Here is a 72,089-nt window from a genome sequence, read left to right as displayed (position 1 = left end):
AGTGAGTTGATATTTTTTACTCACACGTCTTACATTTATTGGATTTTTATACTGCTGATATGGTATCATTTGATATCAAATATCTTCTCCTTTGGTATAATTTATTTCTATTGATTGACTTTGTTTAAAAATAAAGCTAAGCAAAGATATTATCCTACCTAAAAAAAAAAAAAAATCTGAGGATTTAAAAATCTGAAAATTCTCTTTTTTAGGATGAAAAAAAAAGTTAAACCCTAGGATGTTTGAGTTTTGGATGAGTTTTTTTTTTTTTTTGGTGACGAATTTTTGTTGTTGTTTCAATTCTACCAAAGTCATATAATATAATATACTATACTATATAATAAAGGTTTGGCTTAAAAGCCGTGGTTGTAACAAGTGGCTAATCTCACTAATTAGTAAATTAATTATATATTTTTTGTTATGATATATTTACTCAATTAAGGGATAATATTTAACAACGGTCTAATTTAAGTAAAACTTTATCATTTAAATTTCAACAAATTTAAATTCTATTCAAAATAAAAGTGTATTATAAAAAATTTATAAACTTAAATCCCACACAACAACCCACATTTTCTTCCTATCCAAAAAAAAAAAAAAAAAAAAAGTTTTGACTAAGAGATAAGATTTTACATTAATTTAAAACAAATTTAAATTATATTCAAACTAAAATTTATTATAAAAAAATTTCTAAACTAAATCCCACATAACCCGCACTTTTGCTTTTGTTTTTGTTTTTTCCTCAAGTTGCACCTTATTAACTTAATATTTTATTAGGATATTATGCTATAAAACTCTTGACTAAGGGATAAGATTTAATAGTAATTTAATTTAGATAAAACTTTATCATCTAAAATTTAGAAATTTAAATTCTACTCCAACTAAAAGTCTATTATCAAAATTTTCAAAACTTATATATTCACCCATGACTTTTCGATATAATTCCTCTTAAACAATAAGTTATCCCTATAATTAAATCTCACACAATACACCCTATATTGTTTTTTTTTTTTTTTTTTTCTTTTTCAAAATGCAACTTACGCTTATATTTTAATCTAATAAATTTATCTTACTTATTGTTCTTTCATCTTTGCTTTTGAATTTGTGTGCAAGATATTATGCCAAAGGAAGTTTACTATATAGAAGCAAAACAATGGACACCCATTTAAGTTATTAATTCTCTTATGTAAGTTTTTTTTTTTTTTTAATTCTCAAATTTTGAACTCTTTTGTGTATATTTTAATTTTCGGTTTTGGTTATGTATTTAATTTGTGAGTGTGTTGATTTTTTCAATTAGACTATCACTAAGAAAAAATTGGTATTGAGAAACTATTTTATTTATTATTGTTTATGCTGGCTAGGGGATAAATTAAATATAATTCAAATAGGAATGATCAAACTCATTCCATATCTCATATTAAGAAATTAACACATAGCACAAAGAGAATTTAAAAATATTATAAAAGATAAACATTGATAAAGTCTAAACTCTAAACAATCAGAACTTAAAATAAATTTTTTATTAAAATTATTTACTTATTTTATAATTTATTATTACTATTTATATTTTATAATTTAGTTTTAATTATTTTAAAATTTTTGTGCTTATATATAAATTCAATTGTGTTTGATTCCCATGAGTTTCTTCTAGAGGGTAGGGTAGACCATATTAGGTTTTAATTTGCCCAACATTATCATAATCATGGGGCCTAAAAGGATAAAGGAAGGCTGAAAAAAGGTTAGGGAGCCTTTCCCATTCTACTTTGTATTACTTTTTGTGTATATATAAAAAAATAAAAAACTATCTCATAATTGAACGAATACATGGCTTTATGCCTTCTCTTTTGTTTTTATTTGTTTGTCACATAATTATTGTTTTGATGTTTCTTGATTGTGTGTGTGAGAGAGAGAGAGAACCTAACTACTTGTAAGTTTCTTTCCCTTTTTATGAAGATTTGAACTCTTCGTCTATGATTTGTATAGTAAGTTTTGTTACCGCTTGTTACTCTTTGACAGTCATGCAATTTGCATCCATTTCTTTCCTAGTGTGATTTGCATGTTGCTCAACCACCGAGACTAGCTTGTACAGTCAATAAAGCAAATAAGACAATTCTTTCTAGCAGTCTAATATATTTGCTCTACTCTCAATCTCTTTAAGAGTGAGTAAACAATTGTTTGTGTCAATGTTGTATGTGAGAATTGAAGGCAATTCTCAGTGTTGTAAGTGAGAATTGAAGACAACTAAATGGATTGGCATTGTTGACTGCTTTCTATTTGGTTTCCCTCCAATAAAGCAAATTAAATCATTCCAGGGCATAACAATATATCTAAACAATTGATCAATTTTAAAAGAAAGACTAGCCAACTGCATAATTTGACAAGGTTTTCAATAAATATCATATATATTAAATTGCACTGATTAACATATTCAAAATAGTAACATTAAATAACCTATAGTAGTAATCCTCGAACTATTTCAAACAATAACAAAAAAATATCTAAGTGTTCTTCAATTTCAAAATACACATTTAGCTCCACAAGCACCTCATTTTTGCACATTTAACCACAAGAAATGTCGTTCACTTTTGCACTTGTGCATTCTTATAAAATTTTGTAATTCTTCTAGATGTCTTACTTGCAGCAATCATTGTCTCTACTAACACTCAAAAACTGTAACTTCTTGTAACTTCATTGAGTCCAACCTAAAAAAGTGCACAAGGATATTAATCTACTAGAAACAAGAGCAAGGAATTTACAGTTAAAAACTGACTTTCCAAAGGGCTGAATTATTTTTTTTAAAAAGTTATTCTATAATTTCAATACATATTAAGGAATAAAATAAAGAGTCATCATTTCAGCTTTAAAGTTATTTTTGTGTATGCAAGCCATTCTGTTGGATACTTTAAGGGATAAAAATTGAACCACGTTAAAATTTGCCTTCTAAGTCCTAATATTCACAACTGGTAATAGTTAGACAAAACCAAGTTAGACTTGCCAAGTGATACGGGTAAAACAAAGACAAAACCAACTTAAGTTCGGCTGGATTCCAGCTTCATGAAGGCAATTTGCAGTCTACAATCAAGTCATTAATCTAAAGTTTTATATGTAAATTGTAGTCAGAAAAGGGAAAATGATTATTTAACCTCATTTGGATACCCTTTCATATTTCTACTCAACATTGTCTACAAATTAGGTGCTCCGACCACCATGACCTGATCTGACTGGTTGGCAAACAGTAGCATTCTAAATCATGTTTTAAAATATGTTTGATATCTGCAATCAAGTAATTAATCTAAAGTTTTCATGTGCGCAATTTTGCAGGCCCCTTGCATTTTAAATCATGTTTTAAAATATATTTGATACTAGCCAGTACCAATAGCTGCATATAGTTCATATGCAGAGCTAAAAAACAAGATAATACAGACGACAAAGTCATAGTTACATTGACCTAGTATATAGAAACAATTTATTTATGTTTGCTTCTAATTGTAATTGTCATGGATTGCAAGAGTTTTCATAGCCTGTGAATATTTTTTGCAAAAGAGCAAAAGGGTCATACAAAAGCATGAAAAGAAGAAGAAGAAGAAGATAAGAAAGCATAGCATAAATGAAAGAAAGTTTTAATCTTTATGACTAATATTGTTATCAAAAACCCAACTCAATTCAATAACAGTCATAGATTTGGTTCAATTGAGTAGAGTTTGTTGGTTCCAAAATGAGAAACCCGTTTTTTCAAACAGGGAACAGCATTTTCAGTAAAACTGTTATCACAAACAAGGCTAAAGTTATGTCATATTTGTGAAATAAAATCCAAAGACTATCACATTTAGCTATGAAATAAATTGTATATTCAAAGTAGTTGACTACAACATTAACATGAAAGAAACAATATTAAGGACATATAACTTGAAGCAATACCTTTTGGCTAGATAACGATGCTTCACTTGCTAAGGCAGACTTTTAGCTTTTCCAGTGATTCATCTTTATCATTGTAGTCACATAAATCCAATCTTTTATTTCATCAGCAAATCTAAAATAAGCATGCCTCCAAGTCCTATTAAAGAACAGAGCTCCACAAATTGCCCAAAAGCCAATTGCAAATCCAACTCCCATACCAATGTAGAAGCTGGAGTTTTTAGAATCATCTTCAACACTACCAATTGGTGATTTATTCAAAGATTGTTCCTCAATTGTGCAGCTTTTTGGAAGAGGATCACCACATAATTGAGGATTTCCAATGTACCTAAGAGCATCAAATGATTGAAGCTGGGTGCTTGAAGGAATTGTACCTGAGAGGTTGTTGTATGACAAGTCCAAGAGACTAAGAAATGTCAAATTAGACATGCTTGGAGGAATTTTACCCGATAAATGATTTCTTGAGAGATCAACTGACTCTAACTCTTTCATACTCCCAATTTTTTCTGGTATCTTTCCCATTAAATGATTTCGAGACAAATTCAAAAAACGTAATTTGGAAAGATTTGAAATTTCAGCAGGGATTGATCCAGACAAGTTGTTGCTTGAAAGGTCTATAAGCCTAACTAATTTAAGGTTCTCTTGGTATTCCATTTCGTTCCCTTTGGGAACCAACCGAACATTCTCAGCATATATATTCAAATACATAAATGATATAACATTGGAATTTGGTAATGTCATGGCACTAATATTTTTCAAGCAGTTTGGTATGGATCCTGATAGGCTATTATTGGCAAGATCCAATACTCTAAGAGAAGAAAGTTGGCATATTTGTTGAGGTATATAACCCTTGAATTCACTTGATCTTAGACGGAGAACTGTAAGATTTGTCATTTCTCCAATCCATAGTGGTATGATGGACAAATGATTATCACCCATATCAATAAGCCTCATATTTGAGCACTTTTTCAACGATGAAGGAATATCTCCATAGACGCTATTGTTTTGTAAACGCAATGCCTGGAGGTTAACTAAAGCCCCCATGGAGTAGGGAATTCTACCTACCAGATTATTGCTCCCTAAGTTTAAATGGATCAAAGACTGCCAATACTTCCAGCAGTGAGAAAGTTCTCCTGATAAGAGATTGTTTGATGCATCTAAAACTTCTAATTCATTCTTTCTAATTTTCTTTTGGCATAAGAAAGTAGAAATGGGTCCATAAAATGAGTTGTTAGCTATATCGAGCACTTTGACAGTAGAACTCAGAAAAATGTCTGATACATTACATTCTATGTGGTTGTTAGAGAGATTGATAAATGTAATGTTTGAAGTCCAATTCCAGAACCACATCGGAGCTTTGCCTGAAATTCCTGACATGGACATGTCTAAAACACTGAGGGATCTTTGTGATTGCAGCCATGAGGGGGAAAATTAGGACCTATCTTAATTGAGCTCATGTAGGCACGGTCAAGTTGGAAGGGGGGAACCCAATTGGAATTGACATTAAAGAACAAACGTGCTTCAGACATATAGAGATTCTTTAATTTTGAGAGTTTTCTGAAATGCCCTTCATCTACGGTACCTGTTAAAGAATTTTCTCCGACATACAACATCTCTAACTTAGAGAGAAGCCCAAGACTCTCTGGAATGGTGCCATTCAATTGATTTTGCTCGAGGTATAATAATCTCATACGAGATAAATTCCCAACGGATGAAGGTATAGGACCATTTAAAGAATACAGTCCGAGATCAAGAAGTTCTAATTTCTCTAAATTGAAAATGCTAGGCGGTATATTGCCTTTCAAAGAATTGTTGTACAGGTCAAGCTCTATGAGGCTTGTACTGAGATTAGAGAACCAATTAGGTATCTCATGATTGAAATGATTTTCAGCAAGATCAAGGAATCCAAGAGACGTGAAATTGACAAATCCAAGAGATGGATTCAGGCTATCAAGCTGACAATAGGACAAATATAGGTCTGAAAGAGATGGGAACTTACTCATTATTTGAAGCCAATCAACTTCTCTGTGAAGGTCAGCATCACTTAGGTCAAGGTGTTGAATGGCAGAGAGACCAGACATCCAACGAAGGTTATCTACATAGAGGTCAGAATTATGCCAAAAGACAGATAGCGAAGGCTTGAAAGGTTCCCAGGCTGATGAGGAATGAGTCCACAGAAGTTAGACCAATGGAGGTCAAGATGTGTGAGACTGAACATTGAACCAAGGAAAGTTGGGATCGGAGTACAATTAAAGTCATTGCCACTCAAATCCAAGTAATTCAAATGTTCTAATTGGAGCAACGAACCACTAATCTCACCGCCTAACCCCGAATAATTGAGGTGGAGCTCAAAGACTCGGCCAATTTTCTTGTCGCAGATAACTCCGTCCCATATACAGCAATCTTTATGGTCAGACCAGGATGAGAGGACGTGTCCATGATCAGTGAGACCACGTTTGAGGGTTACAAGGGCTTGATTGTCTTTTTCATTGCAAGAGACATTTGAGATTGATTCTGCTTTGAAGAAGAAGAAGCTTAAACTGAAGGCAGCGGGAAGGAACCATACTAAGAAAAGCACATGATGAGTTGCAAAAGAGGCACCCATAGTTTTAAAGTAGGAGAAGCTGAAAGGTGAGTAGTGGAGGTGATGCAATTGGATGTTACTGCAGCTCGTGATAATATACAGGGATTCTTCAACTACTTTTCATTATTGTTGCATTATTTTAAAGAAGACTTTGACTTGTTGACTTAAGCCCAATGCCAAAGAGCAATGCTCGTGTTTGTCGGAGATTCTGGCCCTTTACCCTTAATTTTTAAAAAAATTGGCAATATGTTCCTGTTTGCAAACTATATAGGAGCGTGCCCCTGTTTTGATACTCGATTATTCTAAAATCGAGTTCAATTAAATACTCGATTTGTAGAAAATCGAGTTATGCCCGATCAAACTTAAAAAAAAAAAAAAAAATTGTATGGAACTCGAGTTTCAGGAAATCGAGTTCCATGCGAAAAAAAATTTTATAAGTGTAATCACCCCATATTCAGAGCCCTATAGTCACGTTTTTAATCCCTATAGTGACGTTTTAAAGTCCTATAGCGGCGTTTTCCTGCAAAAAATTTTGTAAGTGTAATCGGTCTGTTCTGGGAGCCCTATAGTGGCGTTTTTTAAGCCCTATAGTGACGTTTTAGGGCCTTATAGCGGCGTTTTCCTGCAAAAAATTTTTATAAGTCCCCATACCAGGTTCAAGGGGCCCTATAGTGGCGTTTTTAAGCCCTATAGTGACGTTTTGGAACTCGACTTCCCTAAAATCGAGTTCCATGCTTTTTTTTTTTTTTTTTTTTAGTTTTATTCGGCGTAACTCGATTTTCTATGAATCGAGTATTTCTTTGAAACTCGATTTTAAGTTAATCGAGTATCGAAACAGGGGCATATCCTATATAGTTTCGAAACAGGGGCATATTGCTAAATTTTTTAAAAATTAAGGGCAAAAGGCTAGAATCTCCTGTTTCATGAAACTTCGTTCGTAGTAATGCACTTCAACTACTTTTCGTTTATTATATGGGATTGTTAACAAGCACCGAACCGGTGCTTGTTAAAGTGAAAGGACCCAAAAAAAAATGTTAGAAAAAAAGATATCATATAATATAAAAAAAAAATTTGAAAACTTGACACAAAGGTGAAAAAAACAAAAGCTTTTTCCTCTCAAAAAAAAAAAAAAAAAAAACAAAAGCTTTTGTCAAAAAAATACAAAAATATTGCTGTTAAAGTGACCGTTAACACAATCCTTATTATATTATTTTAGAAAAACTTTGACTTGGTCACTTAAGCCAAATTCCGAAGACCAATACCCGTGTTTGTTTCATGAAACTTCGTTTGTAGTAATTGCACTTCAAGACAGGGGCCGTGGCACCTTAAGGTCTGGTGGTCCTGAATTTTTTTTTTTTTTTTTTTTTTTTTTTTATATATAATAATTTAAAAAAATGTATTTGTCTACCTGCAAAAAAATTTTGGGAACACTTTTTTTTTTATGCCAATAAAATTAAATTTTGCTCCATAATTTATTCTATATTCAGTGGATTAATGATTACTTGGTTATGTATATTGAAAGAAATGTAGCTTGTAACATTGATAATAAGACTATTATGCAACAATTTCAAAATATGAAAACCCGTAGAAGACAATTGTAAACTTTATGTATTTACGTGTTTTTTTTATTGTTATTATTGTCAATATATGAATTTTTCTTTTTATTAGAATGTATAATTTATACTTCTTGAAAAACACCTTGAGAAAAATTCCTAGAGCCGCTACTTCTTCAACACTTTGATTTGTTGACTACTTTTTTGTTTCTTTTGTTCCATGACTTATAGTGTGAGGTTTATTTGACAACCATCTTTCACCTAGTAGAAATTTTTTATCAGTATCTAAAGCTCCGTTTGGTAGAGTTGTTAAACAACTTATTTTCAGTTTTTAAACAATATTATACATTTTTTCACCCACACGTATTTCAAAAAATTACAAATAATATTACTTAAACTCCTCTACCAAACGGCCCTAAATCATCAAGAATATGACTTGCTGATATTTTTTGTATTTTTCTTAGGTGACTTGTTGACCTTTAACTCATTATGCAATATTTTAATATTTTTTACTGTGCACCATAATTTTCATTATGGCTAGAAATTCATGTTAAGGACATTTGTCAGGCACTTAAAGCTCATGATTGAGTAAAATCTGCTCTTAATGAAATTATTCCATTAGTGATAATATAGGCGCCAAACTCCCAAAGCTCGATACTCACCACACATGATATGAGATCTGATAGGTTCATCTGAAAAAATAAAAATCCCAGTTTGAAACTAAATCAGATAGAAAAACCAGCAAAAAGGGAAATGGTTTTAACAAGAAAAACATAATTTCTTTGTTTGGTTTTAGTTTTTAACTAAACTAATCATTAACCTGTGCAATACACAGAAAAATTCAAAAAATAAAATGTTCAAGAAATTCATTTTTTTTTTAATTCATCTTCCTCTAGATTAATGAAAGCTATAAGATTAATTCCTAATATTCATGTACTTAAACGTCAAATTGAAATGGTTAAATGTTGCAAGTTTGATGAATCCATAATCATAACTTTAAAAATAGTTCATTCCAAACTTACAAAAGTAAATTTATGAATCTTTACTCCTCCTTCGGCAAGCACAATTATTTTCCAATTAAATCTCCTTTCAAATAGTGTTTCTTAGTATTGGTACATTTTGTAGTTGGAAAAGAGATACGCAAGTCTAATGTTTAGTTCATATTGCAAAGTTACATGCTACTTATAACTTATATCCCAAAAAGACATTTCTTATTAACTTATATCCCAAAATTTTAAGGAACATCTCAAGTAGTTTAATAGCTAAACATAGCTTTTAGTAACTATAGCATTCAGCAAGAACTTTCAATATCTAGCCTAATTTACTCTTTTTTTTCAATAATTAACCTAATTTACATACATGATAGCTTAGCAACTGAGAGAAGACTTCCACTGAAACTTCTATGACAGCATCAAACACTAAACTTGTCAACATGTGCTAATCCAAAATGGTTCCTCTTTCCTTTTGATTCAATTTTTCCACCATGTTCTATAATAAGTTACATACAATTCAAACTCCTAATCATAACTTGAGGCAAGTTTTCAAGAACTCCATAGAACTCCAGTTTATGGTTTTCTTCCACTCTATGTGTGGGAGTACACCATCAAGTACACAATTCAATGTAAACATTCATCTCTAGTCTTAAAAAAAGGGTAAATAATCATTAGTTGAATTATTTCCATTTAAAACAGATTTTGGATGCATGTTTGATTCAATAACTCAATAAAAAAATAATTAATAGGAGTTTCTTTGAATATATTATATTGAACCTGTGACTATAAATAGAATCTATATAAGATTTCAAAAAAAATTATTACGCATTTACAGCTTAATATAAAGGAAAGACAAAAACCTTGAAATAGAAGACAGGTAGCTCATTATCTTCGTCTAAGTCTCCCCACATCACCATTCACATCCATCAAATCAATATGAACTACAAAACACAAACATAGAAAACTCATAAAATTTTCCCCACAAGTAAAATAATATTACAAATACAAAATAAGTTTGTCACTGAATCCTTAACATTGAAACAATAAACAACGGAAATTAATAAATCAGAGAGAGCTTTAAAAAAGAGCATCAAGAACTCTCATTTCCACCATCATGTTTGTGTATTGAATTGATGTTAGTTGCATTGAAAACTACACATAAAATAAAAACCCATAAACAATTTCATCTAGAATAAGAAAATTGAGTTATTTCAATTTCAACTAACAAAACAAATGGCAAAGCTATATTTGGGGAGGGAAAAGAATCGAAACAAAAACATACCTATAGACTACTTGGATGTTCATGGCCTTCATGTTGGACTTAAGTTGTTCGTGGCTTTCTTTTTAGACTCAAGTTGGATTCCTAGGTAGTAAAAGTTTATAAAATTTTCACACTATTACATTCCCCAAAATTCACCAAATTTGACACAATATTCTAATTGCAAAATTTATGAACTAAAACCCCAATAACTTGCTCAAAATTTTAAAATTAACAAAATCAAAATTCTTTCATTTAAAAAAAAAAAAAAACCTTTCTGGGTAAACTCTATCAAATAAGCAAATCTAAGAGGAAGAGAGAGAGATTTATCATGCACAAAATCCCTAAGAAACTCGAGCCTTGCGGAACTTATAGCTAAAAATTATAAAAATTGAAACCCCAAAAAAAACATAGAAGTAAAAATCTCATTTAACTAAGCATAACATAATATTTAACTTCTCCAACTAACATACTACATATATAGTAGTACATTCTTTTGAAGCAAACAAAAAAAAAAAAAAAAAAAAACATAAGAAAGAATGAAGGAGTAAAAAAACTTCAAATGCAGTAATTAAATTATGCTTACTACCAAAAAAAAAAAGGAAAAAAAAAAACAATAAATAAAGAATCATAACCCTTGCTTAATGATGTATAGCTACAAACATGAAAAAAAATGCAAGTATTTGCAACAAAAGAAGAAGTTATTAAGGTGTTCATCTCTTGTTTGAACAACTCTTGGCCTTTTCTATTAGTTTATCTACTCTATTATCAATTTATCATAGCTGAATGTGGCAATACCTAATTACTTGACAATTAAATCAATTAGACATTTAAATACATCCAATCAATGCAAAATAATCTATATACAATAGGAAATTAGTATTATTGATTAAGGTACGGATAAAGGCTTTGGTACAATCCATAATGACCCTCCCACACAACTTAGCAAGTAGCAAAACTACCAAATTGACACAGGAGATAGACGTACATGTAACAAAGTCACATGTATTATGGCTACAATCTAAGGTTCAGATCATAAACTATCCACTATAGCATGGCAAGAATAATGTAAACCACATATGAAGATTGACCTGCAGGTTGTACCTATTCAAAAACAATGAATCTTGATATATTCCTTCTTCACAATGCTAGCTTGCACAAGTAAGGTGGAAACATTCTTCCTCTGATCCCCCTGAAGTTGTATAACCTAACTTGATATAAGCCTAATAAAAATAATCATAGATTGGGGTAATTTTCCTTATCCTAATTTCTGAGCTTTTCTCTACAACCAACGGCAAGAACTAAAAATACAAAAAATTGCAGACCATAAACTCAATACTCAAACAAGAAAACACAGAAGAATTAACCCAAAAAATTTTAAATATACATAGAAAATAAAATTTAAGTATACCTTGACGGCTCGTACAGAGGAGGCAACTAACAACTCCTTGCCATTAAAGTTGATGGTGGCCTTGAACTTGGGCCTGTGGTTGAACCAATTTGCCTCTTGCAAAAGGATACGAATAGGAAATGGAGTGTTGATTGAATTACTGAAATACAAAAGAGAGAGCAATGTGTCCAATAATTGAAATTAGCAAAACCCACTACAGGGCTCCAAACCCATCAATCTAAGCAAATCATTTAGAAGAAACACTCCCAAACGAAACATGAACAAAGGTGAAATACCTGAAGTGAATACCTGAAGTGAATCATCCACATTCTATTAGTATTTCTGAGCTCTTCTTTAAATATGTTGTTTTTTGATTCAATTAAATGAGGAGTTTTGAAACCGTGAAAGATAGGAAGAGCAAAAGGACGGGAGATAGTGATGAGGTATGAAGGAGTGATTCACTTAAATAATGAGAGGAAGAGACGAAGAGGGGAAGAGAGAGGTTGGAGTTAGAAAGTCGAAGGTCTGAAGTATTGAATCTGTCTTGGGAAGAGAGAGAGGTTGGCATCAGTCATGCTAAAGATCTGAAGAAGAAGAAGAAGAAGAAGAAGAAGAAAGGGTTGGCGTTTAAAAGAATAGAGGGTTGGATTTGGGCTTAACGATGGACAACAACGTAATATTCATTTTTTGGGCTTTATGGTTAACATAATTAAAGCTATAAAGATTGGGCTTTATGGTGGAGATATAGTTGGAAATCATTTTCTTTTTAATAGTATTTCAAAATTAGGGAAAATTTTAGTAAAAGTATTTTAAAATTATAGGAAAAATTCAAGAAAAAAATTAGAAATGACATGGCGACTAATGTGGCTCAACAAGAGCGTAACAACATTAAATGTTATGCTTCAGCTTTTAGTAATATATAGATTTGGACACCACAATAATGGTAATCATTGTGCACTAGTTCAAACAAATTGAATGATCTGATGTAGTTTGAATTAATCAAGCTATCAAGCATTAACTAGCAAGCTGTTAAACTTTGTGCTTATTTCTAGAAAGTAAACACAATTTAGAAAAAAAAAATTGCAAAACCAAATGTAATCTTTTGAATTTAGTTACAAATATCTATTTAAAATTATTAATAAATAGAAGCGCTCCCTTGCATAGAACACCCACACAAAATGACAACACACCAGTGAAGCCAGAAAAAAGCAATACCTATGAGGGTTTTCAATGAGATGAGGAGGAGCGGCGAAAGCGAGGTATCGGTGGCTGTGCTAGCATGAAGACACACTAGTGGCTGAGAAGGACACATAGCTTAGAGGAAAGAGGTCACCGTCACCAGCAGAGGAAGGCGGCGTCTAGGGTTCTCTCTCTCTCTCTCTCTCTCTCTCTCTCTCATGTCGTCGTGCTTTTTTTAAACAAAAATCAGATTTGTTTTCAATAGGGTAAGTTTAACTTAGATTTGATTTCAACCCCATTAGTTTACTTTAGATTTGATCTAACATGGAAACTAGTTATTTCATTTTTTTTTAATTAAAAAAATGCCACGTCATTAAAAAAAAATACTAAGTCATTGTTCCATTTGCCATGTAAGTAATAGTACTATTAATAAATAGTAGTGTTACAAATATCTATTTAAAATTATTAATAAATAGAAGCACTTCCTTGCATAGAACACCCACACAACATGACAACACACCAATGAAGTCAGAAAACAGCAATACCTAAGAGGGTTTTCAATGAGATGAGGAGGAGCGGCGAGGATGAGGTATCGGTGGCTATGCTAGCACCAAGACACACTAGTGGCTGAGAAGGACACATAGCTTGGAGGCAAGAGGTCACCGTCGCCAGCAAAGGAAGGCGGCGTTTAGGGTTTGTCAATCTCTCTCTCCCCCTCCTCTCTCTCTCATGCCGTCGTGCTTTTGGTAAACAAAAATCAGATTTGTTTTCAACCAAGTAAGTTTAACTTAGATTTGATTTCAACCTCATCAGTTTAGGGATGAAAATTTTGCCCCACCCCACTTAACCCGCCCCTCTCTGCTTCGTCCCGCACGGGTTTTCCCCGCCCCGCAAAGATGGTGGGGCGGGGATGGGTTTAGACTTTTTAGACCCATCCCACCCACTTTGCTAAGGGTTATAATTGTAATTTTTTCATACTCTAAAACCCTACTATTTAAACAAACATATCAATATTAACTTTAAAAAAATTGATTTGATTTGATGGGATAAATTTTGTTGTAATTTCAAGTATATTTTTATCAATGAAATAGGTTTCATTAAAAAAATTGTACTAGTTGTAAGGCAAATTAACAGAAAGTAGAGTTTTACGGGGTAAGACGGGACTTCGCAGGGCCCCAAGGAGCGAGGATGGGGCAAGACAAAACCATGCGGGGCGGGGATAAAGACCCCATCCTTTGGCTCCGCCCCGCCCCATTGTCATCCCTATGTCAATTTGCTTTAGATTTGATCTAATGTGGAAACTAGTTTTTTTTTTTTTTAATTAAAAAAATGCCAAGTTATTGTTCCATTAATTACGTAAATAACACTACTAACAGTACTTAGTAAAATGACTAATACAACTCATTTTTTTAAACTTGAGAGACCAACTGTGCTCTGAGTGTAAATTTGAGGAACCAACATTGTAGTTTCGCCTAAAAAAACTCCACAAGATGGGTTAAAGGAAGCTAGAGGAGCTAGTGTAGGGCTGGTTCAATATGGGTTTAAAGGAAGCTTGAATTTAATGCGGGAGTTTCAATTAATATGCGGAATTAAGGTTAAGTTTCAATTATAAATTCCCTTTATTGAAAATAAAAGTAATTTAACCAAGTAACATATTTATTATTTATGAAAAGGCCAAATTAACAAGACTTGTTTTTATTTTTTTGGTTTTATGAAAAGAAAATTAACAAGAATTTTGATTGAACAAAGTATCCAAAAAAATGAAATCTTAACTGTACATCATGTTCTATTTCGTTAGAATTAATTAAAAAATTCAAACATAAATGATTGTAATTTATTCTTGTAAAAAAATTGTAATTAACACATTTAGGTATTTCATCTTCATCAAAATTAAGTCTTAAATTACCAAAATAAATCAAATCAACAAATTCAAAAAAAAAAAAAAAAAGGTTTCAAAACACAACAAATACATATATTTGGTTGAATGTTTTGCCAACTTTATTTCCATCAATTTAAGCTTCAATAATAAGAAAAATGTATAAACCCCACCTCAACCCACAAAAGTCAATTCACGGTAATCCGTAATTGTGTTGTTAAAATCTGTGGGCTAAAATTTAAAAAGCCTTATTTGACGAAGCAACAACTTTTTTTTTTTTTTTAGAGAAACGACGAAGCAACAATCTAAACGACAATTCATTCCCGTACTCTAGTACGTACGACTACCATTTTTCACACAAAGACAAATTTGCGGGAAAAAAAACAAAACACTCATAAAATTGCAGAGATGAAGGTTGTGCTATTAGCAAAGCCAATTGCAGCCATAGCAATCACCCTGAGTAGCACCGTTGGGTTTGTGCTACTATCCCACTCACACCACCAACAATCTTCTCTAAAATCAAAGACCCATATACATTCAGTGGCTAACAATCGAAGCTTTATTGTTTGGCTACATGGTTTAGGGAGCTCAGGCCCAGCCGCAGCCAATGGACCCATCAAATCCCATTTCACTTCCCCAGAATTCAAAAGCACAGTCCGGTCTTTCCCTTCTGCTCCTTCCAAACCAGTCACTTGTTACCGTAAGTGCTTCTCCATTTTACATTTACTCAATCTTTCTTTGTTTTTTTTTTTTTTTACTTTTTTAATTTATTGTTTTTGGCTTGATAATAAAGTTTTTGACTTTAATTTCCTTTAAAAAAAAAAGTTTTTGACTTTAATTGTGACTCTACTTGTCTAGTATTACCGATACAACATGGATTAGGATTCCAAATTCGAATCAAGTTCGGAAAACATTTTATTTAGTATGGAGTATTATACGACAGGGATTAGGATTCCAAATTCGAACCAAGCTCGGAAAAAATTTATTAGTATTACGTAGAATAGAACTGGAATTCAAATTAACTATATAATAATCACAACTCATAACCTTTGTCTAATCAATAACATGGCTTCTTCCTCTTCTTCTCCTATGTTGTCGTTTTCGAAGTGTACCTTCATTGTTTGTATGATTTCTTGGTTCAAAAAACTCTTTACGCTGCCGAAGAAAAAGGAGTCTCCTGCTATTACTTGGGAGTTAGTGTTTGAGATTTTGAGTCGGACAACTTTGAAAGATATTGGAAGGTGCAGGCTAGTTTCAAAAGACTGGAACTTGCTAACTTATGATGCAAGTTTCATGCAAGAACATTCTAAAAAAACAAAAACGATTTCTGGATTTTTCATTCAGGGTTACACAAGAAAACCCGTTTCCGTGTTTGTTTCCATCAATGCTTTGGATTGTGACTCTAAACTCTCCCTTGACTTCTTGCCTGGTCCAGTACAGATTGAAGCCTCCACTAAACAAGGTATTCTGTTGTGCATGAAGAGTTCTGAAACAAGAAAATTGGGAGTACCTGAGTATTTTGTTTGCAAGCCGAGCACAAAACAATGGCAGCAGATACCAAATCCTAAAACACGGTACAAAACCAAAAGATGTGCAATGGTGGTGCTTAGAACAAATCCATTGCACTATAAAATTGTTCGGTTTTCAGAACCCAAGTTCTCGGGCATCAGAGACAACTCATGCTATTCTCTTTGGTGTGAGATTTTTGACTCGGCAACATGGGCATGGAAAAAATTAGAAGATACGGTAAGGTTTCCTGAGTACGAGTTCTTGAGACTTGAGCCTGCTGTGTCTGTTTGTGGTTCGTTTTATTGGCTTATGACTAACAACCAGGTATTCGCGTTTCATGAAGATACGGAAAGTTGGACCATATTTGATATCCCTAAAAGTTTGTGCAAGAGAAATTATTTTAGTTACATGAAACTTGTAGAGTACCAAGGGAACCTTGGGATGGTTTGCAAGGGTATTGATTTTATACAACTTTGGGTGATGGAGACAAAAACAATAAATTGGAGTGAGTGGAAAACAGTGAGCACTGGAGTGAAGGAATGGAGTACTTGTCCCACAGCCTTCTACAGTACTGACATTGCAGTCATGAAGGGCTGTTACAGTGTAATATTCTGCAACTTTAAACAGTGCAGTTCAAACGTGTTCAACATGCAGAGCTATCCAATAGAAATCCATCCGTTAGAAGTTTTCCCCTTTCAATCTGACTTAGAACCTGTTAGTTTGAAGATCAATGGTCGGAAGGAATATTTATCTATAGTTCTTTGTTGGATTTTCTTGTTTAGTATTAATTTTATTTTGTTGTTTCTTTTTTAGATGAGTAAAATTTTTATAAATCTATCGATGTGGTGGATATTTATAATGTTCTTTGTTTGAGTTTAAATTTGGATTTTAATTATCATTCATATTTGTAGAACTTTTTTTTTTTTGGGTGGTTTTGTCACGTTTGCTTATCTATATCAATCCTTGCTCAAAAAACGTTGTTAAAAGGCCTCAATGCTATCGAGTCAATCTACTATCTCAAGGTGGTGGACTTGCCTAGCTCAAATCTGTGCAGCCTTGCCTGTAGTTGGATAGTGCAATCTAGCAAGTGCTGATATTTGCGTAGCAATTTTTAATAAATAAGGGAATTTTATTGATCAAAAAAACAGAATTCCCAGGTATACCGGTGGTGTACTTGAGAAGCAGTACATCAACCTCTCAAATTGCAATGCTCTAACATATCTAATAAATTAGAGATATTTGCAATTAGAGAATCTATCATCCTGTTGTCCAGGGGTCTCAAGGCCATTATAGTTTCTGACTTAGTCAAATTTTTTATTTGGATTATTCAATGGATACTGTAAAGGGAGCATTGAGGTACGCTAATAACAACAAATTGAAATTAAAAAGTACAATTTGTTTTTAGTCACTAATGCACTTCTTGACATGAGATTCATCGCTTATAGAGTAGCAAGAAGTCACCCTAAGGAAACTGATGTAATGGCACAGTAAATTAGACTTTCAGAATTATGATTCTTGGTGGTACTGTTCATGTAAATTCTTCTATTCATACAATTTTTGCTGAAAACTTCAAATGAAAAGAAATAAAGACATAGATGCCATTTTCATTTGGTTTGTTGGTGGTCATTGTATTCTTAAAATATTCAATTCTGATTAACTTCTGATGTTGCATGTTGTAAATAGCGATAAAATAATTTTCTGGCAATGGCCTTTTCCTTTGTGAAAACATGGATTATTGATCTGTCTTTGGCTACCGTTTTATTACTAGAGGGATAAACATTTTGCTTCATTATCATAAAGTATAATTTTCATTTGTGTTTCATCGTCTTGGGTTGAATTTGTTGGCCTGTGGGTATCCTTTCTGTTTTTTCCTCATTGGTTCTTCTAGAAGACATATTCAGGGAGTTCAAGGTTTTCTGCATGGCATGTAAACCAAGTTTAGATGCAAAATTTTCACATCAAAGTTGAATAGCTGCTATAAGGTCATCCCTGGAAAATGCCCTTTGGTCTATGAATTAAAATGATGTTACTAAAAAAGATATTGTAACATAAATTCAGAGAAATGTCTAACCACTAAAAAGTTAAATAATCATTTCAAGTCTTTGGGATGTCCAACCATGCTGTTATTGTCCAATTGAAGTGTTGCTTTTTCATTATTCATTAGTTCCCTTCGATTATCTTTTGGCCTTATCATAGGGAGTATTGCTTTCTTGGTGTGGCTTTTTTTGCTTTGTATGTTAATAATGAGTAACATCAAGCTATAGAGCATGTATCAACATCGGCATAACAAGTCAAAGATTTACTCATTCTGATGAAGATGTTTTAATATTTTCTTCATTCTGTCTTTGCTTCTCCTTGTAGATGGTGCTGTGATGCCTTCATGGTTTGACATTCATCAGCTTCCTGTGACAGCTGTAAGTTATCCTTCCCTCTTTCTTTCTTTTTGTTTAAATGGTAAGTTACACGCATACGCTCAGGGTCTTGACTCTTGAACCTAAAAGCTACAACCCCACCTTCCACCATACTCTTACAAGGGAAGGTGATGTTATTTTGCTAGAGCTCATTAGCTTGTTTTTTACTGCTTAAATCTCTCATTGAGTTCAGTTTGCAGAATGATATATGCATATGAAATCAGTAAGTCTAAGTACACAAAGAATTTCACAACAAATTTCACATTTGTTGAGGTGGTAGTTCGTGATTGGTGTGCAATAAAGCGATGATAGTGGTGGTCCCATGTGGAAATAATGTTGCACCAATTATAATCTGCCACCGTAACAGGTTGCGAAATTAATTATGTCTATGGCATTGTTGATATCAAATTGAATTGAACCCAAGAACTTTTTTTTTTTGGTTTTGTTGGAAACAAGAGGCTCCTGATAAGGGATTTACTGGTAATTCTTGTATGAGGTAGAATTCTGTTCAATGGATTACTATTTACGTTGTGATAGTAGAATGGTAATTGTCTACTTGTAATATGCAGAACCTCGTTTATGATGGCTTTACTTATAAGTTCATCTGATGCTAATGCTTGATGATTGGCATCAGTCAAATTGACTTGGCACTTATTTATGCATGATCAAGTGGACCAAGGGTGGTCTTAATAGGAGTAGAGCCCAGCTAGCTTAACATCTGTCAGAGGTGCCCCAATCTTTTGATACAGTACTGTTAACTGAGTCAGAAAAATATTAAATAATGTCTTGAGATTTTCTGAAGGTCATACCATTCATGTTTGATTGCATTGTTGGCCTTCACTAGTACCAATCTGACACTGAACCAAATATATCGCACCACTAGTGCAAACGTACATCTCCACTTGAATCTTTTATGGATTGTCAGTTACTAGAATTTTTCAGTTGCTCTTGCTATGGTTAAAGTGATGTTGCAAGGCTTAAGGAATCTCCAGGAGAGGATTGTGAATTGCTTTGGTACAATACTAGTTGATATGTTAATTTGTTGCATTTATTGCAGACTATTTTGCTGACAGGAATTAGAATTCTTGAAAAGATGAAAGTGATGTGCTTAAAGTGATTCAGAATGTGCATGCAGTGATAGATAAGGAAATAGCTGCCGGCACAGATCCTAAATAATGTCTTTGTGTGTGGATTCAGTCAAGGAAGTCTCCCTCTTCTCTCCTTGCTCTTCAATACGGCCCCCCTTGCCACCCTCCTCTTCCACCCCCCCCCCCCCCCCCCCCCGGGTCCCCATTCCAGAAAAATGCATAAATAAATAATTAAATAAATGCACACAGCAAAACATCTTTACATCATTGATTTTAGTTAGTACTTATAATATGCAAATTTAAAAAACCCTTTTGCAAGTGCCTTGACATTGGCAAGTGTTCTGCAGTATTCAGTGGATGGGTTCCTTTTAGTTCGTCTATAGTAGAAAAAATTTCACCAAATGCAAAGAGGTTACTTTTCTTCAAAAAAAACTATGTTGCACGGACATGGATACGGGGATACAGCAATTTTTGAAAAATAAGGACACGACACGGCAGGGATATGGCGGTTAAATAATTAATTATATTTTATATTTAGGCATATTTTTAGACATAAAATATGTTTATGTGTAGAATTTAAATTATGTAAGAACTACAAATAAGTAAACTAACACCCAAAGTAGTACAACAATATACAATATTTAACTTTAATAAATAAATAAAATTATAGCAGGATACATTAAAACAAAAATCACTAAATTCATAATAAATATTATAATTTATAAGGCAAAACAAAAGGCTGACTAAAGAAATACATTAACTGTGAGAGTGGGATTAAAAAAAAAAAAAAAAAACGCCGAGAGAGAGAGGAGAAAAAAAAAAAAAACAGAGAGAGGAGGTTGGAGTCGTCGAACCTGTTGTCCACGCCGAGAGAGAGAGATCGCTGGAAGGGACAGGGCACGGCGTCACTCGACGTCTATGGAGCTCGTCGATCGGCCCGATCTAGCTTCAGCGAGGGACAGAGGGCAGCGGCAAAAAAAAAAACAGAGAGAGGAGGTCAGAGTCGTCGGACCTGTTGTCCATGCCGAGAGAGAGAGATCGCTGGAAGGGATAGGGCACGGCGTCACTCGACGTCTATGGAGCTCGCCGTGCGGCCCGATCTAGCTCCAGCGAGGGACAGAGGGCAGCGGCAGGGAGGGTGGGTTGAGAACTTGAGAGGTGGGTTTCTCAAAATGACTTCTCAGACTCAAAATCTATGATTTCTTTTTTTTTTTTTCTTCATTTCTGGCGTGTCAAACGCATCGGAGCCGCGTTGGCGCGTCTCGGAGAAACGGAAAAAAAAAAAAAAAAAAAAAAAAAAAAAAAAAAAAAAAAAAAAAAAAAGGACACTCACCGGACATCGGAATCCGGCAAGTCGTACCCATTCCGGTGTCCGACATCGACACAACGCCAAAAATGGCGTGTCCGTGCAACCTAGTCAAAAAACACTGTGATGTGGTTTTAGACTCTTTTCTTTATATATTTTTTTAGTATCTTCTTGACTTGCCATTTGGATGCATATGAAACAAAGATCTTAGCAAACATTTTGTAGATAGGTTCTCAATCATATCATTGAGGGATGGTCAAGCAATGGGATAGTGGTTGATGCATAGCGCATTTGAAAGAAAATAGGAAATAAAAGGATGGGATAGGAAACCTTGGGCTTCACTATGTAGGGGCATGGAATCACCACAAAGCCAAAGAAATTTTCATCGGAAGATTACCATTCCAAACACAATTTCGCAAACCATTCCTGGAGCCTCCTTTTAAAGATTGATTATGCTCCTTGCATCAGAGGTGTAATACATATGGTTCAATACTCACTTTGTCGTCTTGGCTGGGGGGGGGGGGGGGGGGTGTTGTGGGGCAGGTGGCGGGGAACGGGTTTGAGTAGTAGTGTAGGATTTCTAACCATAAAAAATATAAATATAAATATAAAAAATATAAAAAGAAGAAGAAGAAAGAAATCCTCACTGTCCTCCATCTTGACATATTCATCTCCTAGTTTAGTTATGGATTGTTGTGCATTTCTTTATAAATCAAATGTAATCTTGTTATTTGTAATGAGAATAATTGCTCATCTACAAGTTTCTCTACTGCATCAACTATGGTGTGGTGGCATAGATTTTAATTTGGTGATAGGTTGCAAATAAATAGTGCTGGATTGCTTGAAACTCATTCACTAAAACAACTTGTATGCATTGGCACTAACAACTTTGTAGACAAAGTTCAATGCCTGATGTTTGCAAGAGTTTACTTAGGTCTGAGGATCTACATGGCACCCTACTAGGACATTCTAGTCCAAGTAGTAGATCTTACTAGAATCACCCAACTGTATTTGCTAATTCTTCTCACTGTTATAGACAATCCCCTTTTTTAATATTCTTGGTGTTTTATGTGTACCAGTAGGCCCATCTAATTTAGATTCAACTAGTCATATCTACCACTAGGCCTATAACACCCCATAATTTTGATACCAATTTAATTATTATGCATAGATTATAAAGGAGGTCTACAATTAAATGGATTAAATTGATTTGGGCCGAAGATATTAAAAATAAAATAAATACTATGGGATATGAAGCCCAAGTGAGGTGGTATAAGTAAATATATGGGCCTTGATAACCCTAGCATTTTATCTTTTAAGTTACACGTGTATGTACATAAGAAGTTCATTTTTGTTTTCAGCCGCAACATAAGAGTGAGCTATTTCTTTTCTTCTCTACAGCTATGCACAATTATTTCAGGTATGGTTTGTGATGATGCCGAAACATCAACAGTAAGTCACACTGCCTCATGTGCTCGAAACAATACCTGCAAAATGAAATGAAAAGACCTCACAGAGAGCACCGGTGTGATGCCAACCAAATACCCTCCAAAAGTCAAGTTAGAACTTCTCACAACTCTAGAGTGCCAGAGCCGAGGTGAATTATGCGTACCTTCGTTTACGAGAGTCTTGAGTTTTTATAGTAGTAAAGGGTTGACCTCTCTTCCTTGGTTTAGAAGTCTTTTCCTTATAGAAGTCTCTATGAGTGTATTTTGCGAAACCCTTTCCTTGTAGGAGTTCTTTTGATTAGCACTGAGCGTTAGGCACAAGATATTTCCATATACAACATACGTGGAGGCCAAGTAGGGCCACGTCAGAACCGTCAGGCTCGCATAACCCCTTCTGCCTATTGGCGTCAACTTTCTATCTTCGCCCCAAGTTGACGCCGTCAGCTTGGAGCCGTAGACTCCATACTATTGCCATATGTCAGTGGATACAAGGTCGATAGGTTTGTCTAGAACGTCGCTCTATGCCTCTACATCAGTGGGTATATTTATAATTTTATCCTTATTAGTTTGTCTTGCTGTAATTTTAGAAGTTGAAAGATTTAGAGAGTTGGAATTATTCTATGGCTAACAATTGTCCCCATGCTTATAGGAAGACATGGGTCTGTGCATCTGTTATTTTGGTACCAAGTAAAACAATTGGCATTGGGTTCATGAATCTAAACCTATCACTATATTGATGGGAAAGCCGACCATGATGATTACAATATTATAATAGGAATCATTTATATATAGCCGTATGGTCCTCCATAGGCTTTGAAATTGATTACGTAAAAATAGTATGTATAGCCATATGGTCCTCCATAGGCTTTAAGATTGATTTGACAGTACTATAACATGTGGCTTCTACTTTGATTAATAGATATAAATATTAGGTTGATCAGATAGGTTTATATATCATGTGGCTTCTAAGGAATAGTAGAATATATGATGGCTTGACCTTTGGTAAAATGCTAGAGTTCTATAGAGTTGTAGTACAATCATGCCTATTAATGGATAGTAAAAATATGTGAAATAGAACAATTAGATTAAAGCTGAAAGTGAATTGGAGAGTTACGTAAATAAATGTAAAATTTTGGAAATATCAGTGTTGTCTAAGTATGAAAACAAATTTTAGTGGGAAATTCATGTATTGATGGACCTATTTTTGGTGTTGTTAGACTCTAATTCTACTGAATTGCGATTCAAGGGAGGTTGATTTCCTTTATTTTTGCAAGAGGTAAGTAGTGTTTACTAATTTTGGGGGTTTTTCCAAAACAATGTTGATTATTAAACTATTCTCTATCAAAGAAATATGTTGATATTCTATATATAAATTGATATTTTATAAATGTTTGAAGTGCACATTGACTATTCGTTTTATGAAAAACTTGTGGGACAACTTAAACTTATTTAAACTTGTATATATGAATATTCCTTTATATTGTTGAGAATTATGAATGGATTATTTTTGTAAGCATATTGAACATGTTTTGAAAACCTATGGCAAGTCATGATTAGAAGTTCAGTATGGTATTTAGTCATTAGCAAGGGACAATCATATTGCAGCTAGTCCTTAACAAGGGACGGTCCCTGGAAATGGGGACAATACACATTTGATAGCTCCTTAGCAATGGAGTATACTATTGAGGATCCAAAAAGGAAGCTCCTTAGCAAGGGAGTGCACATTTAGGTTCTAAAGGAGCCATCCTTAAGAAAAGGGATGAAAATGAGGTTCTAGTCCTAAAAGGAGACAACACAACCCTATCAACGGGGCGTAAACGTTAACCACAAGAAAAGCCTAGAGATTTGTTTATATGATGGTATTGAAATATATATATATATATATATATATATATATATATATATATATTATGATGGCTCACAATGTAAAGATTTTTTTTTTTTTTTATGTGAAATATTTGATAATACAATATTGATGAGTTACAAGTTATGAATTTGTTGTAAGAATTATTTATTTGAAATGTTTGTTCCCACACCTTGATATTAGTGAATTCCATTTATTGAGTTATCTCACCTCCCTTTATTTCATCTTACATATATATTAGAGGAATTATTGGAGTAAAAACTCTTGGAAGACAACAGTTATGAAGTATTTTGTGGAATTAAGGATTTTATCATGATTTTTATGGCATTAAACATTGTATTAGAGAATTATTTTGAGGATGTTTTGTCTTTAGTGGATTAGAGCTCTGATATTTGTGAAGAGGTTTTAGGTTGCTGGTTTCTATTATTTAATATTTTTTTTATGGATTATTCAGATTAAATAGACTTTTATTGCTTATGATTTTGGGGCGTTACAAGGCCCCACTGCCATTGACGCATAACTGGATAATTTGGAAACTAACACTTTAAGTTAGAAGGCTGTAAGACAAATTTGTATTAATTCTATATTTAGATTTGCATGTAACTCTTCAATTTACTTGTGTTTTGGTTATGAATCTGAATGTATGTGCAGACACCTATTTTGTGGTCCCATGGAATGGCTGACAGAATTGTATTGTTTGACGCTGGACAAGCTGGTCCTCCTTTCCTTGTAGAAGTTGGTGTTAGCTGTGAGTTTAATGTAATTCATCCTACTATTGCAATATTTTCTTAAATTCTTTCTTGATTTTGTTTAGGACTCTTGAAAATCTTTTATTCACAGGCTTATCCTGGTCTTGGCCATTCAATAATCAACGAAGAGCTGCAGTACTTGGAATCATGGATAAAGACACGTATTTCGGGTTCTTCTTAAAGACTTGGGTGGAACTAGTCCTGTTATATGCATTGGTCTTTGATTTTTGATTTGTCATACTACATAACGAAACTTGAAAATTTTCAAGTTACTTCACAATTCACATATAATGATGAACCTAAATCTAAAAGCTATTTTAAATTACTTTTGTTTAAGGCAAATTCAGACTGCTGAAATTGATGGTGGAGAAAAACAGAAGATGCTATTTAACCGAGACATTAGTTTGTCATTAAATTAAGTGGCACTAAAATAAAATTTTCCAAGGAAGTCTCATGGAAATTGACTTGATTCGCAGTAGTTATCTTCCAAAGAAGAAGAAAGGGGATTAAGAACACAGCCTAGGGAGAAAGTAGAGGAATTTGCATCAATGTTAAAAGTACCAATATGTTAACATGGTTGCCTAGTATTTATACTAGGATTCTTCTAAGTCTAGTTTCAAGAAAAGCTCAAAATTTGGTTCTCTAATCAATTAACCATTTGTACAACAATTTGTAAATTGACTTGTCAAATTATCTTGCACTTGGTTCTTGATCCTACTTTTATTTATACAAGCGGCCAGTAGTAGTACAAGAATTTGATTCTGGATTTCATAGCAGTTCCGTTTGAGAAAAGAACCTAAAAGAACTGATATTGGAACTTTTGATTCTCTCCTTGTAGACATTGAGAAGATGTACATTAGTCAAATATACAAGTGTCCAGGCAATCTTTTCCTATCAGTATAATAACATTTTCATAATTTATTTTAAAAAAAAAAACATTAATTCCTTTTTCTTTTTTCTTTTTTTTTTTAGAAACATTAATTCATACGGGAACTTACTGGTCGAGTAGAACTGATATAGGTGGCTGACTACAAAACTTGACTTGTAAACTTTTACATGCCTCCTTTGGAAGTATTAATTCGTAAATCGATGGAAGCTTAATAAGAACATTGAGGTGACTGTAAAAAACCCAATCAGACAGAATTATGAGCATCCAAGAAATCCTTTATTATTTTTCTCATCTTAGTTTTAATATTATTTTCAATATTTACAAAGAAAAATCATTTTCAAAATTAATATAAAATTCTTTTTATTAATTTAGAATAAAAATTATCTGTCACCAAAAATTAAATTAAAAAGAAATGCAAGTAAAAATCAAGAGCTAGTCCAGTAGAACAAATACCTGATTATCAAAGGGGTGCATAGCCTCTAGACCTTTGGCTTAGGGAATGAGTTCACCATCAATTTCTATGCAGGGGATGTGAGCAATCTTGCTTAACTCCTTCTTCCTTTGCATTCATATTTTCAATGTAGGGCATTCTTTGATCCGTAGGTGAGAAATGGAGGCAGGCAACCCCTCCTCTGGCATGTGCTTCAGCTCAGGGCAGTCTATGATCCCCAATCATTGAAGAGAGGTAAGATGTTGAAGCCCTTTCTTGTCCAATGATCTCAAATTTTGAAATCTAACAATGCTAAGTTGTGTAAGACTTGTTGGCAGTAAATCCTCATCTGGAAAGGACTCCACATCCCGGCAATCACCAGCAATATTAGACAATAATAATGATGTAAGCTTGAGAAAATACATGCAACGGAAACAGCATATACCACCTCGTCAAGCTCAACTTGGCCTTCCAACAACTGGCAATTCGGTGAATGACCAATACCATAAAATAACCCCTTTGCCTCAAACACAGATTTTGTAGTAAAATTCCAGACATCTGGCCTTTTGTATTGCTAACAATATCCATGGTCTCTGTATTGAAGTGCCCGGTGATATTTGGATTGTTGTACAGTCTGAAACATTCAAGATAATCAACCTGTTAAGCAAACATTCAGGTCAGGGAGTTGAAAGGCAAAGCTCACCTACAAGTTGTTCATTAGTACATAATTCACCAGCAAAAAGGCAGCCAACAGAAGAAAAAAAAAATATGACCATCACTAACTGAAACTTTTTAGCCACTACTAAGAAATTGACAGTGGCATTATAATTAGTGTTAAGGCAGAGGGTCATTGCAAGTCCCACAAGACACTTGTAGGTTTAAACAATGGCATAAATGAGATTTAACATTCTTTGAAGTGGCTTTTAGTAGAAAATTTAAATGATAGAAATTATAGCATGGCAATTGAGGTAAAAATATGAACGTTCTATGGTGAGCATCATTATAAAGTTTGTGTAAGAAAGACTACCTTTCTACACTTTACAATGCACTACCATCTGCTACATGCGATATTAATAATTTAGAAATGATCAAAATCAATCATGTCAACAATAGACAAATTCAAGAATGAGATACTATAATCTAATTGGCGTTATTTGATACCCCCAACCGCATAGGTATCAATAAGCCACAATGTCCCTCTTTTTATAATCCTTGCACCCAGTGGCACAATTATCGATAGGTACACTTAAATCCTAAATTGTCAAATTTGATCTCTATCCAAAAAAAAGTGTCAAATTTGATCTCTCAATTATCTTTTTTTTTTCTTCTTTGCTAACAATGGACCGAAATGTACGAGAGAAAGGGATTCTCAGAAGACATGCAAGACCCAATTCATCAAGACCAAAATGTAAATAGAAAGTATGTCATGTTCTTCAAAATCCATTTAAAACAACACCTTCCCAAATTTTTACTACAAATTGATCATTTAATATCATACGAATCTATTTAAAAACTTATACAATTCAATTTCAAGTATATATATATATATATATATATTATACATAGATAAATCAAGCTCTCATATTCATGAACAAATTATTATGTTTGAGCTTGATTCATTTAATAATTGAATCTAAACTTAGGCTTGAGTTTGACTCGTTTGCTAAACAAACGAATTTAAATAAGCATTTTTCTTAGCTGAGTTCAAACTGTTCATAAATAACTTAGTTCATAAACAACCCTGCCATTAATCTCTAAATTAATCAAAATAGTTTCAAACATATAGGGTGCAAAATCAAAATAAATACAAATATAGAAAGATGTCCTTGGGTTGCCAATCTCATACTTAATTTTGTAACTTTGTAAGGGAGCAGCAAATCGTAATGAAACATAACATTTGGGGATCTATATATTAAAAAAAATGAAACTTAAGAAGATAAAATCAAAATTTTAGGTTGTTGTAATTATTACTAGTCGCGAACCCACGTGTTGCGCATGATAATTATTTTTATGGTGGTTTTATTAAATTTTTTTTTACAATTTAAACTAATCTAATAATGAGTAATGTATTTCGTAATTATATTTTTATTTATTATAGGAACAATCATAAATGTAATATAGGAACAATCTAAAACACCAAAAAAACGTAAACTAAAAAAAAATTAATAAACTTAACAATGATTAATTGAACCAATATTAGGATAAAATTTTGTTTTTGATAATCTATTAAGGTTATTTTCTTTGTAGAAATTATAATTTCGACCGCCCAAAACATATTATCAAATAAAAAATTATTAGCAAAATCTAAGAATTAAATTTCTATACATGCATTGTTATACAATAATAATAATAATAATAAAATTGCAAAAGTTAAAATTTGTCTTATCCAATTATTTTCGTTTGGCTAACCTTTGCTTTTCTTTAAATAAATGGCATTATAGAGTACTTCTAATACAACTATTAAGAGTACTTTGTCCACCACAAAGGATTAGAAAATAAACAAAAATTAATAAAGTCTCATAGTTTAACATCTAAATTGAGCACTATAAAAAATCATGCTATGTAACAGAATAAATACCAAATTATCCAAATCATGCTATGTAATAGAATAATATTATATTTTTATATGCTATATTTAATTCTTTAGAATGCAATAGGATAACATTTAAAAAAAAAAAAACACAACAACAACAACAGCAATTTAAAAAGCAAAACTAAATCACAATTTTAAAAACAAAACTAAATCACAATTTTAAAAACCAAACTAAATCGCATTAACCCAAAATAGAGTTTTAAAGAATATAACAAATTATCAACTTAAAGTAAAGATGCAAGAAAAATAAAAAAATCCACCAAAAAATTTAGAGAGAGAGAGAGAGAGAGGGGACCTTTTTTTTTTTTTTGTGAGGGAAAACTATGCATAGAATAGAAGAGATAGTGACAAATTTATAGTAAGAGGGTGTGAATTAGAAGAGACAAAAATAAAGGAAAATGAAAAGAAAGAGGAAGAATGATATTAATGTATAGGGTAGTGGGGAGATGAAAAGGTAAGGGAGGGAGAAAGATTAAAGTAGTGGAGAGGGAGAGAGAAAGGTTGGAGAAGTATAAATATTAAAAAAATAAATGTTAAAAACAATTATAAGAAAATTGGGGGGAAAAAAACCCTAAAACTTGAAAGTGAAAAGGTTTTGAGTTGAGTTTGATTGTGGAACTAAATAAATAAGAGGTGAGCTGGATTAATTATACAGATTTATTATAGGGTGATAGTGGAAGTAAATAAATAAGTCGTGGACTACATTTATTAAAGGGTGATATTGGAAGTAAATAAATAAGTAATGGACTATATTTATAGAGCTGAAAATTGTAAAAACCATTTTAAAATTGTAGGACAAATTATATTTTAAAAAAAGAAAAAGAAAAAAAAGAATGACATGACAACTGATGTGGCGCAACGTGAGAGCAGCAGTATTAAACGCTATACTTCAGCTTTTAGTAATATATAGATGAATGATTATCCATACGGGTATTCTTCACTATTGGGCTGGTCTTGATTAGTCTTGTTGCAATTTTGGGCTCATTATAGAAGTTACATATATTGTACGTGTACAGTTAGTGCCCCTTTGGTATAATTTATTTCTATTAGTGTATTTTGTTTAAAAATAAAGCTAAGCAAAGATATTATTCTACCTAAAAAAAACTGAGGATTTAAAAAGCTGAAATTTCTCCTTTTTATGATGAAAAAAAAAAAGTTAAACACTACATTATACTATACTATATAATAAAATTTTGGCTTAAAAGGCATGGTTGCGACAAATGGCTACTTTTACTAATTAGTAAATTAATTATATATTTTTTATTATGATATATTTACTCAATTAAGGGATAATATTTAACAAGTGTTTAATTTAAGTAAAACTAGATAATTTCCCGTATCGCACAGATGCTTGGTAATTTCATTTGAAAATAATTTTTATTTTTTTAAGACCCATATATAATAATCATTTTGTTATATAGTATTAATGATGTTTCCCATAATATTGTTGAATACTTTGAAACTTAATTTTCTTAATTCATATATTATAATTTTTCCTTATCCTAGAAGTAGTTTCTGACTATTGAGTGGATTTTCTTTACTTTTATATATATATATATATATGATATTGATATTACATAGTTATTAGAAATTTCTAGGAGTTTACACCATATTATAAATTTAATATTTAAAATAATAAAATAACATCTAGATAAAGGTAGACTTTATTTCTAAAACCGAACACTTCCTCAACCACTTCATTCTCATCATCAAATCCTAAGACCCCAATCTCAAACACTTTGTTCGTAATCTAAATGAAAAAAAATTAGTTGTGCATCAATATAAAGAGAACGTAATCAAACAAAGAAAAATTGGCTAGATATACTTCCATTTATCAATATTTAATCGCCTCTAATATGGCTTTTATATTCTTAAAAAAAACAAAGAGAATGCTAAAATTCAAGAAAAGTATAAGCTAAAAATAGGAGAACTAATCTTGTATTATTAATTTTACACATAAGCTTTGTCTTTATATAGAGAATTAGAGCACACCAATTAACTTACAATCGTACATCAAAACCGAAACAACAAATAAAGCATTTGAAACTAATCCTAATAAACCACAACAACTATAATTTAAAGCACTAACAAAAGTAATCAAAAAAATATAGGTGGATAAGTACTATACATGAAAGATACATGAGAAAGAACATAAAAATTATGTGAAGAACTACCTAATTGTAGAGTTGATGGAGAGAACTAACAATATGATTGTGATTTGTAAACTGTTTCACACTATTCCTGAATAGCTACAACTAAACTTAAGGTTGCAATTAAAGTTGAGATAATCTTGAATCTTGATTCACAACAGAGAAAACTCCGAAATAATCATTGTTTTTTACTTTTATGGTCAAGGCTCATACTAATACCACATTAAATAGTAGTAAAAAAAATTACAAAGAAACCAAGAAATTGTAAGGGCTAAAACAAAATCAAAAAGCACCTAACCTAAGGCATGAAGATGAAAGACTATGGGTCGGTGTATATAAAGTAGCAAAAGTGCAAGAGGTGAAAAGGGTGAGTGGAAACACGAAAAGTTTTGTGGTTTGTGAGAGAGAGATGAAAGTCTTAAAATAATGAACTCAAGAAAATAAAGAGTCTTTATCTTTTAAATTTTAATTAGTCCTTATCTATAATGTAGCACTAGAGAAATGTCATGATACAATGAATCTAAGAAAGTAAAGAATTCTTATCTTTTGAATATTTTTTTCATGGGAATTATATTTTGAAATTTGATTAGTCTTTATCTCTGATGTGACACTTGAGTAAAGAATTTATGTGAACAAATTCCTTGTCAAAGAGAGCGCCACATGGCAGAACGTCATGCTCTCTCACATGAGATTTCTGCTTTTATATATAATAAATATTGATATTGATTGATTGATTGATTTTATCATTTAAATTTTAACAAATTTAGATTCTATTCAAAATAAAAGTGTATTATAAAAAATTTATAAACTTAAATTCCACACAACACAATAATTTAAAACAAAGTTAAATTCTATTCAAACTAAAAGTCTATTATTCAAAATTCTAAACTAAATCCCACTCAATCCACACTTTGTTTTTGGTTTTTTTTACTCAAGTTGCATCTTATTAAATTAATATTTATTAGGATGTTATGCTAAAAAGCTCTTGATTAAGGGATAAGATTTAACAATAATTTAATTTAGATAAAACTTTATCATCTAAATTTTAGAAATTTAAAATTCTACATCAACTAAAAGTTTTTATCAAAATTTTCAGTACTTATATATTTAACTATGACTTTTCAATATAATCTCTCTTAACCAATAAGCCATCCCTATAATTAAATCTCACACAATACACCCTATATTGTTGTTGTTGTTGTTGTTGTTTTTTTTTTTTTTTTTTTTTTAGAAAAAATGAAATTTATGCTTATTTTTTAATCTAATAAATTAATTTTACTTATTGTTCTTTGTTTCCGAACTTGCATTTAAGATATTATGCAAAAGAAAGTTTACTATAAAGAAGCAAAATAATGGACACCTATTTAAATTATTGATTCTCTAATGTAAGTTTTTATTTATTTTTTTTTTTATACTCTCAAATTTTGAACACTTTTGTGTATATTTTGATTTTTAGTTTTGGTTATGTATTTAATTTGTGTATGTGTTGATTGTTTCAATTAGACTATCACTAAGAAAAAATTGGTTTTGAAGAATTATTTTGTTTATTATTGTTTATGCAGCTAAGTGATAAATTAAATATAACCCAAATATGAATTAACATAAAACAAAAAGAGAATTTCAAAATATTAAAATAGGTAAATATTGATCAAATCTAAATTCTAAACAATCAAAATTTAAAGTAATTTTTATTATTAAAATTATTTACTTATTTTATAATTTATTATTACTATTTATATTTAATAATTTAGTTTTACTTATTTTAAAATTTTTGAGCTTATATACGAATCTTACTGTTACGTCACAAGGAAATAATATTGGGAATATATATATAAAATAAATCCACGCGTATTAGGTTCTCTTCATGTAGTCCTGGCTAGCTAACTCTATCATTTGTACCTAGAGAGGGAATCGTCCTTTGAGCGGTGATTTTATCAAGTAATTAGTGCAAGCTTGTACATCATAATAACCTTTCATGTGCATGAGACAGCAATTATTAGCTGCCAAGTGGCACATGATAATCAAATTAAAACTGTTTGATTTTTTAGCAGAGAAAAAATAAATAAATAAAGACTAGCAATTCATAATGAACAAATCATCCAAATTAGCACTCGAAGATATGACAATTACATCATTTTCGTATGCTAAGGATTTGTAATGATTGTATCATGTTATCGGTTCTCATGTCCTCCTAAAATAAGGAACTCAATATCTATTTGTATAAATGAGTGTTTTTGTGCATTTTAAGTAACATGAACTATTTAATAGAATAATAGTCATGCAATTTGTTTAAATAATTTAATGAATCATGCTTTTAAAATACTTGTGGATGGTTTTATAACCAACATGTAATCCTTCTTTAATTTAGATTGGAAGAAAGCATATGTACATATGAATATACCCTTCTCAAGTAGTCTTGAGACCCTAGACCAAGGTCTTTTTGTCCAAATGGTAAGTCCTATTTGCTATTTCATTAGGAGGGAATGGGGCTTACCCTATGAGATAAACCAAGGGATTTGACTCATCCAAAAATCCAAGCAACAACCTTAAACATATTATAAGTGAAAAGAGTAGACTTAGCATGCTCCAATTATTTATCTACTTTTATTTTTTAATGTTTTTTTTTTTTAACATAAGATATTTGAATTTCATCTGCAGTTATTATTTCTTTGTCTAACCCTCTCTGATTAATTACTTTAATATTTAACATCCCAAGCCCCTCATGTTGTCAACCATTTATCAACTTTTCATGATTTTAAAACTTTCAAATGTTGTATGCTTTTGGGTTTGTGTGAATGAGAGAGAAAGAGAGAGGGAGAGAAGACAGCCTTAATTTGATTAATTGGCTTACACTTCAATCTCTAACCCACCAGGCATATTGGATAAATCCATTTTTTATTTTATTTTAGAAAGGAGATAAGTTGATGTCATTTATATCAAACTTGATTGCAATTTCACATCTCTATTTGTTTTGCCAACTCTTTCTTCTTCCTTCTCTCTCTTTGTTTGGACAAATTTCAAGTATCTTTTTTTCTTTATTCATTTAATCAAATGGCCAAAACTTAAATTAATTATTATTATTGTTATTTGGATTTAATTTAATATCCCAATCCAAAATCAAAAGGTCCAAACTTGCTTTTTTTTTTAATCCAGAGAAGGTTATGTCAAACTTGTAAATTTCATATTCTCTTTTAGCCAAATTACAATTTTAGTCCCAACACATTTTGTTTTTGTTTCAATTTTTTCCTTGAACAATTAAAATTAAAAAAATTTTGTTTCACAACTTTTAAAATCAAGTCAATTTTAATTTTTATCAATACAAATTGATTAGATTTTAAAAATTGATAAATAAAATTGACACAAAACTAAAATCAACCATTGTTGATTAGAGTATTATAAATCTGTTTAGATGTCGTTTATTACTGAAAATTGAAAATTTATTACTGAAAACACTGTAGCAAAATAATTTTTAAATGTGTAAATAGTGTCATAAGACCTAATTTTAACTTAAAATTTGTTGAAATTCATATTTGAAGGTTTTGTAAATAGTGCACAGGATCTAGCAAAAAAAAAAAAAACACACGCACAAAACACTGAGTCTACCCCTATCCAAACTCACACAATGTAGTTTGAAAAATTCGTTTTTGAGGCCAGATTGTGCTTTCAAAGGAACAAGTCAAAAAAACAAAGCCAGGTGCATCTCTGGCTTATGGCACCTAACACAAGCCAAGCTTGACTATCATATCAAATCCCGACCACCAATCCCCTCTTTCACCAACCCTAACGTATAAAGAGGGTCAGTGAAGTACTAATACTCATTTCCAAATAAAACAAAACAAAAAATGTTATAATAAATCAAGAGAAAGTTTCGGGTTGAAAAAACGTAATGGGTTCATGTATGAGATTCATGCATAAGTGATTAATTACTGTTTATTGTCCAGCGTTTTAATATAGAAAAATATTATATTCACAATATTTTTATAATAATTTCACAACAAATTTTAAATAGTATATTGTTATTGGCTGTTACAAGTGGACAAAATAAGTAATTTAAGTTGTTTATTCAAATTAAAACATATAATAGCAACTTATCACGTATGATTTGTTGTGAAAATTTTCAATAAATTATGATAAATAGTGTGGTCATAAAAAAAAAAAAAAAAACTCATAAATTAAATACCACTAGATTTGAAGGCGCCAAAATTTTCACAATTGTCAAATTGTTATTTATTGATAATTGGGAAAAGTTTTATGAAAAAAAAAAGAATAAAAAAAAAGTTAAGTCTGTTTTTCATTTTTTATAATTTTTTAAAAATAATTTACTAATAGATGCTCTATTTGATTTTTTTTTTTTTTTTTTTTTTTAAACTAAGAACTAGAGAGCAGTAAAAAAAAAATAGAAGGGGTACATACACAAGCATTGATTAGTACTCACAATTCACAAACCTCAAATTGTGAGGCCTAGAGAAAGCAAGAGTGAACTCTATTTTTTTTTTTTTTTTTTTTTTTTTTGCTAAAAAGAGTGAAAGACCCTCGAAAGTTGGTCGCACTTTCATCACTTGCAATAATATTCACAAACTCTGAGACTGTACCATCTGCCACTATGTCCCTGCGTCACACGTGAACTTTCCTCTTCTTACACGTCACCAACTTCGATGCTCACACACACAAAAAAATAAATAAATATAACCTTAAAAAAACCTCATCAAACTTTCAAAGTCCAAAACCTAATAGCTCTGTCTCTCTCTCTCTCTCAGTCATCTCTTTCTTTTTGGTCTTCGTTTCTCTTTGTCTGAAAAACCTAGCAAAGCCCTTTTGAGTTTTGAGTTTTGTCCTATATTTTTTTGACCATGAAGAAACTGTATCGCAGAGGCACAGTTCATCCGTCACCACCAATCACATCCGACCATCTGTCCTTCCTTCCCGCCACCATACTAACCTTAACGGTGGCTCTTTCGCCTGAAGACCGTGAAGTCCTCGCTTATCTTCTCTCTTCCTCTTGCTCCAACTACTCCTCCGTCACCGTTAACTTTAACGGCTCCCCTCAACAGCAACAGCAACAGCGTAACAGGGTTGTCGCTAAACGTGGCAGTTTGAACTCCGATCACCCGCCGCAGTTCAACTGTAACTGTTTCCGTTGCTACACGAGTTACTGGGTCAGATGGGACGAGTCGCCGAATCGCCAAGTGATTCACGAAATCATCGACGCGTTCGAGGCCGAGTTGGCTCAGAGCAAGAGCGGCAAAGGGAATAGGAAGGAGAGGAGGAATGGTAAGAGAGGGTGTAATAGTGGGTCGAGCGAGTTGAAGCGTTTGGAATCGAGTTCGGGTAAGAACGAGTTGAGCGAGTCGGACTCGGTGGGTGCTCATCATGAGGGTGGTGGTAATAATAATGGTGGTGAAGGTTTTGTTGGGGGTGGTGGAGTTGATGGAGAGGAAGGGTTGGATAAAGGGTCTGTGAGAAAGCTTGTGAGTTTTATTGGGGAGAGGATTTGGGGTGTTTGGAATCAATGAATCTGAGAGAGAAAATGAAGGAAAGTGAAGGAAAAGAGAATTAAGAGGTGGGTTTAGTTCTTTTTTTTCATTTCCTCTATAAATTCTCTCCTTTTTTTTTTTCTTTTTTTTTTTTGGGGCCTTTTTGTATATTACCCTTACAATGTAAAAATGGGGTGGTGTAATTTTGAATCAACAAGAGTTGGTTTATTATTATTATTTTTCTCCTTTGAATTATAACAATATAAGACACCAATATTGGTGTTCCTGTTATTTTGGGGTCTTTGTGGTTAATTTTCTTTCTTAATCTCTCTGTGTATATATACATGTTAGGGTTGTAATTAGTAGGTATGAGCAAAGGTGGTTAATTTTCTATGTATGAATGAGTTTAGGAAATTTTAACTATATATGGGTTTTTTCTTTTGGGGAGAGTAATAATATCAAGTATTCAATTTTTTTAGTTGAATGATCACTCTCTCTCTCAGTTTCAAACTCTGTCGGGTTCGGGGTGGTACTTAATTACTTGAATTAAATTACTTTGTTAACAAATATGCAAATATTTTTAGTTGAATGATCACTTTCCCAATGTTTCTTTCTCAGTTTCATTCCCTGTTGGGTTCAGGTTGGTACTCAATTGCTTGAAAACTTTGTTCCTAAGTAAAAATAAAATAAAATTTGTGTTTTCCAAAAAATTGGGTCAAAGATGAATTTTTATTAATTGAAATTACGGTTTGGTTTCATTATTTGGATCAATTTTGAAGGTGGAAAAGATGAGAGACAATAAAAGAAAGAAAAAAATGAAAATCAAAGTGTTTAATGAAATTTTTTAAATTTCCAATAAAGATGGAAAATGAAAACTTTTTTTTTTTTGAAGGTGGAAAAGATGAGTGAGAATAAAAAAATAAAAAGAAAATCAAAATCAAAATGTTTAATGAAATTTTTTATTTTTCCAATAAAGATGGAAAATGAAAATCTTTTTTTTATTATTATTATTGTGTGGTTGTCCTTGGTAAATTTTTTTTTTTTTGGGTAAAGGTCATTGGTAAAATTTACTTTTCATGGAAAGCTTTTTGGGTCAGTTTACAAAAGTGTTCAGGTACAAATTAGGAAGAAACCGGCGCAGTTTCGTTATTTAATAGACATGAAACTGCGTCGTTTTTATTAGTATTTTTGGCTTAGCTCTTCTACACGGTCTTAATTTGAATAGTTTCAAAATGGTCCCCATATTTTGTCATAAATGCTTGAAATTCTCAGACAAATGCATGTGGCTACCTACTTTTACGTTAATAGCCCTGTGGCTCATAAAGTGGGATCCACTGTTTCTCGTATTGTAGGAGTGGTACTTTGGGTACTTGCGAAAAGGGAGGGTATAGTGGTCATTGACCAGAAAAATATTTGATAAGATATATAAGTTGGTGTCGCAATTGACGGGGTCGGCAAAAGCAAGGCCTCGATTAAAGGAAAGGGGAGCCCCAGAAAAAGTCCCCACTAATTACTTGAGGCCAAACTTCTTTTCGTTATTCCCTAAGGTCATTTGTTCCTTCCATTATTGTCTCAAATCAAACCCCTATTTTTGGACCAAATTATCCCCACCACCCCCCCAAAAAAAATCAACACACAAAATATTAAAATACTTTCTTTTGTCGATAATTAACCATTAATATTCTCAAAAGATAATTAACCATTAATTGGTTAGTGTCAGATTGAGAATTGCTTATTTTCTGTAATTTATCCATATAATTTTTTATTTTTGGTAGTTTGTCGGTATAATGTGGGATAAAAAAAATTTAAAACGAGCTTATTTTCAAAAATATGAAAGTTAAATTATTTGAAATAAAGCTGTGAGCTTGCAACAAAAAATAAAATGAGATCCATAAATAGTACATAAAATAAGTAAAAAAATTAACTTCTAATCACTTCTCAAACTCACATTAAAATGTATACAAAATGTAATATATATATATATATATATACTAATAACCATTAAATTGGCAAGTAATAACGCATGATTAAAATGACATCAATTATAAATTTATATAAAAATTAATAATAATTTGTCCCTTAACAAGTGTTGTTGCAATATTAGTGTTACTTTATAGAGAGTAATTTTGATTAGTTGTTTGTGTTGTTCGGGGTATAGAGAAATGGTTTAAACCTCATACACCAACCCAATGAGCCGATTTTGATGTTGATGATAGGTTCTTACTTGTTCCTCTTTAGTTCTCTATGCTTTTTTTGTGGTATAGAGCAAAGTTTAACACCACTCCCTCCCAACCCAACATACAACCCACTTAATGAGTCTAAGTTAATGGATGGTGATGATAGGTTTTGTTAGAAAAATGGTTACTTTTGTCTTTTTATTTTTGGCTAATCTAGAGCTTTGGTTAATCAAGTCTTGCTTTATGAATCTTAACTCGCCTTTTCAAATAAATAATGGTGCTTTTTTCTTAATGGGACATTTGGACGCATTTTGAGGGATCGATGACTCATATTGATGAAAAAGTAGTGGAGAGAATTTTCAAACATTCATGACATAAAAACTTAAAAGTTGAGCTCAAAAAAATAAAATGAAAAACACTTAAAGTTACCAAACATATGTGTAAATTACGTCTAACATAGAAGTAATTACTTTTAATCTTTTATCTTCACAAATAATGCATTTAATAATCAAGTGAATCTACGAAGATTGTAAATTGCTAATTTTGTTTGGTTAAATATGTATTAGGTGGAGAGTTGTCTAAAAAAATCTCATTTCTAAAGCCATGCATGTGATTTGTCACTAAATCCAACTTCAAACTTTGATTAAAGTTAGAATTACACAAACATCATAAATATTATTATATTTTGTTCAAACTCTAGCCCCATTCTAAGCGATACAATCAATAATGAATCACCTTTGAGCGCGTGCTAATTGTGCTGCTTTCATGAGCATTAGTATTATACCTTTTAGAACTCCACGAAAAGTTTCATAGTTCTTAGTTCTTACCAATACTTATATTGTCTTTTACTTTCCTCCTTTTTTTTCGGTTGAATATTTGTCTTCTACTTTTATCATCTACATATATAGCCACCAAAGATACGCATGAATGGATGTCTATTTGTTTATCATGATCAAAATTGGTAATATTTAGATAACATGCTTAAAGATCTATTTAGTTAGACGTTTTGGAAAATTAAAAAAAACGTTTTTAAAACTCAAAATTTTGTTTTATAACTATGACTCCTCATTTTTTTTTTTTTTTTACAAACGGTCATTTAATTGGACCCTAATTCAAAATTTAGTTCATCAAAGCTAATGGGTTATGGGTTTTTGGGGTAATTTGGTCAAGAAGGAGCATAATAGTTAATTTTATATGTTTATGAAATTTTGCACCCATGTCTTTATCTACTTGCACCCTTTATTATTAAAAGCTATACTAAATTGACAAGGGTATCTTTGGAATGCGAATCTGCCTACTTTGAATTTAGCCAAAAAAGAAAGAAAGAGGGGGACAGTGGACCCAAGTCTCGGTAGCCTTAGCACATATTCCCCAACCCTATAAATCACCCTATCTAGCACACATCGATACATACATTATGGTTCATTGATTCCCCAATATTATTTAAAATTTTCCTTTGTTTTTTTCCAATAATATCTCTTTTGGTGTTCAATCTTTTGCTTGTCACAATACGGGAAGACAGAGAGGGAGAGCTTTAATTTAATGGGTATTAAGGGAATGCAAGTTGTGGGGGAAACAAAATGGATTAAAAGCTTTAAAATTGGAGACCCAAAGTTTAGCTTATTAAAGAAATTTGCTCAACTAAGCCCTTTTTTAGTTTTTTAAAAAAGAACACTATCAAGCTCAAGCTTATTTTAGGGGTTTTGTTGCTTAATAAGTCATGCTTACAAGATTCCACGATCGAAGTATGATTATATTATACGCGTAATTGCTTAACTAATAACCATAAACATTAGTGGGTCTTGATGAAATATTGAATAAGCTTTCGAGTGGTTGTGCTAATCACTAACTAGCTATATTAATAGTAATAGGATTCTTTTTATGTATACAATTACATATTTAATCTAACTAACAAGTTCAATGTTTCAAAAGTTCAATCAAACTTATGACAAGTATACCAAAACTCCCCCTCCCAAATAGGATTTGACTTCAAGAGGGGCAAAATATATACAGTTGAACATATATATAGTACCTATGATCAATATAAAATATAAAAAGTCGTTCATGTGTATATTAATGTAACATATTTGTTACAACAAATATCTCCAAAATGATAACATATTTTTTATATTTGTTTATCCTCAAGACTTTATTGTTTTTTTTTTTTTTTCCATGAATAAGCCTTTTTTTCCAAGTTAAAATTCCATTTAGAAATGAATTGACATGAAATATAAATTACATAAATTTATGTTATTATGTGATTAATATCCCAAAATTGTAATTGCTTATTACGCAAAATTTAATTAAATAAATTGTTACAATAAAAATCTAAGATCCTTTTAAATTTTTATTTATTTTATTGAAAGTTAAAATGCTAACTTCATAATTTTCCTCTTTCTAATTCCTACCTTTATTTTATTTTATATAAGTCTTGAATCTTAAAAAGACATTAATAAAATAGGTAAGATTTTCTTTCTTTTTTGTTTTTATTTTCTTTCTTTTTATGAATGAAAATTTTCATATAAAGGCATTTATTATAATTATGAAAAAATAATTAATATATGAACAACAAATACATAAAAGAATTCACTGAAAATACAAAAAAGAAAAATCAAATTTTAATTAATAAATGAGGAGGTGCAAAACTGTAGGGTGCAAACTAGCTTTTTATATATGTTCTTTCGGGAGGTTAAGAGGACAAATGCCCCCTCTCGATCCCCTGATTCTTGTCTATGGATAGAAGTAAAACCACTGAACTACAAAATTTTTGATGCTTCAAAAATGTTAATTGAGCTCGCTACGAACTAAAACTTAATTTATACAAAAACAGATAAGCAAAGGTCCAAAGCCTAAATTGGAGTGAGGAGATTTCTCTAATTTTTAATTGAAGTGTCAATTAGTTCTTCGTGCTAATTAATTTAAGAAGTTGGAATTGACTTGAGCAGATACAACCACACCAGGCAAAAATACCCATGAATAATAATAGTAGGAATGGGTCAAAGAATCTTAAATAAAAAAATTCATGCTAGATCGTCAAAACCTATCCAAGTAAGGAAAAAGCTACCCATTATGACAAAAAAATCACTATAGCTTTTGATGCCACTTACAACTTCTATAACTCTAAGTTCACGTTAAAGTATGTGACAGGGACTGAGAGAGAGTCAAATCAACACGTATTTGACATAGCCTCGTGGCCTTTTTACTTGGTCATAAGACGAGCTCTTGTTTACTATACAAATGCTTGACTCTCAACTTTTAAGTCCAATATCAAGAAACTTTTCAAAAAAAAAAAGTCCAATATCAAGAACAAGATTTTTGTCCATTCGATCCATTGGTCAATTTCATGACAAGTCTAAAGTAAACTATCTAAACTATTTCAATTAGTAGACAATTTGCGTGAGAAAGTTCATAGTAGCATACAATTTTCCTTTTTTTTGCAACAAAAAAATAATGGGAAAAAAGGTTACAAAAAGTTTACCTCGGATTGTATTTATAAACAAAATATTATAGCCCGTAACAAATTTGATTTCGAATTCAAAATTTGATAAATATCATGAGATTTTAAGAACCATTAAACCAACCCTTTAGAGTTAATTTGATCTTATTAATATATTAGATATGCAAAATTTATTGTCTGTGTATGTATAGTTTATTTGTATAGTATTTATCAAAATATATAAATTTTTTATAATTTTTATGTTAAATGTGTGATAAAAAGCTATAAGCTAACTTAAAAATTATAAAAATATATATATAAAAACTATTTTATTATTTTTTTTTTAATTGAGAAGAAAAGCTAAAAGTTGTGTGACAAACAAACACTAATATCATGGACCAATAGCACCTTTAGGTGCAGATTCCTTTTGACCTATCATTAAATTTTGAAAAACTTGGTCTTCATGGGAGACAACATATCAACATACTAACACAAGAAAAATGATAGTAGGTTGGGCCTATTGGGGTCCTTAATTTAACATATTGGTGTTTGTCTGGATAATTCATGTTTGGGCTGGGCCAGCCAGAATTTTGACACATGCCATTGGAGTTGGAGGGGTAGGAGGTCTTGCTATTCTGTCAGAATATCTTCTTGTCTAGGAGAATTTTTAAGCAAATTTTCCCATGGTATAAATCATACCTTAGAAAACATTTTATTAAGACCAAAACCAAATTCAAAACTTACTAAAAAAAAAGTAAAATAAACAAGGATCAGGCATCAAATCAATCAAACATTTAGATCATTAATATCATTTATACATTGCAATAACTAAAACAAGGAATCAAAACTATTCTTCTGCATCCTAATAAGATTAAGGCATACCAACAAGAATTGAACCCACTGCTTGGTAGATCCTACTTGGGTGATGAAAGATGGTATCTCAATACAACATTTTTACTTCTTTATTCTTTCTTTCTTTTTAAATTTTTGGATAGATGAGCATATTTACTCTTTCTTTGTCTTCTAATTTAATTCATCATATTCTTAGTCAAAATCAAGCACATATAATCAAATTATTGAGCTACCAAGTTGTCAGTCGAAAATCCAAATCACTTCTTGTGGAGTAGATTGATATGCCTACTGTGAAACACCAACCTTGTAATCATCAATTACAGGAACAACAACTGGTTGAAAAGAACATTAAATATGTGCAAATTATAATGGACAATTTAATCTGCTAATATGATGACCTAAATTAATACAGATAACAACAATACCTTCTAATGGAGTTAGGCATGTACAGGTATGGAAGAGCTGCTCATTGATACACAGCCTTTCAAGCATTCAAGAATGGCATTTCGGCTGACCAGCCCTGAGTGGTGAGGAAGTGGAAGGCCTTCCTTGACACATTCATCATACTTCTCCAAAGTAGAGACAATATCACTGAAATCTGGCCGCTTTGAGGGGTTTGCTGCCCAGCAGCGCTTTATGAGGTGTGCGAGTGCAGGCGGACAACTAGCTGGGAGCGGAGGACGTTCATTCTGCCAGCAATTTATACATGATAAATAAAATTAGCATCAAGCTGTCTCATGAACCATTGTCACTGAGGTACTAACAACTATATCAAATTTGGACACACATCATGATCCTCCTAGTATGTGTCTGATTGAGCATGTAACTTTGAGCATATTTGTTTTAGAAAAAAGGACATTCAAGTCCTATGTGTAATTTCTATGCCTCCTTTTGATGAAAATTTAGTCCAGAAGAGCCATATAAATAGATATTAGGCTGGTAAAGGGTCCTCAAGCAAGAGAGGGGAGCAGTGCACTTTTCATCCTGGAAGTTCTCAAACTCCAGTAGATAGAGTGACATGATTAGCTATGCATATTAGATATTCCATGGGGATTTTTATTCTCCATTCTGTTAAAGTAGTTGTATAGGCATATAACAGCCAGCAGCTGACCTTTGCAGACAAAAGATTAGTAGATGTGGCAGAGTAACTGAACTAACTCTGTGTTTGTGTGTGCACTTAGTCTATATAAAGGAGAAAACACAGTAATGATTATAAATATATATATATATATATATATTTTTTTTTTTTTTTTCTGTTGGTTTTACTTCAATAGATTCAACATAAGTATGTATTGAGCTAGTTGGATGTTGTCCAGAGGACTTCTATTATGCCAATTGACTTATCCCAAGGCAATTATACAATCATGGTTTATGTGCACCACTATGCAATTGATAGAATGTACTTATGGTCAACCAAGAGGGAAGCTCAGAAATTCAAAGTTAAGAGAAACTTAAAACTAAATAGGAGTAGTTAAAGAAAGACATCAGAAATACAAGGAAAGAAAAGTATGACATTGTAAGAAAGGAAGAGTGAAAATTCTTATATAAAACTAGAAGGAAGGATTTGCATTTAGATATAGCTATCTGACCTTATCAGCCACAGCAAAGGCAGCCTGCACCGGCGTCATTCCTTGAAAGGGAAGCAAAGCTGTTGTTAGCTCCCATAGCACAATCCCAAAACTATAGACATCAACTTTTCGAGTATAAGGTTTCTCCTTGATCATCTCAGGTGCCATCCAACGGTAAGTCCCCTTGTTTCCCTTAGTTTCCTGGCTCTGTGTTTCAAGACATGATGTACCAAAATCTGCCACCTTAACCCTCATTTCATCATTAAGAAGCAAGTTATTTGATTTGAGATCTCTATGAATCACCCCTTGTGAATGAAGATATTCCATTCCTCGGGATATGTCAAGAGCTAACCTCAGTATTGTTTCTGTTGAAAGAGAGTATGGCTCTTTCTTGTTAAGGTACATCCTCAAAGTTCCTTGTGACATGTATTCAGTGATGATACAGTAAACAGGAGGCTTTTGGCAAGCTGCAATAAACTGCAAAGAAGATGAATTAACCAATTTGGCAATATGAGGCTCCTAAGTTCAAAAAGCCCTTCATTACAAAAGAAGGAACATGTTGAATGAAAGGACATTTTTCAATCATGTGTAAGTGTAACATTCTTTTAATATACGTAAAACTGACCCAATTAGCTTCCATTGTTCATCCTAGATCTAGTACTAAATAGACTCACACAAACTCTGGAAATTTGATGAAAATTTTAGGTTTTAATGTACTTTGATGTACCTTTTGAAAATTTTGGATCCAACTATATATGTTCTCTCTGAGAACATTGAAGAGGAACAAGTAATTGACTTTTAAGTGAAGCTAAAATCCAGCATACCATATATATAACCGTGGCCATAATGATCAAAGATAACAAAGGATTATTTCCCTTGGAATTGGCCTTAAGAGGAAACTATTCAGTTTCAATTCTTCATTTAGTCTTTGCAACAACCATATTGAACATAACAAAACTTGATAAGCAATTTCATAGATGTACAACACTCTTTCCTCTCTTTCATATATATTCCATTTCAAAACGAAAAAAGAAAAATAAAGTTATGAGAATAGATACACCAAACTAAAAATAATGATGATGATGATAACAGTGAATGGTAATAAAATTACTTGTTCAATTTGAGAATGAAACCTTACCTGCACTATATTTGGATGAAAGAGACGTGAAAGCAAGGCAACTTCAGACTTAAACTGCTGCTCCAAAAAGGCTCTAGTGTCCGCCTGGTTTGGGATTCTAACCATTTTAACAGCCACAGCTCTCTGCTTGTAAATTCCACGGTAAATCCTACTATGAGCTCCTGATGCAAACTTGTTACCAATAAACAACTGTGAAAGATCTGCGGTCCATTCCTCCTGATCCTCCTTTGCTACCTCCCAAGTCTCCACATTCTCAGAGTCCAATATCATAGACCATGAATCCAAGCTATCAAATCTCTTCCTTTCCATGCTTTCCATCTCAGAATTTAACATGGTCTTGGACGAGGAAGGGGTTGACATAGCTTTGCTCTTCGCCTTTCGAAGGCTAGGCATGTGGAAACAAGAGATTGCCATTGAAGAATCTCTTATAGTAAGCTTCTCAAAAGCCTCAATAATATGAAATGTCTATGTGAAAATTATAGAGAATAATTACTATAGTATCAAAGCAAACAGTCAAAAGGAATAAGAATTTTCCTTCTGAAAGTGTGAATTGATTTGAGGAAGTGCATGAACTGATTGAGATACATGGGTTCCAAAGAGAAATGAAAAAGAAATTTGGGTTTTCATGAATTATCCAAAATAAAATAGAACTATGAAATTAAAGACTACCCATCAAGTTTTTCAGAGATAGACCATAGCACTAAGACCAACTGACAGTCTTTGATGGCAAACATTTGTACATTTCTATACTAAAGCAGTGATAAATCAATGAAAAATTCATGAAAATCTATATGGGAACAAAAAACAAAGAGAGAAAGATAGTGGGGTCTCATGTTTTCATGAAAAAATTGAAGGTTTTGCAGTGAAAGAAAAAAGAGGACGCAGATTTTCACGGTTCGCTCTAATAGGATCAATAAGGATTAGGTCGTTTGGCAGCAGAAAGATGAATTCGAAGGCAGAGATTTCAGGGGTGTCCCGTGATTACTTGGTTCAAAAGGTTGACACTTTTTTAGAGAGAGAGAGAGTGAGTGAGCGCTTTTCTCTAAACTGAATCAAACTCCTTCTGTTTCTTGTTTCTGTTTGTGTTTCTTTTTGCCATCATCAATGCTAAGTGGCCACAGTGGCAAAGCAAAGGATCGTAGATTTAAGTTTGTCTTGTCAGCTTTGCAGTACTTAGGAAACTTGGCATATTTGATATATCCCATGCTTTTTAACGGTATAACAAACATTTTCACATTACAAATATAAAGTCATACAAGTGGCATGTACACGTGGACTTAGGAATAGTTGACTCCTGGCAAAACAGTAGGCATCTGATCTAAGTGATGTAGAGCATGATTCTAGTTGTCAAACACTGCATGCATGATGTAAATTGTTATGTTGGTTGATGAGTAAAAAGCAAAAGGGCTACATTGACTCTTCAATCTTTATCATGGTTTTGGATCCAATAAAATGTATTGGCATATTAGGCTTATAAATTGGTATCTTAGTCATAAAAACTTATAATATACCATGGAATATTACAACAATATCAATATGTTCTTTCTGTTAGTATTTTTTTTTAAATCTTGTTGGTTAATGCACACATTGTTTTTGGACAAGAATGAAAGAGCATAATGTTTTTAGATGTGTGTTGGAACCATATATAATGAATGGAATATATTTGACATTATTGTAATAATTAATGGTGTAAATTGCAAAATTTAAAAGTTAGGGAAGATTGTAAGTGATCCAAACTTGATAAGTGTAATTAAACTGAATTTTGACCTTCATAGTTCATAATATAGTTCGTTGGTCATAACTCATATGGGTGTTTAGCACAAGATAGATACTATAAGCTCTCTCATGTCAATGTTATTGTTTTGGCTTTCAACTGCATATTGTAAGGCTAAAAAAACTTGAAGATCGTTGGATTTCGTTGTTCATTTCAGTCCACAAAAAAGGAAATCAATAAACTATTATTTATTGACTGCTTATAACTGTTTGATAAGATATTTCCTAGGTCGGACACAAGTTGGAGTAGCTAGCTTGCAGCAACATGTGAATTGACACGGCTATGATATTACATTCCTCAACCTATACATCAATCAACAAAAAGATTCATAAACTGTATTGGATGACTTCAGGCTTATGTAAACTTTATTACTTCTTCTTCTTCTTCTTCTTCTTCTTCTTCTTTGTGTGTGTGTGTGAGAATGGAAAATTTTATTTTTTTGAGTACTTATTGACACTAGTTCAGCTACAAAAAGAGGACCGAATAAAATTAGATAAGGGAAAAAGAAAAAGAGGCTGATTAATGTTTAGACATGTGATTAATAACTTAGCATATATCCCATTTTTTTTTGGACCGAAAATTCTATACAACTTCTTAGGATAAGGTATCCACTTTTAGTCTTTAATCATAACCATGTATTTTTAAATGTTTCAACATGTGATTAATTTGAAATCCCTTCTCACTTATCTCATGAGGATTTCTGTACATCTCCACTTTCTTACTCTCCATATCTAGCTTGTCTTCGATCACATTATGTGAAATATGCAATGGAATGCTACCCTTTTGCACTAGAAGTAGCTAGGGAGGGGAAAAAAACAGTAGAACAACTAGCTACCTATTCTAATACATTGTGAACTGAGGTTAACTATATTGTGTGTCATGGATTCCCAAACCAACCTGAAATCATAGAAAAATATGAGTTTGGGTAGCTCATAGCAAGCATATATGAGGTTGCCCACCTATGCATTACAATTTTTTTTAATTGAAATCAAGCTTAGCCACATAAAAGAACAAGGGAAAAGAATCACCATCAAAGTGCTTTATTTATACTAGCTATATTCAAAGAAGCAATGCTAGAATTACAAAAAATTTCAGGCTCAGTAGCAACATTATTTCTAACCAATCTTTAAAAAAAATATATAATAATAAAACTAATAGATAGCTTAATCATGAATTTGATTCCCTTCTTCTTTGACAAAATGAGTTTCCAAACTCTCACCTAACAAAGTTGTTTGCAATCCCTATTTTATGTCATCCGTGGAATGCGTTGTCTTTGTCAGCCATTCTGCACTGACTGTGTTAAAAAGTGGTTTTACTTCTTCTTTCCAACAAATTAAAAAATAAAGTTTCTTCATGAAAATGCGAGGCAAGACCGTCGTTATTTTCCTGCAAAATGCCAAAGGTAGAATCGACTAGGAAGGATCTGGTTTTAGTTTTGTCCACTCTTTTGAATACAAATGGCAACACCCTTTTTTTTTTCTTTTGGTCGGAATGGTACACCTAGTTGTCCACATATTTTTTTCTTAAAAAAAAAAAAAAAACAAAAACAAAAAAAATACTTCACATGTTAGACCTGGCACCAAAGAAGATAAAAATTAAACAATAAGTACTTACTGTTGATGTAAATAAAAGTTCTATTAATTGTAAGATCATATAGAAGTGATATTGAACTGATCATAGCTTATTAACTCAATAAATTGTAAAAACAGTGATGAAAGTTTTTACTTTTTAGTCTCTCATGTTACTCAAGATTTAAAACTCAAAGGTAGTTATCAGTAGAGAGATACCAAAGTGCACAAATGGCTTGTAACACCCTCTATTAAGTCTATACGTATTAGTATTGGCAAACTGTATCAAATTATGAATTTTATTGTATCTTAGAATTGTAATTGAAGATCTAGTGGAAGAAACCAAGATTGCTTAAGAAAGTGAAGTTTTTGTAACACCAATAGCAAACTCATTCTATCAATACTGCACGAATCAACAACGTAAAAGGCTTAATAACTTGTTTGTTTCAGTCCTAATTTGCACCCTACTTGTTGGAATAAACATAGGACATTATAAGTTGACTTTAGTGAAGTTTTTTTTTTTTTTTTTTTTTTTCCAAAAAAAAAATTTAGGAGAGAAAGCTACGTGTGCGGCTAGTATTTTCCACTTGGTCACCATATATATTGCCATCTTCATTGTGATTGATTTTGTGCTATTAGTGATAATATTATTTTACATCCATATATGGTTTAATTGTTTAAATGCATAATTGATAAATTCTCATAACTAGATAATTTGTTAAATTCATTCATAATCAACAACCGGGGTCTAAAAGCCTAACACCCGGGTTGTCAAGGGGAAGAGCCAAGGCTCAAGAGGAAGGATTACATCTAAATAATTTTTGAAGATAAATTTGATGGGGCAAGATTATTCTTCCAATAGTTTCACTAATTGAGGTCAGGGTTTTTTCTTTCCTTTTCTTTTTTTTTTTTTTTTTTTTTTTTAATGCTCCAGATTCCAGAATTAGAATAGGAAATATGAGGGGGAAAACTGCGTGTGCAACAACCAACCTTATAATAATGATATGATATTTATCATACCTAAGTCATCTTGAGATTAACCATCAAATCCATCAGTACTTCAAGATCTATGGATTCAACCATACTGCTTATTATTTCAGCCATCAAGACATTTTGGGCAATACAACCATACCACATAAGTTTCAAGTGGAAGTTGGATACTTTTAATTTTCCAAGAAAATTGTCTGCAGCTTTAGCTCTCACTCACCACCAATTCGGGATAAAATTGTGGGATTTCCTATGCCTTTCCTTTTTTTTTTTTTTTCTTTTTTTTTTAATTATTCTTTTTTGGAAAAAGAAAAAACTAGAGAGTTTTTTACAGTTTTTTATATTTTTCATAAAAGTTGTATCAAAACTTTTGTAAAATGATTTATTAATAAATGTCTTAAAGTTACTAGTTAACATAATAATTTTTTTTTAAAGGTGGAAGCAAAAAAAGGAGTATTGAACTCAGGTTTGTTTCATGAGTTTAGCTTATGAAAATCTAGAAAATGGCATAGTGTCATTGAGTCACAGTAATCACAAGGTATAGCTTGTATTGCTTCCCCCAACACGAATAAATAAATAAATGCTTGTGTGATCGTCGGACCCATTAAAAATGGATGCCAAAGTTTTTTTTTTTTTTTTTAATTAAAAAAAAAAAATCATTAGGCTACAAAGATCAAGCATGCTAGGACCAACCCAAGCATCAAAGGGCAAAATATTTTTGGTGGAACTAGACCACAAGCCCAATATCAAATCATTTTTGTAATTGGGTATTAGGATTCTAGGCCCTTTTCCTTTTCATAAGTTTGGGCTGGCCCAAGGTAACCGAATTCAAGATTAGGTTAACAATTTTAGACGTACAATGTGATAGGTGGTATGGGATTATAACCAAAATTAGTGCTCGAAGTAACATAAAAAGGAGCTAAATTTTTGGTTATTTTTTTTTTAAAAAAAAAAATTATTTAATAGGATGAATGATGACGGTCAAATTAATTGATATCTTCATGGTTGGCCCCAGTGAAAAATTCAATGAAAGTGTATATTCCCAATCAATTAGTCATTGAAAAACTATTTTTTACTAATTCTTTCCAGTTTATTGATTTCATCTTAATATCTTTTTATTCACATTTTGTTTATATTTTTTGAAATATCTAATATTAAAGATCTACATAATAATAATATGCTTGATTTATTGTCACATTTGATACAACTTGCAATTTTAGTTCTAATGTCACATGAGCTACTTAAAAGAATTATGAAGGTCATGTTACAACTATTTTGTGCATGCGCTTTGTTGAGTTGAGCCCAAGTGTAATGACATTAATGGGCACTTACATGGCTTATGTTAAGCCAATAGTATTTGATGCCATTGATAGGAGGTGTTAAGATTAAATGCTGAGGTGAGTGGGGATATACTTGGTACGAAAATCCATTTTAACTATTAAATAGAAAAGGAAAGGCTTGTGACTTGATTTTAGATCCCTAGGATGAGAGGAGTATTAGAAAGATGATGAAATTTTCAAAATAATTTTATCTAGAAATAGAAATGAAAAAATGACAAAATTTACATAGGTTTTTACAGAGTTATATTGACTGTAAATGCTCGCTTTTTTTTTTAAATAAAAACCTAATGAAGTTATTGTGAGGTTAAAAACCACCACCACAAATCATTACTATAGTCACAATTAGGCCCAAACTATTGCAAGAAAGTCAAACCTATATAACTATATCCAATACAACTATATTTGGCGATTAATTTCCACTACAATATAGTATTTATTGTGGCAATTTTTTGGACTTTCCAAAAAATTAAGCCATTAAGTGGAAAATGAGGATTAATTTGTTCGGGGAAAGCTTGTTTAGATTAAAGTGGAGCTATTGCTAAAATAGGGAATATTACTTAATTGACGGGATTTTAAGTGAAGGTGCACATTTGTTAGAAGTTATATATAATTCATATTGACATTTGTTTGATAAAAAAAGAAAGTATATTTCCTGTCAAAAAAGTAATCAATTTTGCTCCTAAAATTGTCTATATCTCCTATTCATATGTTTAAATATATGTTCAACTCCAAATTAATTTTTCTCAACTTTATTTTTTATAATTTTTATCATATGAGAAAGGAGGATGTTTAAGAACCAAATTTTAGTATGGAATTAGTGTTTACCCTTCAAAAATATTGTTACTTATATGTTTATTAACATTTATATATATATATATATATATATATTTATATAGTGTTTATTAACATGTTTAATACGTAGTAAGTGAAACATTTTACTCCAAAGTTTAGAAATTGAGTTTAGTCCAAAAAGTAGAGGGGCATCATGATCTCAAATATGAGGCCTTCAACAATTCAACCTTCTTCACCATCATAACTTTAAGCCTTCCATTTGGAATCATAACTCCCAACATAAAAGGGCCTACTGTGAGCCTATGTTGAGTTTATTTTCACATTAGTTTGTAAGCATTTTATGGTAAAATTTGTAGTAGCTAATTAAACATTTCTCATATCCACTAAGCTAAAAGTTATAGGTTTTCTTGTAATCTTGAAATTTATAGGCTAAGTTGCAAACTACACTCCTAAAGTTAGAGAGTGTTTGGATTTTACACCCTGAATTTTTAGAATTTGGATTTTAACTTCTGAAGTTTGGAGGTGTTTGGATTTTACACTCTGACATTTCAGAATTTGGATTTTATCTCCTAAATTTTCAAGGTGTTTGGATTTTACTCCCTAAAGTGAGGTAGTGTTTGAATTTTACACTCTAAAGTTTCAAAATTTTGGGGTGTAAAATCCAAACACCTCTAAACTTTAGGGAATAAAATTCAAATTCTGAAATTTTAAGGTGTAAAATCCAAACATACCAAAAATTTAGGAGTATAATTTGTAATTTAGCCAAATTTATATTATATAAAAGAAGTCATGTCAAAAAGGTAACTGAGCAAAAATGATCAAATAATTTTCCCCTGAATTTATAATTATTTTCAAAAGCATGCAGCATTTTTTTTAAAGAAAGCCTACAAAGGTTACCAATGGGTTGCAATAGAGAAAACCTCAAGAAGGTTTTTTAAAACTAAATTGCGATGTCGTAGGAAGTATGCTGTGTAATTGGGTAGGAAATAGGCTGGTTTCTTAGCTTCCTAAAGTTCTCCCCTGAAATAGCAGAGGTTTGAGCCATTTTACGCTCAATCTGAGTGACAAGGAATTTGAAGCTTCAAAATATTATAATAGAGAGTGGCCACCACTGTCAGGTGTAGCTGGATGACAGAAGTTCTCGTATTGTTTTACATGATATTTGACAGAAGTTCGGTAATTTTAGTAATGACACTTCTACAAAACAAGTGTGCTGTGCAAAAAGTTAAAGAAAGTAACTTACAACTAATTAATTATTAAGGGCCTAGGCTCATTGGCTTACATACTAACACATACAACAATATCCTCATCAAGACTTCAATGGTACACATAGTACCCTACCATTACGTAAATGAGTTCATATAAAAAATAAAAAAAATAATTAAAAAAAAACCTCATTTTTAATTCAGGAAAAAAAAAAAGTTTGAAGGAGATTCAAATTCAAATTTTCCTTCAAAAGTGGTATACTTTGAAGAGAGATATTTGTATAGTTGTTATTGTTTAACATGTTTGGATCTACTTTGTAGCCCCAAAAAAAGAAAAGAAAAAAAGCAAACCAAACCATCTAATCAATTGAGTTTCAACTAATCAGGGAATAACAACAAACATGAAACAAGTCATATCTATCAACAAAAGCAAAATGTGTTTTATCCGTACCACAAGGTGGGGTTTCTGAAAGGAAAAGTGGGAGGAAGCATGGTCCATGAAAGAGTTACGAAAAAGTTGAGGTATTAATTATAAAATCAATCCAAACCACTAAAATAATAAAGAAAGAAAAAGAAAAACAAACAAAAACAGGGTTGGAATTGAAACCCAAGAGTATCACTGCATGCGTTGCCGACTACATCTCTCCAGCTATTGAGTGTCATATTGTCACTCAATTTATAAGTCAATTAGTTCACCTTCCTACTTAAAATCATTGCCCCCTCAATTATATATGTCAATCAATGCACCCTTCTCCCTTAAAATCACTACTTTTTACACACTAACAATATCAAGTTTGCCATAACAGGACACAACCTAGTGTCAAGTCAGTCTTGTTGTGACAATGAAGTTGTATCTTCTACGGGATTAGTTAGCTCAACAACGACTTAAAAGATCAAACAAATTAAATATACAATCTACGATTTTCAGTTATATGTTAAAAATAAATAAACATTAGTAGCTAACCCATACAATGCAAGAAATAGTCGAACAAAAGTTGTAAATTTTCACTTACAAAAATTAAAACTTAAAAGGAAAAAAAAAAAAAAAAACTAAGACCAATAGTGATAACTCTAACACCAATAGTGTTATATGGTCTCAACTTTCAGATGAATAAAATGACTTTGTTAGAGAGTGAAGACAAATAAATGTACCAAATATTGAGTAAAGATTGCTTTAGTCATCTGGCTTAACTAGTAGAACTATTTTTTTTTTTTAAAAAAAAATTTACTTTGGACACTTTTCAGCCAATAAACAAAACAAACCCTCATCACACGCACAAATGGGAGAAATTTGAAAAGAATAGATTTTGCAATATATGAATGTAAAAAGGAAGAAGAAGAAGTACCAATTGAAAGGCAAAAAATAGCATTAATCGAGTAAAAATGCAAATAAATCATATATATGAAAAATATATATATATATAAATGATGAGGTATTAAATTCAAGTTGAAGATGAGCTACTAATAACATATTACATTTCATAATTTATATCAAAATTTAAATTTATAAAGATGTAATTCATGCCTCTTAGCTGACCTTTTCTTTACATACCAACAATAAAAAATAAAAATAAAACTAAATTATAAATCAAAGTTTACAATTGTTTTATGTGTTAGTTTTTTATTTATTATAATTTATTATAGTTTCTTGATTACACCTAGCATCATTGTATATGAATGCTAAATACAAATGTATTCATAATAGATTAATGGTGAAGTATGTCTGGTATTCCATACCAAAAATGATTCTCAACAGGATTTGAAATTATGAAAAAGAAATAAACTAACAAAAAAAAAAATCCAAAAGATTTTCTTTCCTTTAGTGGTGAGGAAAAAAAAAACTATAGCTCCTCTCTCTCTCTCTCTCTCTCTCTCTCTCTCTCTCTCTCTCTCTATATATATATATATTATAGATATATTTTATATATAATATACCTACCAGTCCTTCATTGAGGCATTCCTTACTTGACATTGCTACCAACAAAAGCTAACATGTATGTGTCTATATATATATATATATATATATATATATATATATATATATATATATATAAATAAACAAAACAAAAAGGGGGAAAATTTTTATTGCCTTTAGCCTTGGAGCAAAGTTGCTCTCTAAGAAGCTTGGCTCACTCCATAATGGTTTGCAACCACCTACAAATCAAAAAATCTCAAATTAAACTGCTGAAATTTTTTGAGATTTTCTTACGGTTTTGTTTTTCTATCTCTAAACGTAGGATTATAAGTTAAATAAAAAGAGGCCTGCATTAGGTTTAGGGTTAGTGCCATGGAAGATTTCGGGTTAGAAATAGTTTTTTTTTTTTTTTTTTTAATTTTAATAATGCTGATGTGTATAAACGTGGGAGCTCTAAAAATGTGGGCTGAGTTTGTGTTTGCGTTTGAGTGACAGACAGAGACTGGGAAACAGTTTGAAACAATTTGGGTCTGTGTTTATGTATCGAGTTTTACAAATATAAAATCATAAAATCAGATTTTATGTTTTTTATTATTATTGGGTTTTAGAAGTATAAAATCGGAATTTTTGTTTTTTTATTTAAATAATCCTGATGTGGAAATTTGTGGAGCTTAGCAAAAAAGTAGGAGGCTTCGGCTATATATATATTGATTATCTCACATCTCGTAATTCTCATCCAATAATATCATATATAACTTGCTCGATTTTTTTATTGGACTATGTGGAATCTAGTTTTTATGACCCGATTCGATATAAAAGTACTATAGTTTTAATGAGATTTTTTCTAAGTTTGGGTCTGTGTTTATGTATCGAGTTTTACAAATATAAAATCATAAAATCAGATTTTATGTTTTTTATTATTATTGGGTTTTAGAAGTATAAAATCGGAATTTTTGTTTTTTTATTTAAATAATCCTGATGTGGAAATTTGTGGAGCTTAGCAAAAAAGTAGGAGGCTTCGGCTATATATATATATATATTGATTATCTCACATCTCGTAATTCTCATCCAATAATATCATATATAACTTGCTCGATTTTTTTATTGGACTATGTGGAATCTAGTTTTTATGACCCGATTCGATATAAAAGTACTACAGTTTTAATGAGATTTTTTTTTAAGGCTTAATCCATGAAGTAGAAGCTTAGGCCAATAGGCTCAAACTTTTGGCCCATTTTTAGCCTATTGTGGATCCTTTGTGCAAGATATAAATATCATTGTTTCAGATTATGATTTGTCGTGTTGTTTTGAAAGAGAAACATTGTACTGCCACAGCTTATATTTTTTCGCTAGAAATAGTAAATCATTATGACTCCATGGACGTTGGCCAATTATTGAACCACATAATTTCTTGTGTTGTGTGATTTTCTTGTATGTGTTATTTTTCTGTATGTTGTTCCACCTCTTACAAATCTAAGAATTCGTGTATATTCCATTATTTTCCCTCTTGAATTCTTCTTCTTTTATTTTTCTAAAATAGGAGTAGGCACAACAACAACAACAACAACAACAAATTTTCCAATTTTTTTTTCTTGTTAAGAAGTAAGCAGATTCTAGGAGCAGATCATAACAAAATGAATGTATAGTAATATTATTTTTCCCTAAATTATAAGAATTACTGCTACACAATATAACTCTTTTCAAAATTTCTTGCCGATCGCCAATGTGAAAAGAGTTTTACTCAACTCAAAATCTCAGCAACACTCTACCTCTCATCCACACTTTCTTATTATTATTATTATTATTATTATTATTATTATTATTATTATTTTTTGGAAGAATCTCTCTCTGTTTTGTAATGACCAATTGAAGAAAGCAAAAGCTAGCATTGATCTCTAACATTAATTTCCAATAAATACATTAATACAAGGCTGTATATATAAATATACAAATTCATTAGACATTGGCCATGCACGATGTCAAAACGTTTGATGCACATGTTTTTTTGCTTAAGAAAACAAAAGATCACCCACCTCCCCCTTTGACATAAAGATCCGAAAGCGATGGCAATTATCGTAAGATTTCAAAAGCAATTCAAACAAGGTCTCTTACACTCATCGGGTCGACTATCACTAATTATAAGATCAAGTCAAAGGTGCTTCTCCTTAATAAAGGGTCTCAACCAGCTCTTTATGTCATTGTTTAAGTCCTCTCTCTCTCTTGATTGATTCATAAGACAAAGTGTCCTTTTTAATATAGATTTATACCTTTGGCTCATACTATTATTCTGTTAACTTATCATCAACTTTACATACAAATGAAAATTTTAGGTTAGCCATTAAAAAAAAATGTTAGTAAGAATTGACTAAACTTATGACTAATTAAGACAACTAGTTATGATGTGTCCAAGTCATGATATTAGTAGACCCATGTTGAGATTAGGTTACAAAACTACCCAATTTATTGTAGGAAGAAGTAGAGCAATAATTCTCTAATACATTAAGAGGCGTTTGGTTCACTGTAATGTGCCCTTGATGTGATATACATTATAATGATGTGATATTAAAGTTTTTTATTTATTTTATTTTTTCTAACATTACAATAATTTAAAATTACAAAATATATTACATTATCTTAATCTCATCACCTTCTTAAACAATGTAATATTGTATTCTTGTATTAAGATTACATTAATGTAAAATTATAATAACGTAATATTACAGCATAATGTAACATCACAACATACCAAATGCCCCTAAACATATGTAACATCATTATTGAGACTTACACATATTATATATGAAAATAATTTTATACTATGCATCAAATGCATGAAATATATGCCTCTTTAAATATAAGGAAAAGATTGGTTTTTTTTTTTTTTTTTTTTTGCAGAAGTATTTTATGCATCAAATACGTATGTAACATCTTTTTCAAATTGTGTGGAGTACATCCACGAATGAGACTCACATACTTTGAACTTTGAAGGAGATGCTACATACATCTAATATATATAAGATACCACCTCCTTTTTATTGAGTTAGCATGGTACTCTAGGGACCATTACTAGGTTGTTGAGTGGTCTTGTGCTACAGTGGTCCATTTGTGGGTGAGTTTAGACAGATAGTTTAAAAAACAATCTGTCAATTTTTATGATGAAAAGCTAGCAAACAAATGTAATTTTCACAAGACAAGAATCCTTTGCTAAAAAAAAAAAAAAAAAACAGAGGCTTTTAGGGGCAGAACGTCAGAACCAATTATCAACATGCAAGTTTGGCCCACGAGAAATTCAATGACGGAAATACCACCCCTAGTTTTCTAAGGTAATGGGGCTTTCGAAATCTGATGAGGATAAAATTAGTCAGGTGAGGGTGATGGTCCAAGCTGGACAAGCGTGACGGGAAGCTAAAACTAAAACTACCGACGGCATTATTTCCAGGCTGACGGAGGAATGTAGGAAGAGCACATAAAACTGGCCATCCTGAAGAGTGACGGAGACTCCTGATGAGGATAAAAGGAGAGCCTAACCGTGACGGACATAAAACCGACGGTTTAATACATTTCCTTTGGTCGTAACAGACGGTGCTTATGCTGACGGTCATAGGATCAGCGGACTCCGTGGTTGACGGCTCAAATGCTGACGGCATAACAAAGGTGACGGAGGTAAATTGAAGCTGACGGACCGGGCACAAGTTTACTTGCTTCCCACGCTAGATAATATTTAAAGGATCCCCATAAGGAAAAGATCCCGTAAAATACGCTCAAAAGGACTCCTATAAGGAAAGGACTTCTACTCCAAGGTAAAGAGGTCAACCTTCTACTAGTATAAAAGCCCAAGCATCCTCACAAACTGGGGTACGCATAATTTACCATCTCTAGCACTCTAGAGTAGTGAGAATAGTACTGACTTGACCTTCGGAGGGTGTTTGGCCGGTACCACACCGGTACTCTCTGCTAGGTTATTCCCTATTGTTGTGCAGGTGCCGTTGGCGATCGTGCGAGGAACGTGTGACTCACTGGTGGTATTATTTCCGACATCATCAGTTGGCGCCGTCTGTGGGAAACGTTGTAGCGCATTCTCGCTTCCTACACACAAGAGTTACATGGTACTCACTCGTTCAATGGCGACCATCAACGACGTTCAAGAAGAAGAAACCCCTATGACTGCTCTTGAGCGACAGGTCAGGACACTCGCCACAGCCGTGGAGCGCCTCACCAAGCAAAACCACGACCTAGAAGAGCAACTGCGCCAGAAAAATGTGGCGGCCAATAACGAAGGAGCGGACCAAGAAGGAACCAGCGCTGAAAGGAGGACTCACGAAGGACCACAGGAGAGCAACGCCCCGAGCAGATCAAGGCGACGGGACACTAACATCCCTTCCCTGACAGATACGGCTCCACCACCCGTCAGCGCTGAGATGCAGGCGATAAAGGAACAGATGGAAGTGATGATGAACGCTCTCAAGGGGCGAGTATCCAGTGATCTTGACGACCTTGTCAACCGGACTGACTCGCCATTTACGACAACCGTCAACTCCTTCCCCCTGCCGAGTAAGTTCCGCATGCCAAATATGGATATTTACGACGGAGTCAAAGACCCTCTGGATCACCTAGAGACCTTCAAGACCCTGATGCACCTTCAGGGAGTGGCAGACGCAATCATGTGCAGGGCCTTTCCTACAACCCTAAAGGGCGCAGCACGGATTTGGTTCAGCCGGCTAGCACCCAACTCCATCAGCACCTTCAAGGAGCTAAGCGCTCAGTTCACTACGCATTTTATTGGGGGACATCGGTATAAGAAGTCTACGGCTTGTTTAATGAATATCAAGCAGCGAGAGGAGGAGACATTAAGAGCCTACATATCACGCTTCAACAAGGAAGCGCTCTCGATTGACGAAGCCGACGACAAAATACTGGTAGCAGCATTCACAAATGGGCTTAAGGGAGGCAAGTTTTTGTTCTCCCTATACAAAAACGACCCAAAGACCATGTCGGAGGTACTTTACAGGGCCACCAAGTACATGAACGCTGAAGACGCGCTGTTAGCCCGTGAAGATAGACCTAGGAAAAGAGAGAGACAGGAGGAACCCCGACGGGACCAGGGGCGGAAGAAAGGCAGGATGGGAGACCGAAGAGAAGAGAGACGTCCAAAACCCATGAGCGGAAGGTTCACAAATTTCACCCCGTTAACCGCTCCGATAGACCAAGTCCTAATGCAGATTAAGGACGAAGGGGCCCTGACGTTTCTGGGAAAGCTGAAGAGTGATCCCAACAAAAGGTCCAGAGAGAAGTATTGCCGCTTCCACCGTGACCATGGTCACGACACGGCCGATTGCTACGACTTGAAGCAGCAAATCGAAGCCCTTATCCGACAAGGAAAGCTGCAGAAGTTCGTCAGCAAGGAGAAAGCGGGTTCCCCCGCACAAGACCAACACCCCCGCCGGGACAATGAGCGACCAAGGCCTCCGATTGGAGATATAAGGATGATCATAGGAGGAATGGCCGCCGCCGGGTCGTCCAAAAAAGCCCGCAAGACCTATCTTCGGATGGTACAAAATGTTCAGCTGACGGGAGTTGTGCCGAAGATGGCGCGAAGAGAAGGTCCCGTAATCAGATTCTCAGAAGAAGACGCGCAACGCCTTCACTATCCGCATGACGATGCGCTCGTCGTCAGCCTGCGCGTGGGAGACTACAACATGCACCGGGTGCTGGTCGACAATGGCAGTTCAGCAGATATTTTGTACTACACGGCGTTCCAGCAGATGAGGATCGACAGGGAGCGATTGATCCCAACGAACGCCCCGCTTGTTGGCTTCGGCGGGAGCCGGGTATTCCCATTGGGCGCAGTCACATTATCCGTCATCATAGGCGATTACCCTCAACAGATAGCCAGGGACGTGACGTTCTTGGTAGTCGATTGCTCATCAGCCTACAACGCTATCCTCGGGCGACCCACGCTCAACTCATGGAAGGCAGTAACTTCCACCTACCACCTAATGATAAAGTTCCCAACTGATTACGGAGTAGGCGAACTGCGCGGGAGTCAGATGGCCGCGCGCGAATGCTACATAGCCATGATGGAAATGGAGGATCAGGTTCAGGCTTTAAGCATAGAAGAGTGCCGGACGGTAACAGAGCCGGTCGAGAAGTTGGAAGAGATACCCCTTGACAGTTCCAATCCTAGTCGAACGACCAAAATTGGAACGCTCGCTAACACCACGATCCGTCAGGAGCTCATAACCTTCCTCAGACGCAATCGGGACGTATTCGCGTGGGATCATGAAGATATGCCGGGAATAGATCCTTCAGTCATGGTGCATAGGTTGAACGTATCGCCCGCCTTTCCACCTATCAGACAGAAGAAGAGAGTGTTTGCCCCCGAGCGAGACCGAGCCATAGCAGAAGAAGTCAGAAAGTTACGAGAAGCAAGTTTTATTAGAGAAGTATACTATCCCGACTGGTTAGCGAATGTGGTGATGGTCAAGAAGGCAAGCGGGAAATGGCGGATGTGCGTGGACTTCACCGATCTCAATAAGGCCTGCCCCAAGGATAGCTACCCCCTCCCGAGGGTCGATATCCTAGTAGACTCCACGGCTCGACACCAGCTGCTGAGCTTCATGGACGCCTTCTCGGGGTACAACCAAATCCGAATGCATGAAGCCGACCAAGAGAAAACGTCGTTCGTAACCAGCCAAGGCCTCTTCTGTTACAAGGTGATGCCCTTCGGCCTAAAGAACGCAGGCGCAACATACCAGAGACTCATGAACAAAATGTTCGCGCAGCAGATTGGGAGGAATGTCCAAGTCTATGTGGACGACATGTTGGTGAAAAGCCGAAGGGAGGAAGATCATCTAGGAGATCTCAAAGAAACATTCGACACACTTCGCTCCTACAATATGAAGCTCAATCCAGGAAAGTGTGCCTTTGGAGTAACGGCAGGAAAATTCTTAGGATTCATGGTGTCTCAGAGGGGCATTGAAGCAAATCCGGACAAGATCCAGGCCATCCTGGATATGGCACCACCAAGAAATGTGAAGGAGGTACAAAGCCTCAACAGAAAGATAGCGGCACTAAACAGGTTCGTGTCTAGGGCTACGGACAAGTGTTTACCCTTCTTCCGAACATTGAAGAAATCCTTCGAGTGGACTGACGAATGCCAGCAAGCGTTCGAAGAACTGAAGGTTTACCTTTCCTCCCCACCATTACTAAGCCCGTCGCAGCCAGGAGAGGAGCTTTTTCTCTATCTAGCCGTCTCCCCCGCGGCAGTTAGCGCGGCCCTGATCAGAGAAGAGGTGAAAGTACAAAAGCCCGTGTACTACGCAAGCCGAGCGCTTCATGGGGCCGAAGAAAGATACCCGCCCATGGAAAAACTTGCCCTTGCATTGATCACGGCAGCCCGCAAGCTCAAACCGTACTTCCAAGCCCATACGGTGAACGTTTTGACTGATAAGCCTTTAAGGCGAGCAATGAGCAGTCCCGAGGCCGCGGGACGATTGGCATTATGGGCTATAGAACTGAGCGAATTTGATATTCAGTACCGCCCACGGACTGCCATCAAGGGACAGGTCGTCGCCGACTTTATAGCTGAGTTCACTCATGATGAAGACAAGGGGGCAGCAGAATCCCCTCAATGGAGTATATATACGGACGGGTCATCCAATAGGCAAGCCGCAGGGGCCGGCATTGTGCTATTATCGCCCGAAGGGGACGCCATCGAATGTATGGTCCGTCTCGACTTCCCTGCCACCAACAATGAATCAGAGTATGAGGCTCTGATAGCAGGGCTTGACCTCGCCAAAGCGGCAGGAGCCGCGAGGGTAGTCATCTACTGCGATTCACAGGTCGTCACTAACCAAATCAATGGAGACTATGAGTGCAAGGGCGAAAAGATGAAGAAGTACCTTGGTGAAGTAAAAGCGAGAGTGGATGACCTAGAAGTTAAAGTTGTCCAAATCCCTAGAGAAGAAAACGAGCGGGCCGATCGCCTAGCGAAAGCCGCCTTAGCAGAACAAATGGTCATCCCTGGTAATGTACTCTCCTTCATACAGCTTTCTCCGCTAATAGACCTCAGCAACATGCAGGAAATATGCTCCGACAGAAGCTGGACGACGCCGTTAGTTTCATACTTGAGGGACGGGGTCTTACCAGACGAAAAGGAAGCCGCAAGAAGACTTAAGGTCCAGGCAGCGAGGTTCGTCCTGATAAAAGATGTCCTTTACAAAAGAGGTTTCTCCCGACCATATCTAAGATGCTTGGGTGTGGAAGAGGCAGACTATGTCATGAGAGAGGTGCATGAAGGAATCTGCGGAAACCACTCAGGGACCAGATCGTTGGTACACAAGCTTGTGCGAGCAGGGTACTATTGGCCCACTATGCAGAAGGACGCCGAAGCCTATGTCAGGGCCTGCGACAAGTGCCAAAGGTTCAGCAACATTATTAGGCAACCAACCGAAGAGCTGACCCCAATGACGGCCCCATGGCCGTTCGCACAGTGGGGCTTAGATATCATGGGACCCTTCCCTACAGCAGCACGACAGCTAAAGTTCCTGGCGGTAGGCATCGACTATTTCACAAAATGGGTGGAAGCTGAAGCATTGGCCACAATCACGGAGAAAAACGTACGAAGCTTTGTTTGGAGATGTATCATATGCAGGTTTGGCATTCCTAGAGTCTTCGTCTCGGACAACGGACGGCAATTCGACAACGACCCCTTTCGAGATTTCTGCTCACAACTAGGAATAAAGAACCACTATTCCTCCCCCGCCCACCCTCAAGCTAATGGACAAGTCGAAGTAACAAACCGATCCTTGCTCAAGATTATCAAGACTCGGCTCGAGGGGGCAAAGGGTATATGGCCCGATGAATTGCCAAGCATATTATGGGCTTACAGGACGACAGCAAGGACACCCACAGGAGAAACACCATTCCGACTGACGTATGGAGGCGAAGCGGTTATTCCAGCAGAAGTGGGGCTCACAAGCTACAGGGTGCAGAACCACGACGAAAACAAGAATGACGAGGCTATGCGACTACAGCTGGACCTGATAGACGAGATCAGGACAATAGCAGAACAAAGGCTCGCTCGGTACCAGGACCGTATGGCTAAACATTACAACTCCCGGGTTCGACACAGGGACTTCCAGGTTGGAGACCTTGTTCTTAGAAAGGTCATGGGCACCGCTAGGGACCCTACCCAAGGGAAACTCGGCCCCAATTGGGAAGGACCCTACAGAGTCACGTCGTGGCAGAGGAAAGGCACGTACCATCTAGAGACGTTGGAAGGAAAGAAACTGCCGCACCCGTGGAACACCGAGCACCTACGAAAATACTACCAGTAGGAGCGACAGCGCGAAGTTCAATTTTCTCTTATTTTATTTTACATTCCAGCAAGATTTAGTCTCACTCCTCAGAACTATCATTTACTTTAATCTTTTTTGCAACAATTCTTCTTTTTAGCCCAAGGGGCAGGATTTGGTTTTAATTACTTTTATTCGAATATGTGGTAATAAGAGGAGTCTTTCAGAAATTACTGAAGTGTATTTTTTCTACGGTCTACTAAACTCGTGGCCAAAACCGCTAAGTCCATAACATACGGACCAAAAAGATGTCAAAAGACATTCAAGGCTAAGGCCGACGGTCCAAAAGATGAAACAATCATCGTACGGACAGAGTCCTAAAAAACTAAGGACTAATAACGGTGTTAAATACACCAAGGCTTAAAAAGCTGACGGACCAAAAAGAATGTCAAAAGACATTTAAGGCTAAGGCCGACGGTCTGGAAAACCTAAAAAGCTGACGGACCAAAAAGAATGTCAAAAGACATTTAAGGCTAAGGCCGACGGTCTGGAAAACCTAAAAAGCTGACGGACCAAAAAGAATGTCAAAAGACATTTAAGGCTAAGGCCGACGGTCCGGAAAACCTAAAAAGCCGACGGTCTAAAAGATGAAACAATCATCATATGGACGGAGTCCTAAAAAACTAAGGACTAGTGAAGGTGTTAAATACACCAAGGCTTAATAAGCTGACGGACCAAAAAGAATGTCAAAAGACATTTAAGGCTAAGGCCGACGGTCCGGAAAATCTAAAAAGCCGATGGTCCAAAAGATGAAGCAATCGTCATATGGACGGAGTCCTCAAACCAAGACATACAATAATGAGTCATTAAAGCGACGGATTTAAGAGACTGACGACCTGAAAACAGAAACCAAAAGCGAGAGCTGTAAACCAACGGTCACCAAGCCGACGGAGCTTGGAGCCTAGGCGCGACATCATGCTAACAGGGGCTTCCAACAGTTCAAAATAGCTGACGTGATCCAAGTAGACGGGAATAATTACCAAAATTTCGTCTAAGACCACCTTCGACAAAGGAATATAAAAGCAACGGAATTTAAGCACAGCAAGAACACAAACAAATGCCAGAAGGAAGCAAAGGGAGCACTTAAAAATTGTTTAAAATTACAATTGTTCTCCAAAACAACTATTTTTACAAAATAAAAGCTAAGGGGCAGGAACGTCAGCATCCTTGCCGTCAGTTCGATGGTCTTCAACATCCACAGTCACGACAGGAGAGTCAGAAGCAGCAGGATTGGCAGCAGGCTGGGCTAGGACCACACTATCGTCGCGCCTCGGAGTAGGCTGACGGGAGATGTTGTCTCCGTCATCCATAGTGATCCCGGATAAATCCAACTCCGGGTAGGCCGACGCAACTTGCTGAAGGCAATCTTCAAAGCCGGTGCCGTAATATTCACCACACGAGTCAAAGAAGGGCTGCGACACTTTGAAATCTTTAATCGCGTCAGCCCCCGTCGTCTGCAGCTTTTCACCTAGAACCGTCACCTCTTCCTGGAGCTTATCATTCTGACTACTGACTTCCATCAGCTTCTCCTTAACTTCCTGCAGCTCCTTGTTGAGGATACGGACGGCCTCCTTGTACTGGCCTTGCTGGTTCATCAAGTTGGTATTATGATTGCGAACTCGAGTGACGACCCCCTCCTTCGCAGCACAACGATCTTGAAGAGCCTTGACACGCACCAAGGCCTAAGAAAACATGTCCGTCAGTTGAAAAGTATACCAAAGCAAAGCAAAACTTCTCCAAACAAAATTTTAGTGAACATACCTTGGTAAGGTCAAAAAGGGCTGACGCCCCTAATTCTTCCGTCCCCACCTGGTCACAAGGTTCAATATCCGTCGGTTTTATCAGGGACCCAACCTCCCCGACGGCATAATCCTTGTGAGTCAGGAGACGGCAGGGGCCCTCGCTGACGGGACCGGCGGAGGTCATCACCCCCTTGCCCGCACCATAACCGGGTTTGAGAAGGGACTTCTCCTTCAGTGGTTCGTCCCTAGGAGTGACGGCAGATTTCTTTGAAGGACGGCTGTCATCACCGTCCGGCTTCCTCTTCGTCACCTTGGCGACGACCTTTGGAGTTGACGAAGCCTCCCCTGCTGCCTCCTTGTTTTTTCTCTCCTCCTTCTGACGAGCTGCGGCAGCCCTTATCCTTTGCTTCGCAGAGTCCATTTCTACAACACAAAGAACACCGTTGGGGCAAATGACGGAGGAATAAAACTGACGGGATAAATAAAAGCTTACTTACGTCGGTGTGCAAACTCTTCCAACCTTCTAGCTTCCGCTGACGGATCTGGACCCCCACAATATAAGTGAAGAGTGTCAAGGGTGATCAAATCCCTGCACTTACGTTCTTCCAAAGGAATTTCCAGAATCCGTTGGATGAACCCCTCCTGCTCGTCGGTTATGCACGGACGGGTATATGCTGAAAGAAATAAAGTATTGTTAGCGTCGCCCCAAAAAACACACAAGCCTCATAGGTGACGGGATTAACCTGAATCCCTGACGAAGGCCCAGGTGTTGTCAAAGTAACCACGGGGCATCGTCGCCCACTCCTCCTGACGGCAAACCCAATCCGTCCCCTCAACGAAAAAATATCGACTCTTCCAGTTCCTATTGGAGTCTGGCATATCAGACACTAGCCTTAGCCCTTTCTCCCGGGCATTAAAATGATACGTCCCCTTAGACGAGGCGATATGGTGAGGCCTATAACAATAAAAGAATTCCCCTAATGTGAGCTGACGGTGTCCTCCACTAAGACTGCCCCAAAGGATTTCAGCTCCTATAAAAGTCCTCCAGGCGTTTGGGGCGATCTGGGTGACGGATATTCCAAGGAAGTCAGCAAGTTGACGGTGTAGGGCCGTCAACGGTAACCTCAGACCCGCAGCAAACATGGCATCATACATGCCAACGTCAGCTGTCCTTCCGGAATAACACCTCTCATCCTCTGTAGGGAGACGGAGGGGGATGTGGTCTGGGATTTGGTAACGGACCCGTAACTCCCTAAAAACTTTACCACTCATCCCAGGCGAAAATTTGTTGACGGCCCAATCCTCAGGAAGGATGAAGGGACGGCTATCTCCAGGACCCTCGGAGGTTCCTTCACTGGAACTCTCATCCCCGTCACTATCATCTCCGTCAACATCCACTCCATCCCCGTCGTTTCCATCCCCTCTTCCCTCATACTCATCTCCCTCGGCAAAACTCTTATCGTCGTCAGGAGATTGGGCTGACGACCCTCTCTCTGACGGAAGGGAGAAGTCTGACTCATCTCCAGAACCAAAGGTTTCGTCGTAGCCCGCTCCTTCGCGGACTGACGACTCCTCACAAGACGCGTTACTTGACATCTGACTACCTACAAGTGACGGGTTTAAGCTAAGTACCTAGGCTGACGACTGTACCAATGAGGCAAAATAAAAAAGGGAAAGAGGAAATGAAAACTTACCAGTATGGAGGCCTTCTGGGCGACTCTAAAAGGCAGCAACAGATAAGCCGACGGAAGTAAGGCTGACGAAGAAGGGCGACGGTCTTTCTCTCCATAAGATCAGCAAGAATGAAATAGTGAAAAATGAGGGGAAGCGCTGCTTATATACAAAAAAAATGGCGCGGAAGACGAGGCGACGTCTCGTCGAACGCAGAGCCAATAGGAGCAAGCCACCTGTCCAAGGCATTAAATGCACAAGATCCACGCGAACGATATCCCTATAAACCAACTCCATAACCCGTCAGTATAGAGTCTGACGGAGGTATGGAGTAGGGGGCAAGTGATGAGGATAAAATTAGTCAGGTGAGAGTGACGGTCCAAGCTGGACAAGCGTGACGGGATAAAACTATACCGACGGCATTGTTTCCAGGCTGACGGAGGAATGTAGGAAGAGCACATAAAACTGGCCATCCTGAAGAGTGACGAAGACTCCTGATGAGGATAAAAGGAGAGCCTAACCGTGACGGACATAAAACCGACGGTTTAATACATTTCCTTTGGTCGTAACAGACGGTGCTTATGCTGACGGTCATAGGATCAGCTGACTCCGTGGTTGACGGCTCAAATGCTGACGGCATAACAAAGGTGACGGAGGTAAATTGAAGCTGACGGACCGGGCACAAGTTTACTTGCTTCCCACGCTAGATAATATTTAAAGGATCCCCATAAGGAAAAGATCCCGTAAAATACGCTCAAAAGGACTCCTATAAGGAAAGGACTTCTACTCCAAGGTAAAGAGGTCAACCTTCTACTAGTATAAAAGCCCAAGCATCCTCACAAACTGGGGTACGCATAATTTACCCTCTCTAGCACTCTAGAGTAGTGAGAATAGTACTGACTTGACCTTCGGAGGGTGTTTGGCCGGTACCACACCGGTACTCTCTGCTAGGTTATTCCCTTTTGTTGTGCAGGTGCCGTTGGCGATCGTGCGAGGAACGTGTGACTCACTGGTGGTATTATTTCCGACATCATCAAAATCAATAAAGTTTAGGCACAACTTTTTACAACTTACTACAATAGTTGATTGTGATTGGACAAAAAAAAAAGTTTATATAAAAGTTATTTTCTACCATTTTCAATTATTTTAGTAAGTTGACAAAAAATATATCTCTAAACTTATTGTTTTGAAATCTCTCTAGGAAATTTAGAGAGTACTTAAGCATATAAAAAGAAGGAAACAATTAATTAAAAGACAAAACTCTATAATTTTTCACAATTATTGAGATGATATATTCAAGATTGGATCCGAGGTTATGTCACTAAAGGCATTACCTAAAACTTTCGATTAGAAAAATGTAAATATTCTAAAATAATTAATTTTATTAGAAAATTTATGGGATGTGTAAGCCCTTCACCCCTCAAGGCTCCAAAAATTGCAAGTTGAAACCCTATGTTTCACCCAAAAAAAAAAATTGTTGTATGTGTGTCGAATCTTCATTGATAATAAATTTCCTATAAAAACTTGAGACATCAATTTTTGTATTGCAATTATCCACATGGTAACTTATGAACTTAAATCACCCAATTTCCCATTCAACCACACACCAAACAATTTCTCTCTCTCTCTCTCTATCTCTCTCTCTCTCTCATGCACACACAACACCAAAATCAAAACTAGAAATTAGATTTTAGCTTTCTTTCACTATGCCTCACCTTACCCATGATAAATTAAATTTCATTTTTAATAAAAATAAATTTTTAGTTTTATGTTAAATTTTAAACGTGAATTATGATTTTTTATTTTCTATATAAAATTAATCTCCATTTGATTAGTATTAATTTTTCGAGTTATATACTAAATCCGTCTTTGTTTAGATAAATTGACATGGTTAGATAATCCTATCATTATTAAGTGAAATTACATTAGTAACTTCGCTAATTTGCATAGAAGTTATGTCTGAGTTCGAATTTTCAAACCTGAATATAAAAATAAAAAAGTGAACAAAATATAGGTTGTTTACACATTTTTTGCTCAAAAAAAAAATATGACATTTTGATTTTTAACTTTTTTTTTTGAGTAATCAATAATATTTTATTAGAACACACACGAAAATAGTAATACTATTATTTTAAACCGAATTTATAATACATTACATAAACAAAGTACAACTACAAAAGGACCTACCTTTTATAGTTATAGATTAAAGTTATAAATAACGAATACTAGACACATACAACTAATATGAGATAAATATTCTTTTTTTTTTTTAGTTCTAACTCTCTCTTTCTATGAGCGAACAAGAAATATTCGCCATCGTGTGCTTTTTTTTTACACCTTATTAGCTACTATTGAATTTCACCACCGACTCTCAAGAGTAGTGAATTTCCGAAGTTGCCCTCCTCAATTTCTCATACTCTCGTCGCTGAAGTGAAGTGTTAAAACTTTTTTTTTTTTTGAAACTAGTGAAGTGTTAAAACTTAAAGCATGGTTGAAATTTTTTTTTTTTTTTTAAAAGTGTGAACATGGGGCCCAACAAGTTGGGATCCTATGAAATTGAACCTCTTGTTAATAAGTGGAAACTAAAACTATTCAATGAGACAATAACCACATTTATTATTTGATGCCTCACACTTGATTCAATCACGACCGTCTGATGAAGCAATTGGACCCACATTAGCACGATTTAAATGCCGAGGTCCTTCCCCTCGTGGAAAACTGATGTTGGGTTAATTATAGACAACCGCTAGGAGCCTAGGACCAAAACTGGTTGATTGATCCCATTTATCACCCCTTTTTCTTTTCTCTTTTTTCATTAAATGTTAAATGTGTTACGTTATGAGTTTTTTATTTTATTTTATTTTTAAAAAAATACCATACAAAACTTAGATATCTTATTCGACAACAAAAAAATCTTACTAATTGAGCTAATAAAAATCTACCGTATTATATTATAATTGATGTATACTAAAAAAAAGTTAATGATTTATATGAAAATGACATTACACTAATTTCAAATTATTATATCAATAAATTATGAAAAATGTTGTGAAATATTTTGAGTACCTAATATTGTTATTTAATTTAGGTTAAAATGTTGGAATTGCTTCTAATTAATCCATTAATTTTCCAATTTACGTTATGGTTGGCCACATTTTTGTTTTTTTGTTTTCTTAATATAAGAAAGTAGTGTCTTAGTCTCTGGCCAAATTAGTTCACTTGTTGCACATAAGAAACTCAAAAACCTGATAAACTGATAATGTGGTAGCTGAAACTTAAGACCTTCAAGTTTATAACATGCCCTGAAGTCCATTAAACTCGTCACCTAGTGTCCTTGAAAGACTTCATTTTCATTGTTAACCTATTTTAAAATGAAATCTTTTTTTTTTTTTTCTATTTTTTGTCCAAAGCAACATCATTTTTTATGTGAGTTTACATTAAGATATTTATGGAAAGAGTATATTAATGATATTGTTGTAATATTCAGGGGAGTAAATTGTGAGTTCTCATAAATAGGAATCAATGTAGAGGTACCTTCAAATTTACACAATGCAAATAGTATTAAATAGGTTGAGAAATACAATACCTTTCACAACCGTTTATATAACATGTTTTATATTTGGTGCATATAAAAAGCGGCTTTAATAACGACTACATATAAAAATAACAACTACAATCACACTTTTCACTCTAACAAATTGTAGTAAAAAAAAAAAAAAAAAAGTTGACCTCAATTAATAGCATTTTAACCCTAATTTATTTTTTATTTTGATTGTGTTTATTACTTGGCAAAAAAGTTTTTTTTTTTTTTAAATTTTAATTTTTTAACTTAGCAAAGGTGTGATTGGAATTAATCATGCACCGTTCAATCCATCCCATCGTTAAACAGAATGTAATGATACACAACATA

At 34.1% G+C, this 72,089-nt stretch overlaps 3 protein-coding genes and 1 pseudogene across 3 annotated transcripts; 2 read left to right on the top strand and 2 right to left on the bottom strand.

The window, feature by feature from the left end:
* Nucleotides 1-2,387: 2,387 nt before the first annotated feature.
* LOC115981653 (receptor-like protein EIX2) lies at nt 2,388-5,311 on the bottom strand. The gene is made up of 2 exons (XM_031103941.1): nt 3,919-5,311; nt 2,388-2,702 (listed from the first exon to the last, which is right to left on the bottom strand). Exon 1 carries the CDS (start codon nt 5,296-5,298, stop codon nt 3,961-3,963), a length of 1,338 nt encoding a protein of 445 aa, XP_030959801.1. The 5' UTR covers nt 5,299-5,311; the 3' UTR covers nt 2,388-2,702; nt 3,919-3,960.
* Nucleotides 5,312-15,155: 9,844 nt separating this feature from the next.
* LOC115981655 lies at nt 15,156-25,411 on the top strand (annotated as a pseudogene).
* Nucleotides 25,412-35,891: 10,480 nt separating this feature from the next.
* On the top strand, nt 35,892-36,949 carry LOC115981701. The gene has a single exon (XM_031104021.1). It carries the CDS (start codon nt 36,035-36,037, stop codon nt 36,695-36,697), a length of 663 nt encoding a protein of 220 aa, XP_030959881.1. The 5' UTR covers nt 35,892-36,034; the 3' UTR covers nt 36,698-36,949.
* Nucleotides 36,950-43,340: 6,391 nt separating this feature from the next.
* Nucleotides 43,341-46,900, bottom strand: LOC115981949 (serine/threonine/tyrosine-protein kinase HT1-like). The gene is made up of 3 exons (XM_031104396.1): nt 45,830-46,900; nt 44,713-45,168; nt 43,341-43,812 (listed from the first exon to the last, which is right to left on the bottom strand). Exons 1-3 carry the CDS (start codon nt 46,241-46,243, stop codon nt 43,561-43,563), a joined length of 1,122 nt encoding a protein of 373 aa, XP_030960256.1. The 5' UTR covers nt 46,244-46,900; the 3' UTR covers nt 43,341-43,560.
* Between the last annotated feature and the right edge of the window lie 25,189 nt (nt 46,901-72,089).

Source organism: Quercus lobata, chromosome 3 (genome assembly GCF_001633185.2).
Source record: "Quercus lobata isolate SW786 chromosome 3, ValleyOak3.0 Primary Assembly, whole genome shotgun sequence".
Classification (NCBI taxonomy): domain Eukaryota; kingdom Viridiplantae; phylum Streptophyta; class Magnoliopsida; order Fagales; family Fagaceae; genus Quercus; species Quercus lobata.
This window is presented reverse-complemented; position numbering and strand designations above follow the sequence as displayed.

What these genes read in the sequence shown, in the direction of transcription:
- LOC115981653 (XM_031103941.1), bottom strand. Translation starts at nt 5,298, where the DNA reads ATGTCCATGTCAGGAATTTCAGGCAAAGCTCCGATGTGGTTCTGGAAT.
- LOC115981701 (XM_031104021.1), top strand. Translation starts at nt 36,035, where the DNA reads ATGAAGAAACTGTATCGCAGAGGCACAGTTCATCCGTCACCACCAATC.
- LOC115981949 (XM_031104396.1), bottom strand. Translation starts at nt 46,243, where the DNA reads ATGGCAATCTCTTGTTTCCACATGCCTAGCCTTCGAAAGGCGAAGAGC. An exon ending in TTCATCCAAATATAGTGCAG is followed by an intron (nt 45,169 to 45,829) that starts GTAAGGTTTCAT and finishes TCTTCTTTGCAG; the next exon opens with TTTATTGCAGCTTGCCAAAA. An exon ending in CCTTTGCTGTGGCTGATAAG is followed by an intron (nt 43,813 to 44,712) that starts GTCAGATAGCTA and finishes AATTGCTGGCAG; the next exon opens with AATGAACGTCCTCCGCTCCC.